Consider the following 67,836-nt stretch of genomic DNA (forward strand, 5'->3'; position numbering starts at 1 on the left):
TCGTAAACGAAATTGTATCCTTATGACTATTTTAGACAATTTTGTCTTTCTTTTTTTTTTTATTTTATTTTGGTTATTTTACAATTTGTCCCTATGGACATTTGGTAAAGTGTTATATCTTATTGGTGAAGAAAAAAAAATAAAATAAAAATAAATATAGCATGTGGGTGGCTACCCCCAGCGGGGTGCCAGCTTCTTTTTTTCTAAGTTATATCTTTTATGATTTTTTTTTTGTCTTTCTTGATACTAATTTCTCTACCTCTCCTGTTTACATATGTACCAACGTATGCCTGTGCATTGTAACAAGTTGTAGTCGAGATCGAGATAATTCTCGCTAGACGATATCTGCATCTCAGGATCAGTCTAATGAAGTCTATCCGCAGCTGCGTCGAATGCAGACAGGCTCAGGAGAGAGAGAAAAATGCAAAAAGACTGGACAACATTTTGCGAACGCTATCATTCAGGCCGTGTCCAGTGATAACGAAGGCGACGGCACTTTTAGTGTTGACGGAACGTTAGTTTACGTAAGAAGACTTTTACACTTAGCTTACTTATCGTTATACGACAAGCGAACAGAAGCTGTTCAATCGTCGCATTCTCTGAGTCGTTTTGATCTTTGGTCGTCAGGTAGAAGAAACAATTGGATAAAATAAAATCCGAATAGTAGGTATGTCGAATTTGGATGGAAGAAAAACAAAAAGCTTGAACAACATCCCTGAAGTGTTCAAACGGCGCGATCATGATGAGTCGAAAGTTTTATCGAAAGTTTCTTTGGAAAACGTAACCAGCGAACGATTTAAGACTTTAAACGAGAGACGAAAGGACGTTTCTCCTTTTACTGTTCCAAAGCTCGAAGTCATAAAACAAAGTGACAACGATGAATCGAGTAACACCGAGGATGAAGCGAACGAGGAGAAAGGATTGAAAAAGCCAGAATGTAGAAAAATGGACGCCGAGGATCAAATAAAAAATACTTTCAAGGTAATTCCTTATTGCATCTTCTGATTCCTGTCAGATTTTTTTATTTCATTCCTTTCCGGTCAGCTCGATTTTTCAAATGTAAGTTTGAAGAAACAGAAACGGATTCTATCGATAATTGACAGTTTTCTGTCGCTCGTTCTAATTACTCCGATGACCATCAGTTTTTGGAGAGGGACGTGGACCTTGATGGATATCTATGCAGATATGTAAGTTTATTTATGCTCCGTCTAGACATACTTATTAACTATTGCGGTGATAAACGATGCGAAAAATCTATGAATAGATCAGAAGAACTGTTAGTAATTTTTCTCGATTAAAACGACTCGCTGTAATAGTCTGAATCACGCGGAAATAAAATTGAAAGAAAAATTACAGTATAGAATTATGATTTTGAAATGTTCTAAGGTTCCCGGAATTGTTCACGTTCCTCTTGGGTATTCTAATACACACGTGTTTTGCAATTACGAAGAATTTTCTGCACGATCGTGTGCTCAATATATCAAAAAGGAAAAATTGCCTGAATAAAACCTTTTGCAAGATCATTCAAATTTTATACACATACGTCTTCGGTATTTCCTGCAATATGCACTGGAGGAGTGCTTGGATCATTTTCGACCACTTCTTCTTTTACGATGTTTGGTAAGATCGGTAACTCGTATTTTATTTTAAAAGATAATTCTAAAAATCGAGTTCCGCAGATCAGTCTGTCAAATAGATAAAAATTAATTAATCAATAAAAGATAGTAACGAAGATAAAGATAGGTTAATAAAAAGAATGACATTATACATTTTAGATCTGTACAGAAAAGGATGAAATAATTTATTTACATTTTAGAGGATCACATGGAGCACCTTATCACTAGCAAGTAGCTGGAGTATATTGAGACAAAAATAGTCTGTTAATCGTGTTTGATACTTTCATTTCCTATGCTAATCTTTATGTTCATCATGAACGCTTTTAAAGATAGTGATCGTCTCGTGCAAGTAGAAATACAATGATAAAGAGTAACGTCTGAAAATTGATGTTAAAGCATTAACGATAGCATGCTAATTTTCCAGATATAATTAATCGAAGCTATATTGTAACTTCTAATTATTACGACTTATTTCTAAACCGTAACCATTTAATCCATCTGACTAGGTTGTTCCAAAAGTTTCTTTTAGTTCTTATTACTACAAAATGGATCATACGTAATTCAATAAAATAATATAAAATAAAAAATCTTGCGCATCTATTATTTTCGTATAAAACGAAACTAACTTTTGGGACAATCTAATATTTTTACAATAAAGTAATATTCCTGATTTCTTTTTATTAATATTCGTTAATTTTATCAATTTCTTTTAGGGTAACTGTAACCGCTACTTTGGTGCCAATCATAATTTTGGCGATCTTTCGATCAATTCGTAATGTTATAGCCATCCCTTCGGTGGTCAACGTCGACATACTCGCCTTCGTCTTTCGTTTTCCAACGAGGTATAAGCTGGTAAGTTAATTAAAAATATACTTAAATATATCTCGTGATAGGATACACGAAAGATCTAGCAATCGTTACAATGTGTACAAAGAAAATAAAAAAGATTGTAATAGATGACCAGTTATGTAAATAAAAATCTTGATGAGGAATCCGATTTCACGATTTTTCTTGACACTTTGGGAAATATTTCAATCGCTGTTAGATACGGATATCGATACAAGAGTCGATGAGAAAAATAAATGTTCATCAAGAGTTCTATTTCACAGATTGTATATCTCTTCACGAGAGGAGACCTTATCAATTGGTAAAGTGATCGAACAAAATCTGCGATGCCGTATCACTTAAGTATGCAATTCGTATCGCAATCGATCGTCAAACGGTTCTAAAGCTGAATTTTCATTAGGAATATTCCGGGAATATCATTCGTACGATAAGATTCGTGAATTATAAGAATCAGAAAAATACGTATGAATAAAACACGTATTTTAATTATTCAAATGTATAAGATGTCTTTGATTATTATATTAACGATGATAAATGATCTGATCTGATTCGATTCGATTATCTACTGACCGATCACATAACGATACAGAAAAATAAGTCATGATAATACGAAATTTACTATTAAAAAAATTGTCCCACTTATCGGGTTTGTATTAAGCTTTGTATCACAACGTACAAACTTTTAATATGGCGAAAGAAAGATATTATTAGACTATAAGAGTTATCGTGTTATCTGACAGGCACGTTATCTATTCATTGACGCGTCTGAATCGTGAAAATCGTGTGCTTTCTTCGTAGAACGAAAGAATTGCAAGAAAGAATCTCATAGGCTTGAAATGGAGGAGTAAGACTTGTAATAATCGAGGCAAAATATTATCAGCATGAAAGTTATTAAATACTATCGCTTAATGTTCCCGTCCTATTAACTTTAAACTGATATTTTACAACTTAACTAAACACGAAAGCAACGTTGGTTTTAACATTAGACTCTGATCTTTGTAGTTGAGAATATTGACAATATACGTTATAAATATATGTATCGATAGTCTGAGAGCACCCATAGCGATTTTTCACAAAACAAAGGAAGAAACAAGGATCAATTAACAGTTTGAAGAACAACATTCTTACGTGTTACGTTCCAAGAGAAAATATAATTCTGTCCATTGAATGAAACAAGAGAAAAAATAAAATAAGGCAGAGAACAAGAGCTAACTGGCAATTTAAAAAATAAGGATCTTACTTGTGCAATGACCATTAAAAGCACGACGATCCTAACGTATCTCTGTGATTCACAATGGCGATCAATATACAGAGTCGTAGGTGCCTGAGATCCGAGTAGACGCTGGAATATTTTTTTCTCAACGTTCGACAAAAGGCTATGACGAAGGAAAAAAAATAACATGACAGGTCAAGGTAGACGGTCGTAATCCAAGCTTGATTGGTGTACAAAAAGGTGCCGATTAGCGATGCGTTCGACAAAAGCCCGATGAAACTGACAGACAGGAAACGCCACTCAGAAAAATGAGGCTTCAAGGTGGTTCAGGGCTCTTCTCTTCGGCTACTATCTTGTTTCTTATCAGTTAACACCGGGTTTCCCGGATTTGTTAATTAGCGCCTGACTGTCGCGTATACGTCGATCACGATTTACGTGACTGCCATACTGTAGGCTGATAAAGTACACCGGTTCAGGTTCAATTAAAATTTCCTCCTTGCTACCAGTCCGCGATATCGTCTGATGACACTAACAGCCGCTAATTGCCGTTCAAGATACTTGGTCGAGGGATAAACATGTATATGAAATGTTTTAGTAAAGCGTTATTAATAATTACGAATAGAAGGCGAGTAAAGTAAGACGATCTTAAGTCGATGCTTAAATCGAATGTCATTTGATTTAAAAAATCATAAATGATCTTCAAATCACGTAGAAAAAAGGAAGAAGACTGGTTGAGGTGCTCTCAATTTATCTCATAATGGAGTGTACTCGTGTCTGCATAGGGAGAGTCATTAAGCAGCTCGTGTACTTGACAAACGAATACTAAATTGGACTCAGACAATGATCAGGCCAGAACTTTCTCGTTTTTCATTTAAAAGACACTATTTTCAAGCGTATGAAAGTCTAGAGAGCAGTTGAAGAAACATCATCGTTGATAATTATGTACATAGTTTCTAACATTTCCTTTGCATTCTGATCGCAGATTAGGATCGAATATAGTCACAATGCAAGGGATGATCTATGATATTCTATATCGCATAACCTGGCAGAATATGAATAGTTAGACAATTACAGTCAATACATTTATTTACGTTAAATGCACGATATCCAAAATAACGCAGGATGATATCTGCGATTACAAGGTATTTGATACGATGCAAGGTATTTAGTACCGTATTTTTTCACCTTTGCGTTATTTTTTACATTTTCGTAATCATCAATCTTCCCACTAGGAGACCTTGGAAAGGAAACGATGCCTTTGAACTTTCTTAGAACTGGTCGATGGTGGGTGTCGAAAGCTCGTACCCGCGTTCGTTCATCAAGCGTGCACGTAGCTTTAGCGACCTATGGGTGGGGGGTTGTGAGAGAGATGGAGGAAGGAAGGGAAGAGAGCAGAGCAGAGCACCGTACTATTCTCTATGCCATGGCCCGTGTGACGAAGCTGTTCATGATAATGCGATAGTGTTGGTCTGTGCTTAGCACTTGATAAAAGATAGCGGTGACTGAACAGATGTCAGTACTCACCCGCAGCCCGACCTGTCGGTTGACGGTCTCACGTATCTCGCCCCGTGTGCATCCGTGCATCATCCACGGCGAAGTATTACGCTCTTGCGATTGCGATCCTCGAGAAAGTGAACGATAACACGAAAGCTTGGAGACGCAAGCGAGACGTTTTACGCGAACGAGATTGTGGAGAATCGAGAATATTGCCAAAATTATCGTTTCTTTTTTATCAGTTACGATAGGCATCGATCTTGGAATAGACCAGGTGCATTTCTGTGCGATGTCAAAGTTTCTGGAAATCTGAAAATGTCGAGAGGAAACTACGACATTTATTTCGACTTTGTATCTACTGTTCGAGAAAATCGTTCCCTAGAGAATTTCGTGCAAGCAACAAACGAAGCTTCTTCGATAGGATGATCACTGCGATCCAGAGACAGTATTACTTTAAAAAGATCCGCTGCAAAGCTTGATCGTCAAGCCGGAAATCGTCCAGCAGAATCTCGACCAACCTCGAATACTCGTGTAGTTAGAAGCAATAATGTGGAGTTATGGCTAAGATACTCGACTCGACCCGAGACGAAGGATCAACAGTGAGATTAAACCCGAACATCGGTCGGTAAGGAGTCGTCAACGTCGAAGACGCGATCGTTGTTTGTCCGAGTTCGTTTGAGATCGTTGAGCATCGTCTGGAGACTCGTCGCGAGGAATAGTCGCCGCCGTTTTGAATTGAACTTGACAACGATCGTGATTGAACGAGGCTCAATTGGAAGACCAAAGAACAGCTTTTCTCGTCGAATAATGAGAGGCTCTCGGTGGAATTCTTCGAAAGCTCGACCCGAAGGCGTGCACCACCAAAGAGAGCGTACCATCACAGCCTCGAATCATGCATGATGAGCGGTGCGACTAGGCTCGATCAGGATTGGATGAGAATGGTCGAGTTACGCGGTGGCACCGGTATGACGAGCGGGCTAAGCGGTCGGTCATCGAGTCGTTTTCATTACACGATACTCACTATTTTGGACACTGTGTTCTCGGCTACTGTGGCCGCCCCGGCGGTGGTTGGTTACTGGAGAGGTACCTGGGGCTTGAGCGACGTCTACGTCTATCCGGAGGATCCGGTTCTCAGCAGCTTGACCTCGATAGTGATCGGTTTCATAGGGTTGTTCGCGTTCAACGTTTCTCAGAATGTCCTGAACGAGCTTTTACACCCGGACAAACACAGATTGTCGTATTACGTCGGATCCAGACTTTACACGGCCGTATTCGGCTTTTGCTGCGTAAATGCATGGCGTGGCGCCTGGCAGGCCCTCGACCTGTACACGGAACACACAGCGAGCACCGTTTTCGCCACCACCGCCGTTAGCCTTCTAGCATTGGCGATCATGCGTGCCATCAGGAACATTTCCGCGCCACCGTTCTCCCTTTGCTTGGACTCGTGTCCCGGATACTTCGAAGTGCAAACCATGTTTCGCGTGAACGTAAGTAACCGATCGTCCCTACACCGTAGAAACGTAGAGTAGAAACGTGAAGCTGAAAGAGGAAGAGTCCGATAGATCGCTGAGAAATTCACGCAAAGTTCGAATCAAGTTTGTAGGAAGCTTTTACGATAGAACTTTGATGAAATATCGTCTCACGAAAGACAAACTCGATTTCGTATTCCGTATAGCGATATCTTCCTCGATTATCAGTAGACTACGGACTTTTATGCAAATTTATATTTCTGAGAATACAATTAAGAAGGTAAAACCCTGGAAGAAAACTGTTTATAAAAAGCAGTATACTTTGAATATTTCATGTATTTTTCCGTACTATGTGCACTCTGTGCAATTTTGCATCTTCAAATTTCTTATAAGTGCAAAAAATCCGCAGTCTAATCGTTATCTTTCGATCCTTTATGTAATAAGCGATGCAGAGTAATTATCGTAAATTACGAGGCAAACAAATTATACTTTCTGACAATTCTTCTTTCGTTTTTCACGTATCAATTGCTTCCTCCGATTCTTTTTATACGAACAAATGATACAAATGATCATTTAAACCGCTATCAATTAGGACAAGGATACAAACAAGACCCGATGTGTCTTTCTGATTTCCCGAATTCTCAAAGCGTTCAATTTCTAAATTTTCTATTCCTGTTACGAGAACGCTATATACCCTTCTGGCTTTGTTTCCATTATCTTCATATTCTACCATTCCGTTTCACCGATATTATTGTGGGTGACGAGTAACGCGACCGAATGAAATTACCCGCAAGGCTACGAAATCTCGTGAACCATTCGTGTCTTTTGAAAATATGAATATTCATAGCTACGCTATCAAACATATTTCTATCGAGATTAACGCAAACGTTATAAAACGCCATCATACACATGGTTTCTCCTTATGATAAGCTCGGAAATCATAGTAATGTAGACTATAGACCATTGTTTTACTCGCTAAATATTATAACGAATATCAAACTTTGAACACTTTATTCTTATATTATGTTCATTCCGAACATTTCCTCACTTTCGAGTTACCTATAAATGTATAAAAATCGCTGCTTTGGTCATAACTTTATTCTCTGCTTCGACACGCTTCCATTGAAAAGATGTAATGAATCTTTTAAAATGATAAACGCACAATACTATTTTACGGAAAATAACAATGGACTGTCTTACACCACTACGATTCTCAATCCTCCAGATATTCATTGATTGAATCTTAAGTCGGTTATGTCTTACGGTTTTATAAACGAATTAAAAAGATCGAAAAATTGTCAAATAATCGACTCGTCTCGGCAAAAATGATCACGAACACCGATGCTTTTCATTGAAAACGAAAGGGGGCTAAATGTTAAGTAGGAAACGTAAGAGGTCTAGACAGCGTGTTTTGACGCATCGGTGAAGCTGGAGCCGTGCGATGCACGGCATCGATGCGATGTGCAAGGTATAAGCACAGTTTCCGGCTGATTCTCCCAATACTCGAACAGCATCGCGTCCGTGCAGTTTGCACACGCACGAGCACGGCCTGCAACCGCAATTTTCGATGTTTTAACCTTTCTCCTTCGATCGAACGAAACTCGAATGGAGAATCGAACGATAAGATACACGAATTACACGCTTCTGTCTGTATTTCATATCTCTGACACGAGTCTCTTTATCTAAATTTTTCTAAAGGAATATTTATCTAAAGTTTGCCGAATGATGAATGGAGGATGAAAGAATGAGAATAGAACACAACCGATTTTATAACTTGGATTTTTTAAGCGATATTCCATGTTGCATATTATGTATTTATATTCTAAAGGTTTGTGAGGAATTTTTTAACATTCTGATAGTTCTTTTTAGTTGGACAGTTCTTCTTAGATTTGGCTTTTGATCGATCGTTGTTTTATTTTATCGATGTCTAGAAATGATTTGTCGAAGATGATAACGAAGAAGAGACGCAGCGGCATGATCTTGAATTAATTATCACTCAGTTGAGTCCTCTCCGTCACTTAAAAATCGAGGACAGAAGGGTGTCGCGAAAAGTCGACGGGCGATAATACACTCCGATGAAAGTTTACCTCACAAATGGTTCGTCGACCGGAAAATTCTTGTACTTTTGTTTTATCGAAATGATTCTCTTTCTCAAAAATGAACCGTGCATCGAACGATAGATTGCAGAGTGTTCGAGTAAAGAACGGTTTAGTTAAAATACATCACGTTAAGAAATCAAGCTGAACGTTTTCAGATAGACATTTTTTTTACACCTTTATCAGATATTATTTGGATAGACATCGTTTTTGATGCTCGAGTTTATATTGTTTTAAACGTCTCCTTCCACAATTTTCACTTCTCGTAATACTGCAATGTCATAGCAATATCCCCATCCCTTTTCGACGTGTCAGCAATTTAATGTTCAATGAATCAGTGAATTTAGGGAAGCGTGAGTTAGCGATCCGCGTGAAGAAATCATGTACGACCGATGTTTCTAGTTCATCTTACGATGACCGAAACAACGTTAGAATAATTTTGGAAGATTAAAGAAAATAGGAAAATCAAGAAACATCGGGAATAAAATAATAATAAGCTTTCATCAAATAAATTTCGTTCACATTCGCGCTTGGAATGGAAATGAAATCACAACCCTCTCGAGACTGAGACTGACAATACGTCTCGAGGTAATTAGGTAATTTTTACACAAACTTCGCCGAATTGTTATAATTTTCCCTCTCGGAATTGAGACTTCTTAAAACAAATGACTCCATTAGAAGTACGACTATATGAATTTGTTTTTGAAAAATCAGACATCTCATAATCATATGTCGGAGGACCAAAATTATGAAATTTTCAAAAGACGAAGTTGGTTGGTTTTACATATTATTTTGTTTATTATTAGAAAAAGATACTCAATTCTAAATATAGTATTTTCGCAAAAATCTTATATATTTATCTCGTAGGATAAACTACGAACTCTATTTTTGCCATAAATAATCTTTGACGTAAACGATACGCGATTAGCAATAGCTATGCGTTGTTTATCATAGTTCCCGCTCTCTTCAAACATTTCCCCATTTCTCACCTGCAAATGATGTTTATCTATTATTTATGTTGTCTGATTGCAGAACACGAGAGACTGGTCGTTGTACTTATTGGATTGTGCCTTCAGCGTTGGAGTGGTTGGTACGTTGGTTGTGTTCGTTTGGAGAGGTGTCTGGATACTTTTCGACCTCTATCTTTTTCCCAAAGATCGAGAATATTCCGCGATCGGGTCCCTCGTGAGTATTATTATCGCTTCTTCTCTCTTTTTTATTTTAACAAATAACAAGTGATCTCAACTCCGTTACGGTTCTCGAATTTTTATGTCAAGAAACAAACAAATTTTCCACATTGCACATACGTATAAACAACGATATTTTCATATGGTCCTAGAACTTCAGAAACTTTTTAACGATAGAAACGTAGCATTTCTATTACGAACAATAATTTCTTAGCGTAATCATTCTGGAAAAATAATTTGAAAAGTCAATCGCTTTTTCTTAAATTGGCAAAAGTGAAGAAGCTCTTAATGTTTACAAATCTCAGTGTGATTATTTAACACAAAACACCAATTGACATGGCCCGTTGAAAGAAAGTGAAGAAAACTCGAGTTCATCTTGAAGATTGTCCACGTTACTATAGTCTATTCACCTCAGATCGCGTGAATCCGCGAAAATGCAGTGCGCGTACAAACATTCGATAAAGCAGTGTCCTATCGAACGAACGCGTGTCATCGGGTGTCATTAGCAATCACGTGTTGAACGACATTTTGAAACGTGCCACCTACGCAGAGCGCGGTGAGCGGCACGCCGTTGGTCCGATTGTATAATTGAATATTCGCCAATTGTATGATTGCGAGGGCACATGACAAAACTGTTCACGTATGTATGTGTTCGCAAAGACACTTTATTAGGGACTGCATTTACTTGTCTGAATACGTTGCGGAGAGAACGCGGTCAACGAGAGGATTTGTTTAATTTTTCAATAATGACGATCGTTGATCTCCAGCCGGAGACCTATACTCGATGCGATTAAACCGTTTTGTACCCATCGAAATTCCTATCGAAATTCTCCATTGAAATGGTTCTGTCAGGGTACCTTCGGACAATCAACAATATTATCGATATTTCAAGATTCTCAACGAAAATATGGTTTATCGATAAGTATTAACGATATGTAACGATAGTCTGAGCGCACCCTCGTAGTATCTCTAGTAGGTGGATGCGTGTTCTGAGGAAAGAATCATCTGAAGATCGGAATGCGTATATTTATAAAAACGTATATGTTTGATTACTCTGAATCCTCTTGTACCATAGTTTACTAACTAATAATATTAGTAGATTGATAGGTGACAAATTGTGGGTTATAGATTTCTCAGCTATAATTCTATAATGTTACGTTAAACAAAGTAATTAGGTAAATTTAACGATATAAAAGAATCAAATAGAAAAGAATCTATCGATGTTACTAATTTGTGACCTGTAACATTTCGTTCGTAATAGTTCAATTCTGTAAGAAACTTCTCCAGGACAACAGCCAGAACACGCATCCACTGTAGCCATAGTCTTACTCTTTGATTTTGCGCAATCGTGTCGCGTGCCATATTGTTCATCGATCACTCGTCGTTTAAGTTTCGTTGTTCTTCTACACCGACGATCGTGAAATTCTTTCTACAACGTTGGCAAACACAGATGAGCCCGCATAAATATTTCGACATTGTGAGCACAAGCTCACAACCCGTGGAATTATTCGGTTGCAAAATGATATTCAATTGGCGCCATGTATCCTCCGCGACAACAATAACATTCGACTGTTGCCACTTTTTCCCCGCTGGATGATTGGCGGAAAATAAAAAACGCGATCGCGACGTGTTCGAAAGAAATCTGACGCGACATACGTCTGGCCGATGAGAACGATAAGATTTGTCTAGAAATCAGGTAATTGTACCAGTTCAATGTATAGTATGGCATTGACGAAGACATGAATTCGAGTTATCGAGAGAAAGATTGACGATGTAGGATAACTTGGAATAAATAAAATCGAATTGCAATACTTTGGCTTTTAATTTATCGATTTCGATAATTCCAGATTCGTGCAAAAAAATAAATAAATTCCATGGCGCCAGTCTTCTTCTTTATCTATATACTGCTACTGGATGAATGATCGATTTTAAAGTAGATCAATATCTGCGCTACGAAATCAACATTAGGGTATTTTCACATTGTCCGGTTTTCATCGTCCGGTTGAAAATGAACGTCGGCTGATTGCCAACCAGTATGACGCTCTTGTTCTACACCGTCGTGCCGATTACGCGTGTAGTCGAGTGGCAATAAAATTATATAATAAAAACAAAATAATAAAATAGCACGGTGGCATAGAAAACGAGCGTTATACCGGTGGATAATCGGCAAAAATTTATTTTCAACCGGACAATGTGAAAATGCCCTCGAATGTAAATATTCGTTGATCGATCGACGTTCGTTCGATACGATTATTCTCCTGATGCAACTGTTTCTTAGGAAGTTTGAGAAACAAATCTGAACAGGAAAATAAACCGTCTTGTTACGCTTATCGAAGGTTAACGCATCGGCTTAAAATACAAAGATAAGAGTAGCTTATTGTTATTTTAAAAATCGCTTATGCGCGATCATTGATAATACCACGATGGTATTTACTCGACGATGCTCGATATCAGTTTGATGACTGATTCAATGAACCTTCCAAACATTGTAGGATGAAAGTTTGAGTAGGTGAAGTCCGTTTGAAAAATTTGGCAGAATTTTTCGAATAATGTGAAATTCTCGAATCGCGTTTGAAATCCTTACGAGAAATCTACCAGATACGATTTGCACGATCATGGCGATAATGTAAATCCTCAAGAGGGTCGATGATTGCGCGAGGGTCATCCAATTCACGCATTTACTCGCTCGTAATGCCGCTTCGAAACCGTGAAACAGCGGCCAACTATTTGTCGTCGGTTGATTCGCTGAAAACTCTGATCAACGAGAACGAAAACGTCATTGACGAGCTCTTTTCTCGGTAAAGTCGATCGAGTGCATCGGACAAACAGAACAAAGTCGACTGTAGGATTTGTCAAAAGACGAATTGTAACTTTTCCTTATAAAAAGATAGGTATATTGAGACAGAGAAAGATCAAGCTAATCCTGTATAAGAATATCGTCTTACGAGTAACGTAAATCTTATTTCATTCGCTTCTCACTGTACCATTACATTTCTATATATAGAATTGCAAGAAATAAGAAATAAGAAACATGCCAAAGGGAAGAGAAATCGAATACGCTAAAAAATATTCAGAAAGGGAAGAAAAGATATAAAAATGGGTTTCAAAGATGTAACAATGAAATAAAAAAAGTAATACAAATGGAGGAGCTGAAAATATAAAAGACAACATTCGGCAATTGTTTCATCTAAAATAATTCTGAGTCACTTTGATCAAGGATATTATCAAATTGATAAATCGGGACACCTAAAATGAATAATTTGCAACTGCCAATGGTTCTCTCTGTTTATTATATATTTGAACAATTGTCGGGTGCAATTGCAGGCCATCGGATACGTGATAGTGACGGTGACGTTTTCCTTGCAACCATTGATGCGGTACGCGTGTGCTCGTCTTCAAGGCTGGGCCCGTTTAATAGCGGCCGATGGTTTCCTGCTGCTCAGCTTCCTGGGCACGGTGAATGTTTGGCGTGGTATCTGGAACGTATTGGATCTGTGGCTGGTCCCGGACAACCGAGAATTGTCCTGCTGGATCACCCACGTTGGGTGCTTCGTATTCCTCGTACTTCTCAACTGCAGCAATTCCATCCTCGTTCGCGGCGTTTACATCGACGCCGAGGAGGACGACGGCAAATGCGTCGTATTTCCTTGCCACTATCTTCGATTATTCTTCAAGGTTAGCCCATAGACGGAGTCTGCTTAGTTTTGATTTTATTTAGACTTCAATTTTATCAATGAAAAAAATTGCAATTTACATTCCTGATGCATTAACGATCGACTATTTTTCATTTCCACTTACTTATAATCAAAAGTCTTATATATATTGTTCACTCAAGATATACAGCGATATAGATTTCAATACATCGGTCTAAATGAACAACGATCGTCTGCTTGCAGGTCGAACGCGAGAAGAAGGAAGCGAGACGACGAAACCTGCTGGTTGCCTCGAAGGACTTTCGGCCTCGACCAGATGGAAATACCAAAGACACCGAAAATGGCGCGCTTCTATCGAACAGCACCGCCACGACTATTCTACCAACGAATCCTGAATCTCTCGTCTAATGTAAACACCGAGGAAACAAGACTCCAAGAATTCGACTGAATTCCCTTTCAGATACTCTCGCCGATCCTCGTGCAATATCAAAAGACAGAAAGAAAAACCGGCTATGGAAGGAACATACTTTAAGAGGAATCGGTTTATACTATCTTGTGCTCTCGGACAGTGATCGTATTAAGTGATAAGTTCAGGGTCACGGAAACTTTTCCAACACAAACAGAATACACGGGCTTCCTATTGAAGTCGTCGAGAAGTTTGTAAAGCATCGACGAGTAGACAGGTAGACGATGGAATAAACACAAGGAGTAGTGAAATAGTCGTATAGCTCGACAGATAAACGTAGGTAGACACGCAGATAGATGCTTAGAACACCGATTTAAGTTAATCGAATAGGTAAAACGATATGGAAGAAAAGAGAATGGAATCAGGCAAGTTCGCGCAATAAATTCAGCGAATGGCTGTGAAAGAGTGACGATTTATGTATATAAGGGACTGTGTGCATGCATGTGTATGTGTGTGTGTATGTGTGAGTGGGTAGGTGGGTATGTAAGTACGAGAAACCGAATGTATATAATCCTGACTTCGTGCATGCTTCGAGTGCGGATCTCTGCGACTGCATCCGGAGACGTCGACGAGACGAAACTGAACTTGCTTCGTTCGCGACAGCGTACACACAGGCGTGTCGTTAAACGTAAGTTTTACGCGATAGAAGGTACGTGTATACACACGTATAGAAACATGTACATGGCGATTACTACTCGACGATTTATTCAAAATTTAGAGCGATTCCGTGGAACGAATCCGTGCGCTTTGATTGGAACGCTGGTTCAGAGATGGAACCATCGTGCGTTCTTTCGTGATAATGTAATTGTGAAATCGATATGACACAGTGAAATATGAAAGATCGATGGACGATTAAACGGACGTGTTTTTGATCAGCGATTGTTTCAACTATCCGTGACCCGATTAATTTATTCGATCGATTTATTTCACGTGAAACGATTAGTTAATAAGGACTCGTGATTATTTGAAATAAATAACGAGAGAATATCACAAGATGAAAAGTGTTCGTCAGCGTCGATTCCATAGGATTTCTAGTCATCGTTAGTCGCCACTCTCATCGTCGATGCTCCATTCGATCGAGCATTATCGAATTTAACCTTTGTCCGAACGCTAATGATTATCAAGAGCGTACGCTTGTGATCCTAGCGTTAAATGAGACCTTGATGATGACAATGGTAATAGACTGGATACGATCATTATAAATGGGTTATAACCTTCTCCCCCGCATCCTGTACACCCCGCAGATTTTGCTCTTGTACATCAATTACGACGTCATGGCGTACTAATAATTAATTAACTGGAATAATGACGGGACAATGGGCGGCTGGCACATCGATGGGAAGTGGCTAGTTCGACGATAAGCGGCTGCCCTCCTGGCCTACATTTAATATTTTCACAATGAACAATGTGCCAGCCGTTGCACCGGAAGTCCGATGTCCCGCTGAAAACCGGAATCGATCGCGGTCGATTAAAAAAGCCAACGAATCAGAATGTTAATTAGCGCTCGAACGCTCCAACATCGTTCTCTAAACACGCATATTGCCATCGCAAGATTCTGCAGGCTGTTTCATATGACAGGAGCAACGATATACACATATATATTTATACGCTCGTATACGCGACTTTTACCACATTCGTTGAAATAAAAAAGAAAGAATTAAGCTTACGAAAGCTTCGGCTTTATATTATTTATATCATTGTTATAACAGACTTTAACCCATCCGTTATGGTATCCTTTAAACCGAAGACACTTTTACGATGCTTACTTTACCTATACTATATAATTAATTGCGGCACCACATATACAAAGAGAAATACAAATTTTTATTGATAAATAATGGTAAATAACGATACACTCATCGTAACGAAAAAAGTGATGGAACAATTCCACCTCTTTCGATCGTTTTCGAATTAAATCACAACGCCAGCAAGTCGTGAGCCTATCTGCCAAGAAGACTATGCGTACGACTATGAATGAGCGACTAAAAAAGAAAATACGCGAAGGGCGATTAAAAATATAGAAAAGGGTCCCCGAGAAAAGATGTGGACGGTCGAAGGACGATACACATCGGTAACAACAATGATTAGTGGTCGTGGTTGATCGATTTTCGATCGATCGCAATTGGATTCTACCCGACAGGGTGGGGAGTCTATTTGAGGCGTCGCGACGCCGTGGTGCAATGATCAGAATCAGTCGGTAGGTCGTATCACAGCGAAAGGTGAAGAGAGTGCCCGTCAAAGAGAACGAAAAGAAATCTTCGCCAAACAACGAGCGTCTTCTGTATGCTGATCGCGTATCGGGAACGTTTCGAATTTTCACAAATCGAAGAAGTGGAGCTAAGGTGACCCGACTTTTCCCCTTCGCCTGGTAAAATGGCAGCGGACGACCCTCTCTGCAACGAACCTCTACTTTCCGTTGAATTCGAGGTCTTTGGCAAAGTGCAGGGTAAGAGTGTAGCTTTATTGGCCAGCAGGTCGACGAGTATTCGGTTAATGTTGTTTCGTTTAAAACCAAACTTTCGTCGAATATTTCTCGCGTTGTTTTACTACGATTACGGGGACCACGGCTCGCGATGAATAGAACGTCAAGGTCGAAAGAAATGTGCGTTGGACGCAGTGATATGTCAATTGTAAGACAGCAGACGCTGGAACAATGGATAATTAATACTGAGAGGAGAGAAAATTTGTGAATTTTCTTCGTGTTCTTCGGTTCAATGAAACAACTAACAAACGAATCCGAAAGATTTCTGTTGCTTCGAACGGTGACAATTTGGTTCATTACTTTGCTGTTAATATTCTTAAGGAAGTTCAAGGTTATATCTAGATTCTTGTAAAATTTGACTTGTCACTGCCTAATTCGGTTTCAATTGAATAATTGTCGATGAGACATCGGCAAATGAGGAACATTAGTGGGACGACGGTATAATAGAGCTAAAAATAATGGAATCTGTTTTTCGTATTTTCTTTCTTTCGCGTCGTGTTACATAATTTAAACTGTGCATACTTTTCGTCAGGTGTCTATTTCCCAAAGTACGTGAGGGACATATGTCAACAACTGGGGATTTGCGGCTGGGTGAAGAACACCAAGTCCGGCACGATACTCGGGAAAATGCAGGGACCACGTGCGCTCATCGATCAGATGTGAGTTGCGATTCCTTGTCACGAAGCTTTTGCACAAACCGTCGGTGGCGCCGATCGGTAAACAATGTGAAAGTTCATTTTTGTTCGAATTTATCTGTTCCTTTGATTACCAAGAAAGAGAGATAAAATAAGGCAAATTTGCAGAGAACATATTCCCCCTCTTAGCTTTCTTCGTTACGCTCAGAAAGAAAACAAGTAGAAAGAAGGGAAAACCGAGCTTCGTTCCTCTCGTTTGTTCGTTCGAACGACCGAATAAATTCATCAAATTAACCCAGATATGCTTGTTATTCGAAATAACGATCGCAATATGTAATCTTTAATAATATTACCTTTTTGTTTAAATAGTTGCAGTTACGAACGAATAATGACAATCGAACGTTATGCAAAAGCTTCGTTTTAATGTCATACATCGAATTTAAATCGCAAGTTTAAATTTTCGAAAGAATGAAATTATATGGAAAGACATGGTAAACATGGAAAGAAATTCGTCAGTGTTTGGATTAAACTTCCTTCGTTTTGTGCATCAGGTGTAGAAGAATACGAACTCTCGATCTCCCTTTCTTTCGTCTTTTTCTTCCTTTCACCTTCCGATCTTCTCGTTCGTTCCGCGAATTGATGACACACGCGCGCTAACGTAAGCTCACGAATTCAGTGCTCCCGTAAAATCGCGTGACCTTAGCCGCAAATTGCCGAGTAACGGTCATTAGGTAGTTGGGCCTGACTTTAATAATGATCTAATGAAATAATAGCGCGGACCGCGTCGTTGTCTCTTTCCTTCGCGAGTTATCGCCGAATCGCTCTGGTTTCCGACTATTGTCAACCAACCGCTTCTATCGCGTACGATTCTTCGGCAAATAATATATTTTCGTTGCATGGAAAACACGCGGCAGAGATACACGAATTATTCTGCAAGCTATTTGATCAAACTTTTGGGATTTTTAATCGACATCCCACGTTCAATTCCATATCACGCACATACCGTAAAAGCACATGCTGACTCAGATCTGAAGTATGTTCTCTCAGAACACTCAAACTTGGACGTATTAATCGTTTGATTCTGTTCATTTCACCGAAACGATCATAACTGAATGATACTTGCAATTCACTTACAAATTAGACCAACGATGACGAGAAACTATATCAGCGGTGTTATCGTTCATCTTAATAAGGATATAAAAGAAGAGCAACGAGTTCTTTTATAAGGAACGCCAAAGAAAGAATAAGATGAGAAGGATGTAATCGTTATTTAGAGAAGTGAGCCAGACCTACTGATCCATATATTTTGCCAATTGCGTAGAGAGAGAAGGAACTAGATACTAGAAAGATAAATTATTTCTCTTGGACGAACAACATCGCCGTTGTCGTACCAATAAATATAAACTTGAACGTAGACATGAAGCACTTATATACTTTAAGAGACATGTCATGAGACTGATTTCGCGGTCGAATTTCCGCTGCTCGTGAACCTGAAGTCAAAGAAAATAGCTCGGTCGAGGACGAAACATTGATTTCTGGCTTCTCCCCAGAAGGAATTCGTCCAGGAACTTCGTTTCAAATACGTTGTTTCTTCGTTTGTCGTTATCTTCGTATGTCGCAAATGTTATTTATATAGTAAGGAAATTCTTTTGCCAAGAAGGAAAAGAAAATTGATTCGAGTAATAAAATCTCACCGAATTGACATCGTTGTGCGCTCGTATTTTAATCGAAAACAAAAACATAAAGCTGTCTTTTTTTTAATGAAACGAACGTTTGTTCGGTTTAAGGATAAGTTCAAGAATTCGTATAAATCTTTGTAAATGTAAATGTTTGTAAATGTTTCACAAACGAAATGCTGTATTCAGAATATCGATGATAAATCTGATCGTCAATGCGCCAATGGCTCGTCACTGTTGTTGTCGCGAGACAGCTGATCGACTTTAAAGATCCTACTTCGATAGAGCCGCTTAAAATATCTGAACTCGGTCTGATTAGCCGCTAATTATAATTGCGAAGCGTGCGAAACTATACTCGTCACTATCGAAGATAGTTGCGTATACAATTTGCACATTTAATTCCCTCTTATTTGACGATTAATTTATTAATCAATTTTACGCGATCGTTAATTTGACAGACATCATTTACAAGAAATTTGCTCTGCTATTTTGTCGACCTAAAATAGCTTGATGAAATTTTGCAAATTCAACATTCTATGAAACAGACGCGGAAATGAACACTGCAGTGATTTCAACGCGTGTAGAGAACGGATGATATCAAGGCTTTATTAATGATTAATCTAAGCTTGCGTACACTAATATTTCGTAAATACTTTGTACGATAAATATAGAAGTTAAATTCAGTTGTCGTAAATTTCATTCGATTCGACGTTTTTAATTAAAAAATTTAATTTTCGCATAAACTTTTGTTTCGAGAATAGTAGAGCGAGACTCGCTTTTCTCTTCTTCTTTGACGAGAAGAATTGCATAGCGATAAAATCGTAATATCATCATAAAATACGCAAACATCATAAAACTAATAATAGACAATAAAAACAAAAATGTCAAGCGGAAATACAATCGGATATCTGTTTGTAAATAAGTTGCAGCCAGAATTGCCAGATTGCAAACGTTAAGAGAAGAAATTACGTAAATCTCCTCATTAGTAATTTAAACAATAGTTTCTAATTGTATCAGAAATTATGTAAATACGTGATAACCCGTTCTCCTAATATAATCAGTTTTCTTATTTCAGGTCACAATGGCTAACGAATGTTGGAAGTCCAGGTAGTCAGATCGATCGCTGTGAATTTACAAATTGGGAAGGCATTAGTAGGCTACAATACAAGGGATTTGCAATACGTTTTTAATTAAACTGTTTCTTTTCAATGTCACGTTTCTTTGAAAGTTAAATCGGAAAAATGTACTTAAAGGCACGAAAAGTATTCAAGCACCGGTATATTTTGAACAATTAAAAAGTTTAAATAATTAAATGATTCTTTATGAAAACATATAGTTCAAAGTACTGAAATTGTTGATAGAAAAAAGCTACGCAACATTAGTGTATGTAAATTACAAGATATTTTAATAATTGTAAGATGTATCATTCGAAATGATTAAATATCCAGTTATTTTTAACGAAAATTAAATAAAAATACATAGAGTTATAGAATATTCGTTCTTTAATTCATCATATGTGACATATAAACATACATGCATATTTATGTCACAGTTCGTTGTGGTCAAATATCTCTGTGTTATATCTCAATGTTTCAAGCACCTCTGATGTAACGGGATGTTAATGATACATGTCAAATATATTTTATATTTACTTAAAACATCAAATTCAATACAACGGATTAAAAACAGAAAGCACAGATAAATTTATTATACTCATTCCCTACAACAAATTAATTTACTTAAATATCTTAATTTTACTTAAATATCTGAGTATCATGTCGTTCCCTCGTAAATAAACACCGCATCTAACATTAATTGCGCAAGATGATAATTAGAGTGTGTTTCGGGCAAATGTCTCGAGACTCGTCGTATCAATTCGATAGTGTCATCGTTCGAACAATTCGTGTAAATTACGTCCGGCACGTCCTAAAAATAGTAATCTCATTTGTACTAATATTAAAATTTATTAAGAATAAAATGTTCGAAATAAATTTTATGATATGTAGAACTCACAAGACTTTCCAAGTACTTAGTAAGAGCTGGACTTATACGAGAAACTTCCTCTAAAAGATCAGGTGATTTTGAAAGATATGCCATCAATCTTCTCCCAGCAATCGGCAGAAGATCCTCTGCTAATTTCTCAACATCGTTTACAGCTGTAACAACCTATCTCGAAATGACAAATATTTCCTATTCTGTAGTATGCTATTGAATATATTAAATTGTAATTCTGCTTATACCTACTTCCTCTGCTAGTCGGTCAAAACCAATCACATATAATTGACAAACTTGATGTATCCTTAGTTCATCGTTACTTATTTTCCAAATAGATGCTAACGTATGACATTTACTCATCCATTGAATAGCTTGCATCGAACTACTCATTTTACCATCTGTTGTTTCTTGATGGATAAAATCCATTGATGCATTAATTATTCGGCATAAAAATGTGGTTCTTAAATTATCTCTTTTATCGTCTCTGTACCATGTTAGCATTACTTTGTCTGCCATTGATTGGAAGAAGTATGGCTGTACCTATATATTTAGAATTCAGCGTGAATAAGGATTATAAATATAGATGTAAATTTCATAAACAATATTTTTGATTTACTCACCACAGAATCAAACAAATTATTCAATGGTTTTAGAACTTTCAAATTAAAATGCGCTATCATATGTAAGACATTAGCTAATTGTAGATGTAACATGATTAGATCGTACCAAGCGGGTGCTTGAGAAATAGCTAATGCAGCGAAGGGTTGTGGGCCGGAAGTGCATGCTTCCCATAGTTCTTCCGATTTAATTACAATATTCTGTCCTACTTCGAGCATTTCAGACTAGTATGATATAAAATATATTTATATCGCTTTAATTAATCTTCTATTGTACAAAGCATTGATCTATCAAAAACTTACATCGATGAATATTTCTAAAAATGTGACACAATCTTGTAGAAATATAACTGCTTGAGCATCAGATAAACCGATTTCCTGCATACATAATCTCTCTTTTGGCAGTTTTCCAAGCTTATTAATTAATTTTGCAACTGCTTCCATTCGTTTTTTTATATGAACTGACCATAATAAGCAACAAACACCTAACAAAGAAGTAATTTACTTACAAAATAACAAAAACGTATAATATATAGAACGAATAATTTCCAAAATCTTCTCTCACCATGCCTCATACGTTTCATTGGTATTTGTCGTAAAACACATAATGCAGCTTCGAGCGACTTTAATTGCGAAATATCTTTATTCCACGACATAGCAAATTCCCAACAGATATTAGCTAGCAGAACACTGGTTGTCAAACTGTATGGAAAATGACCTTTTAATAATTTAATTCTTTCTGAAAATCGAAAAGAAAAATGCATAATACAATCCAAAAGACCATTAAGAAATGTTAATACGAAGATGCTATTTTTCTTTACCTAAAATACATTTATTAGCATTTGTAGTATCTTTCTCTTCGCTTTCTGTATCAAGAGATTCTGAAAGAGGCTTTTCTACATTAGACTGTGAAACATCACCGACGTTACAAACTTCGTCTGAAGAATTCAGTACTTCTAAAGAATCATTTGTTGGACGTGTGTGATCGAATTCCGTATCTGTTGTATCTACTAATTGAGAAGGATCAATACCCGTAGAAGTAATCCATTTTGCAACTATCTCCGATACAGAACCTAATTATAATGATATAAGATAAAAAATACGTTCTTTGACAATACTATAACATGTAACTACAACGCTACAATACCTTTCCCTTTTGAGAGAACAGATCCTAAAGATATATCAAATTTTACAAATGGTAGTGCAAAAAATTGCGTTGTAGTATCTGATAGAGGTTCTTGGCTGAAATTAAAATCTTATAAGCATTGTGATACTTAAAAACAAATTTCATTACTAATTACCTTACAATAGCATCTAAAATCGCAATATCCTCAAGATTTGCAATAAGCAACGTAAATTGACAAGTATCTTTAGTAATATCTTCCCATTCATTTGTCAAGTTATACGCTTCATCGTCTGATTTTAAATTGTTAACAGAGTCTTGATGCTGCTTTATCTCTTTCAAATCATTCTCATTTTTGATACCTTTTTCTTCTTGAACATTATTATCCTCAGTTTCGTTATTGCACTTTTCTCTATACTTTTCTACAGACATTGCAACAGCTCTGCACATCAAAGCAGCAGTAAGTGCATTAAATGGATTTGTTGAATCCAAAAGAATATTACGAACCTTTTTCCACCACAAAGATATTTCATTATATTCTGCACATATCTCTTTAACACCTATATAGGTATAGAAATAAGCTTTATTTTATAACAACATGAATTTAGACTTATTAACGATATATATTTTCCGAACTTACTGGCTATTGAGCAAATAGCATTTAAGAGCTGCGTAAATTGTTTTAGCTCTAGTTCTAAAGATACGTCCCGTTTCTTATTAAGCCAGTATATTAAAGCAAATTTCATGAAAACAAATGGTTGAATGTTACTACTCTTAGCGACTTCTTTCCATGTCTCAATTCTATCGTAAGAATATACGCAGCCTTTATACATTAATTGAGCTAAAGAAAAAGCCTAATTATTAATAATAAAATATATATTCCTAAAATTATATACTAAAACACTTACAAATCTGATGTTCTTTTTCTGATTTTATGTCTTTTTTAATATCTATAAATCCTGATGTTCCAAATTCGAAACAAGATAAAAAATCTAAAAATATTCTTCCATCCTCTTTAAATTTTACTCTACATTCTGTGTTAGAATCTGAACACGTGTAACTATTTACTTTATTAAACAATTCAAAAATTCTGTGCACTTCTTTTTCAGTAGTTAACAAAGTCAAAGGTAAACTTGTATTATTATCATCTATAGAAACATTATACTCTGGTGTATCATACTGAGATTTAATATGCTTATAAAAGTTAATTATTTGCTGTAACTGTGTTGTTAATAAATAAAGTGTTTTTGTTGTAGGTTCCATTTCTTCTTTTTCTGTAATATAAAACTTATTCTGTTTATTATTTCAAATAACAGTTTGGCGGAATAAAACCTTGTATAGAACTATATATTAATAATAAATATGTACGTACCATATTCATCTAGCTTTTTGATAAAACAATTTGTAGCTGCGAGTAAAGCATCAGGAATAATATTTTTATTTGACATTAACATTTCCAATGTTTGTACTTTTATTTCATTACTCTTCAAATCTGAACACACACTCTCAATTTCTGATATTAATTTCTCATGTTCAAAGTCCTCTTCTCGTAAAAATGTTTTCAATTTTTTAAGTATATGTATATCACGCGCTCTTTTCCCATTTTTACTATTAAGAGCAAAATGAAATGGTACTGTAATTTCCTTCAGACCTCCAAGTGGATCCATAAATACACACGAATATTGTGGTTTATTTTTTGATAGATGTACATTATCATTTACACCAAGAAGACCATAATTGATATAAAGTAATCTATACAATAACACTCACTTAAACCAACAATTTTACATCAGTCGCCAATAGAAATGTCTAAGAAAGAAAGTTACTCACCGTCCATGTTTACTAGCAGTAAATGTAGTAATTTTAGGACCTTGTTGAGTACTCCATATGTCTATTACACCTTTTTTTGGAGCATAAATAACTAAAAAGAAAGCAGAACGTAATTGCGGAGTCTGTTTAAACTTAGTAAATGCTTTGTGCATTCCAGAATGTTTTTCTTCCTCCACTTCAATCCAACCACATTGTGCATCTCTATAACCTTTCCACATTCTTGTAGCTATGCAGTATCTGTTATCTACTAATAATACTCTGCCCATTGCATCTAATATTACTGACAGTGCTTTATTTGGACTGGATATTATCGAATAACCCTCTCTCATAACATCACTTAAGCCAAACCTACAAGTCATTGGTTCAACTGGTTCATGAGTACTAGTTTTTGATGCTTCAAGCGATGCCTGATGTTTTGAATTTCCCCAATTGAGAGGAAGCCAACTAAACAGAAAGAATAGTAAAGAAATGATATATAATTGCAAAACTCTCTCTATCTATAATGACATGGTTAACAATTAAAGTTTCAATTATTAAAACATTGTATGTGACATTCAATTAATGTAGTTTAACTATATCTCTTTTTGCAGATGATATATCCCTTTGACAATAAATGCATAACATGAATTCATTATGCAACACTTACGGAACAGCAGTTCCAATAGCATTTGCTAGTTTGCTGGCCATTGCTATTGCAACATCTGATAGAACTGGAGCTGAACCACCTTCTAAGGCATAATGAAAACCAACAAATGGACGTTTACCAGTTACAAGAACTAAATTATGCTGTGGTGCACTAGATCTATAAGATGCGTTATATCCACCACAAATTGAAGCTGTCATTAGATGATCAAAGCTATTTACAGAAGTAGTACCAATTACTTCTGAATCATTTACAATATCTTGGCTTTTATAACCCCATTTCTTATATGATAAATTTGTAATAGGTGGTAGATCATCACAGTTTGCTTGAACTTTAAGTACAAAAAAAAAAAACGTATTATTATAAATATTAAATTTCAATAGTATAATAGCATAATTTTAATTTCTATACCTCTAGCTAAATAATTTCTACATGCCCTTAATGTGGAAAACAAGGGAAAACCTTGCAAGACACACACAACACTATTGTATGTCACATGAACTTCTTCAGCCAAACCAATATCACCTACGTGTTTAGGTGAACGAAAAGATTGACATTTTAATCCTACAACTGGTTCATTATGCAATTGTTCTCCAAATAATAATGCACCTGTCTAAATAAAAAATAAATAACTTTATATTCATCTCTATTATAATTTAGTCTAACTGTAAGGATTACATTTTCTGAATGATTATCACACATGTAGTTAAACTTGACTTACTTCCGTGTAAAACTTGATAAAACCAGTATTAAAACCAACTATAATACATGTCCAATCTGGATTAGTGCCGCTGCTAGCTTTTCCCAATGACAATAATGGTAAACAGATTATGGATGTTATCCATTCACTAAAAAACACTTTCAATATATGGACATATTTTCAAAGAAATTTATCATATTAAAAAGATATAAAAATTAACATAACATTATTATAACAAAGACTTACTTATCTTTTTTGGCAACTTCACCATACCATATCATATGAAATTTATTTTTTGCCTCATCTGGTTCTAATGAATCCCACCTTGCTAATATTAAATTATTATATTAATTATAAATAATTAAATATTCTAGGTTCAATATACTGTCATTATTAAACAAGTTATGTATATATTACATAGTAGAAATATACTATTTAAAATTCAATAATATGAGACGTACAAATTAATATAATCATCTTTGTATTATTTGCCATAGCAAGAACATCTCCAGTTGATGATAATGATATAAAACAGTCTTGTAGTGGTAATTCATCTTGTGGAATGTCATCTAAAAAATGTTGATACTGACATTTATCATTCCTTTAGGAGACAAAACAAAAGAATACAGTAACTCACGTCTTCTAGTAGAATCTCCAAAAAGTAATTCTTTAATATTGCTTGTATTGGTTAGATTTGCAATTCCCTTTATTTGACAAGACATATCTAATCAATTACATTAATATGCTTGTTTTGAATAATTTCAAACTTTGATCACTCTAATATTACAAATGCTATTCAGGTGATTAGAATATTGAAATTTTGAAAGAGACACTTCACAATAAGATAATAAACCACAAACTGTCATATGCTTGCGAATAGGATAGTAATCGCAGAGATTCTTCATCTAAGACTTCACATCTAAGACTTTCGTGATAAATAAACATTCAATAAAATGTCACCGTTCTTATCGCATTAATAATGCGTTATGAATATCAAAAAATTGAAAATACATAAACGTCAACATGGATTGACAACGTTAGCTAAGAAGCAAAATGTAGATGCGCATTAACCATTCATATGAAACGTTATTCATACCAAATTTTAAGTCAAAATGGAGAACACGTGTTGCATGACATCACGTGACGTAATTTGTGACGTTTAGAAACAGTCGCTAGAGTTTTTCTGATTGGACAAAACAGATCGTTGGGACCAATGAAAATGTTCGTTTCTCCGCAATGGTCCGCGTAACGTGTTCAGCCATTTTGTTATTATTTTCGAAAATCTGTAGGTTGGATTTAAGGACAACGTAAAGCTGCCATTTTACACATTTCTCATTGAATGTGGGGGGAAAACGAAGAAATTCTGTATGAGATTTAAGAAACAAAGTTACGACGAAGAACGGCCTCGGTGGGTATTGTACATTTATGAGTGGAGCTCTCTTCACTGGCGATCGTCGCAAACGGAGCTGAGGCAGTAGTGACGAGCGAGAGAACGTGCGAAAGATAGAGAGAGAAAGAGACGGTGAGGAACAGCGAGTCTGTGAAACGAGGAACGAAATTGGTCGCGCGCGGGAATCAGCGGTTGTGTGTTTGGCCTTTTTCTGATTGTGATTTACTGCGAGAGATTGTGATTACTCGTGTGAAACGTGTGTTTTTTACCTACGAATTGAGAATCTATGTGTGGGAGTTGATACGGTATGTGCAAATGTCGTTTACGATAACTTTATTCGTTGAACAACGACGCAATGAGTAAAGTGCACCCGGATAACAAAAATCTACAAATTCCAATGATCTGTTATTAATGTTTTATACCTCTATCACCATTTATTTCCGCTTGATTGAATATATTAAATGAAATACATTTTACACTAAATTTTCAAACATTACGCACAATAAATTTTCACATAACCTTATTTGCGATTGTCAAATGTAGGTTAGGTCGAGCGGTCGCAGTGCGGTGACCTCCCTCGCTACACGTTAACAATGATTTCCTTTTTATTATTGCTTCTGTTTAGTTTCATTATTTACATTACGTTCTATTCTTTCAATATACTTGACTTGTTTATAAATAGAAATAACTGGTTTTCACATAGAAGCAGAACAATGGTACTTAATAATACAATCTTCTATAGGCTTCTAATACTCCTGCTTGTAAAATTGTAACAACATATGACAAGCATTTTGTTAAAAATAATGAAATATTAAAGAAAGAAACACATTGTCTTTTAATGTACATTGTCTATTAACAGTAAATGTTAATATTGTTTATGTTGCTAAGTATACTTTTAAACTTAATATTAAAATTATTTTTTTACTTTGTACTAAGTTATGCTTTTTTAACTATTCATTAATTTATGGAATAGCCCCTTTTTGGAAACGTGATGTCTTGTAATATTTGTGTTTTATTGATGCAGTATATATCTAGTTTTAATGAGTCAAATAAATATATCAAATTTAATTATTTTCAGATAGAGTGTATGAAAATTGGATAATAACAGTAAATAATGGCAACGTTAGCAGAACAGGCATCTAAGCTTTTGGATTTCAATCAAAAGCTAGATATAACACTTCTTGATAACATAGTAGGTTGTATGTACACTGGGATAGGTGAGCAACAGAGAGTTGCACAAGAAGTATTAACTACACTTAAAGAACATCCAAACGCATGGACCCGTGTAGATACTATTCTAGAATATTCACAGGCAAGGATTTTTTTAATTAAAGCTAATATTTCTTAAAAATGTGTAGAGAGTTATTTAATTTATGTATAATTATATATGTACAGAACCAACAAACAAAGTATTATGCTCTACAAATATTGGAACAAGTTATAAAGACACGATGGAAAGTATTACCACGAAATCAGTGCGAGGGTATAAAAAAATATATTGTAGGTCTTATCATAAAGACAAGTAGTGATCCAGAAACAATGGAGGCTTCAAAAGTTTATCTTAATAAACTTAATATGATTTTAGTTCAGGTAAGTAATTAAAGTTACAAGAATATAGAAACTATTTAAATTTCATTTTAATAAATCACATTTATTACAGGTTTTAAAACGTGAATGGCCAAAAAATTGGGAATCCTTCATTGGTGACATTGTTGGAGCAAGTAAAACAAATGAAAGTCTTTGTCAAAACAATATGGCAATTTTAAAATTATTATCGGAAGAAGTATTTGACTTTTCTAGTGGACAAATGACACAAACAAAAGCGAAACATTTGAAAGATACAATGTGTAGTGAATTCTCACATATTTTTCATCTCTGTCAGTTTGTATTGGATAATTCACAGAATGTTCAATTGGTGGCAGTTACATTAGAAACTCTTTTAAGGTTTTTAAATTGGATTCCTTTGGGATATATTTTTGAAACAAAATTAATCAGTACTTTAGTATTCAAGGTAAATATAACATATTTTTTATTAATTTTTGTTATTTAATATTATAGTATTTTTATTATTTTCTTTACAGTTCTTAAATGTACCAATATTCAGAAACATAACATTGAAATGCTTGACTGAAATCGCTGGTGTTACAGTAACAACTTATGACGACGTATTCGTAATGTTGTTTGTTAATGTAATGCGACAGTTAGAACAGATTCTACCCCTTGATACGAATATACGCGAAGCATATGCAGCTGGTGGAGATCAAGAACAAAATTTCATTCAGAATTTAGCTATATTCCTTTGCACATACCTAAAAGAACATGGGCAATTTATAGAAAAAAAGCAATTAAATGAATTACTACTCAAAGCATTGCACTACCTTGTTTTAATTTCTGAGGTTGAAGAAGTTGAAATATTTAAGATCTGTTTGGAATATTGGAATGCACTAGCAATGGATTTATATAGAGCAAATCCTTTTGCCCCCCCAACGCCGTTATTTATGGTTAAAAATATGACTCTCCCATCTAGGAGATTATTCTATTGCCCGGTTTTGACTAAAGTACGATATATCATGATCAGCAGAATGGCTAAACCAGAAGAAGTTCTTGTTGTAGAAAATGAGAATGGGGAAGTTGTTAGAGAATTTATGAAAGACACTGATTCTATTAATTTATATAAAAATATGAGAGAAACTCTTGTGTATCTTACTCATCTTGACTATATGGATACTGAAAGAATAATGACAGAGAAGCTACAAAACCAAGTAAATGGAACAGAATGGTCTTGGAAAAATCTCAATGCGGTAAACATATGCTTAAGATGTTATTATAGCATTTATAATAAAAATACTAAGGTATACTAACAGTTTCAATTTTTTTATTAGTTATGCTGGGCAATAGGCAGCATTTCTGGTGCAATGCACGAAGAGGATGAAAAGCGATTTTTGGTAACTGTTATCAAAGATCTTCTTGGTCTTTGTGAGCAAAAGAAAGGAAAAGATAATAAAGCTATTATTGCTAGTAATATTATGTATGTAGTTGGGCAATATCCAAGATTTCTCAGAGCGCATTGGAAATTTTTAAAGACTGTTGTAAATAAACTATTTGAATTTATGCATGGTAAGGATACTACATCGTATAACGATTCCACAACATTATAGATTCAATGTAAAAATATATTAAGTAATTTAAATATTCTTATAGAAACTCATGATGGTGTACAAGATATGGCCTGTGATACATTTATAAAAATAGCATTGAAATGTAGGCGACATTTTGTTACACCACAAACAGGAGAATTGGTACCTTTTATTGAAGAAATCCTTTCTACTATTAGTAGTATCATTTGTGATCTTCAAACACAGCAGGTAAAATCACTGAAAACATGCGAAATAGTTATGTTATATATGTTACATGCAAAAATTTTTAATATATTTATTGATGATACGTATATTGAATACAACTTTCTCTTTATTTACATGTTCATGCTATAATATAGGTACATACATTTTATGAAGCAGTTGGGTATATGATATTTGCACAGACAGACACAGTAATGCAAGAAGAATTAATAGAACGATATATGCTTTTACCAAATCAAGTGTGGGATGACATAATAAGTCAAGCATCTAAAGTAAATATTAAAAAATCAGAAATGCTTTATAACTTAATGTTCTTCTAATTAATTCTTGCTTAACTTAATAAAAAATATTTTATTTAAGAATGTAGATGTATTAAAAGATCAAGAAGCTATCAAACAACTTACTAGTATTTTGAAAACAAATGTAAGGGCTTGTAAAGCACTTGGTCATCCATACGTGATACAGTTAGGAAGAATATATTTAGATATGTTGAACGTTTATAAGGTATATTAATACTGTTTAATAATTTATTGAACACTTAAATATATATATTAGCGTTTAACCATCTTTTTCAGGTTATGAGTGAGAATATAAGTGCTGCAATAGCTTTGAATGGTGAGGTAGTAATGGAGCAATCTTTAATTAAGAGTATGAGAGTAGTGAAGAAGGAAACATTAAAATTGATCTCAGAATGGGTCAGCAGAACAACTGATCGTCAAATGGTAAAATTTTATTAATCTAATGGTTATATCTTCTAAAGATTGTTAGTATCATCAAAACAATTTAATTTATTGTATACATCATAATCAGGTCTTAGATAGCTTTTTACCACCTTTATTGGATGCCGTCTTATTGGATTATCAAAAAACAGAAGTTCATTGTGCTCGAGAACCAGAGGTGCTAAGTGCTATAGCCACTATCGTAAATAAATTGGAATGTTACATTACCAGTGAAATACCCAAAATATTTGATGCTGTGTTTGAATGTACTTTAGAAATGATAAATAAGGATTTTGAAGAATTTCCGGAACACAGAACGAATTTCTTTTTACTTTTACAGGTAACTATATGTAATATTCATTACTTACGAATCGTTTTGTTATGTAATTTAAATATTACAGTTTGAACATTTTTATATTTTAGGAAGTAAATGTTTCTTGTTTCTCTGCATTTCTTATAATTCCACCAGCACAATTTAAGCTTGTACTTGATTCTATAATCTGGGCTTTCAAGCATACAATGAGGAATGTTGCAGATATAGGGTTACAAATATTGTATCAACTTTTACAAAATATTGAAATTTCTGCTCCCGATGCTCAAAACTTCTATCAGACATACTTTACAGATATCCTGCAACATATATTCAGTGTAGTTACAGATTCATCACACATAGCAGGTATGTACATACAAACAATACCAACATGATTATTAAAGTTTATTTTGATATAATTAATTTCGTTTTTGTTATAATCATTTAGGCCTTAATATGCATGCTACAATTCTGGCATACATGTTTTCATTGGTTGAACTTGGGCGAATCAAAGTTCCATTGGGACCTGTACCAGATAACACATTATACGTTCAAGAATTTGTTGCAAGATTGCTTAAAACAGCATTTCCACATTTAACTGATAATCAGATTAAAATAACTGTACAAGGTTTATTTAATCTTAATCAAGATATCCCAGCATTCAAAGAACATCTTAGAGATTTCCTTGTTGAAATTAGAGTGAGTGTTGCTATTTTATGGGTGATATTTCCTGTTTATGATTCCTTGTTTATATTTATACAATAATTGAGTACAAATATATAATTAAATAAATAAATTGTTTTCTAAAGGAATACACCGGTGAAGACGATTCAGATCTGTATCTCGAAGAGAGAGAAACTGCATTACGATTGGCACAAGAAGAGAAAAGGTTACAGCAAATGGCAGTACCAGGAATACTTAATCCTCACGAAATACCAGAAGAGATGCAGGACTGAATTTACCAGTCATCTTCGTTAACTGCTTTCTGTACATCTCAATAAGAAACATTCTGTTACACAGACTATTCTATCCTTTGATCTGCGATGTTTCCCACATGTACCACAGCTGCCATCAAGATGGATATACATTATATACTTTTTAAAGCCAAGTTTACAATATAACATTCTTGTAAAGGAGGTAAGCCCGAAACGCGCTGATTGTCTGTTATACAATTTTAAAAGAATTGAAACTTCTGTTATGAGTAACAGGTGAATGCACGCTGAGCAATACTATTTTATGTAGTGAATAAAATAACATTTATACAGTGTTATTTAGTGGTTTTAACGAATATTTCTTTAATAACGATGTTTCCCAAACGTGTTATTTGGTACTGATACAGTAATAATGCGTATGCTAAAATTTTGATTTACGTTAAAATACGTCCTATAAAAAGAAATTAAAGGATTACATTTATTTCTATATATGTTTTTTATTGTTATCATTACATAAATTTTAATGTTAAGTATATGATAACATTTAATAAAATTAAATAATCTTATAATAATAATGAGCAACCGTACGATATTTGATATTGGTGAGTGCGCTACATTCTAAGGTATACATGCAAGTAAAATCATTTTCTAAACTAAATTGGATTCGAGATATGATGTTTAATTCATATTATACATGAAATAGTATTGTTTAAGCAAATTTAGAGGATGTTACACGTATATGTGTGTGTTTGCATAAAGTTGTATGATAATGCTATTAATATTACCATATATAGATATATAGGTTCATAGTATATAAATATATATGATCTGCAAATCATACAGAGAAATTTTGTAAATTAAAAACTACATGTCGTATATAGCATTTGTTTAAATTTCACTTTTCTGATATTCCCTACTCTTCAATGATAAATAAGTTTTGGATAAACTAATTAATTTTTGTTGTATTTAACTATGATAAGTAAATGAAAAATATACATATATGTATATGTATGTGTGTATATATATATATATGTGTGTGTATATGTATGTATGTATGTATATACACATATGTGTATATTTAAAAATTTTCTCTCAGTACATAAATACTTTTCTTTTTTTTTTTTTTTTTTTTTTTTGTTCTAGTACTTTAGCAATGAAAATAGTTTATAGGTAGTTTAAATAACATTGTCTGGGGGAAAGGTTTCTAACATTTATGTTTTGTTTATACAAAATTTTATTTTTGGGTCTACTTCTACTTCACGGCTGTTACATTAACAAATTTTTAAATGCAACTTCTTTAAAAAAAATGTTAACTACTGATAGTTTTATATAAAATTGAAAACATTACATTTTTGTTCAGACTTAAATAACGAATAATATAAAGTATTTTTCTTATACATATAATGTTGCACCAAGAAAAATTCTTGAAATGAATTATTAACTTACAAATATAACCGATTGTTACCATATCGTAGTAGTGAACGATTGGGATAAATGATCATTTTTAAATTTATTGAAAGATCGAATAAAATTCTCGAGGAAAAAAGAGAGAAATTTTCGTATCGCGCGCGCGTACACGCGTTCGAGCTTGCCTCCACCACAATAAATGCTACAGGTGCTTGGTCTTACAAATCATAAATAATCATAATGCATGGTAACAACTAATAATGTAAAAATTGGTACATGACCTATAGAAACTGTGAAGGTAGATAAAAATTCTAAATAAATTTCGTAAAAAAAAAAATACAAAAATAGAAAAAACTGTTTATGTGAAAATATGATACAAAAGAGTATGTAAAACGTTTGATTCTGTTCACAAATTAAGAATTATTTCTTATGATATACGATTTAAAATTTTTATTACAAAATTTTTTTTGTCAAGGATAACACGATCATTATGAATATATTTACTGCTCATGCCGCACTTTTCTCTGAAATGAGCGAGGAAATGATAAAAGAGCGTCATGGCAAGAATATAATAAATACATATACCGTTACTGCATTTGAATAAAAACGTAAACGATTTGTATCATATGAATGAATCGAACGGTAGCTCTACTTGGAACCCTGAAGCCATTACATTTGATACTATGCGACTCGGGTCTCAAGATAAGCCACTATTACTCCAGCAGAAGGATCGGGGAAAGAAAATTAATGCCACTTGATGTCATTCTTTATTAGTAGGCTGTATTTATTTGCAACCGGTATTGCAAGGAAACAAACAAAAAAAGTTTAACGGCATTTTTAAACAATTTGTGATATACCTTGTAAAGATTTATCACAAAAGAAATTATTTGTATGGATAGATGTAATAAGTTACAGATTGTATTTAGTCATACATAGTTGTATGTGATAAGATTACGTGTAATGAGGAAAGTGCTTAAAAGTCGTAAGATATCAAAGTAATAATGGTATCTAAAATAAAGCTCTGCAACTCAATGTTTTATAAACTGTTCGTTTGTTATACGAGAATCCTAAATTTAACAAGTTTTTACAGTATAAGTAATTTTGGACGTAAATAAGTACAGCTAAGGTTGAAAAAATGATATATCTTTTCTGTTATATATCAATATTCGGTCGATTAAGAAAGGTAATTTCAGACAAGAATAAGCAAACAAGAACAATTCGTTATCTTTCTAAATTAGTCACAATAAAATTAAGAATTCGTGAACAATATTTGAAGGATGAATTAGACAATTGTAAGAACTATATAGTATGAAGTTTTATTGTGTGTGCTATACAAATTTATCATTCAAAGTTTTAAATATAAGAATTCTGTAATAAGGGTTTTTTAAGTGCTCGAAATGTTTGGGAAGATATGTTTCTTTTTGTGTTAATACACCACAAATAGAAGTAATATAAAAAAAACTTATGTTTATTATTACAGTATAGAGATAACACAATTTTATATCAGAAAGTAATCGATTGCAAGACAAGTCTCTTGTTCTCTCTCTAGAATTTCATTTGACCTGAAGAAGAATTAAAAACTAAATTTTGTAAGCTGTTGTACGATGACATTAATCTTATAAGTTGTCAAGGATCATGTGACATAGTTGTGAGTACTGAGTACGTAATTACGGAATGGTCCATCACGCGTGTTTGAATGAGTGGATGCATAAGTTAAGAGTTCTATCAGTTATTCATTATAACGACAAAAATATGTAAAGAGTTTAATAATACTTACTAATAAAATAAAGAATGCCACTATAACGATGCTTAATATTTCCGGTAGGATTACGATATATGAATAGCTAACAACTTTTTTCTCTAATATTGATTTTTCATATTGATTTTTTACTTTTTAAAGATATGAAATAGTAACCATTATTTAGTCGAAGGCGTATAGGAAAATGTTACGACTGAATTTATAAAAATTAGACAGTCTAGGTATTTTGCTTGTTATAGTAATATAGTTTTATAGCAATCGTATTTAATAGTTAAGCAGTAACCAGTTAAGATAATTTCATAACAGTTACTAATTATAAAATTCAAATTTTGTTTTAAGATATAAATTTGGAACAGATGTAATCGAAAATGTAAAAATATTTAGCAATTAGCAAATGACTATATGAATTTCAATAATTTCAAATTTCATTTTTAGCATTTCTGTAGCATTCAAAATTAAAGTTGTATATTATTTTACTTAAAATACATCGAACCTAATGTAAGCGCTATCTCTGTCAGAAGAAACGAACCTGTTCATCTTATTGCTCTATTGGTAACTTTGAAGAGCTTATCAATTTCTACGAATCGATTACGTTGAAAACAATTAAACTCAGTTGAATTAATTGTTCTTGTTAAATATTCAATTAATGTCCAAATACGAATAAATGGTTTTCTAAAATAATTTCAGTTTTAAGTTTGTTGAAACGAGCTACAGGAGTAGCATAGCATGTACTACTCTGACAGGGAGAGTTTGCCAATTGTTTGGTTTTGTTTCGGATTGCGAGTATATACATAAACAAAAATGATTCTGTCCACTTTGCAATTTGCAGTAGGATCCTTAACAAGAAGTACGATATTGTCTAATGGGAAATTTACGGTATTACCGTATTTGAAATTCACTAATGTTCGAGATGTACACATAACCTCAAATAATATGAGGGAATTTCGAGCTGGAAGTAAAAAAGTAAGAGCTGATGATGGAGGGAAACATGTAATTATGGATGGAGAAAAAACAACCGATATAACTAGTGCAAGTGAATTGTAAATATTTAATTTCATACTGCATAAGCACCACATTTATATCATAGCTTTGTGTAATATGTTGTATCTTCTTGTAGATAACTACGCATATTAGTTTAATATAATGTTTACAAAATGTCCATTTCAGGAACTCGTTATTTCCTGATACTTCTACACCGTATAAGCTTTTCGATGGTATAAGATACGATCACTTATATATTATTAATATTAAGTCAACTCCTAACAACACGATAATGTCCCTTACCGATTACAAAGGAAAGTTTTATTGTAGGAGTATTGTTTCATCGATATCATTTGTATAATTCTATCGTAACCAATGATATTTTTATAGGAAAGGGAAAGATGTTACATTCGGCTGGAATAGAAGGTTTTAAAAATACAAAGAAGGGTACTAACATTGCAGCGCAACAAGCTGCAGTTACATTTGGAACGGTAAGAAAAATTTCTTGATATTATGTTTACTCAAATTTTTGTAACTTTTTATGTCCTTCTAACGTGCTTTACATTTTCATAGCGTATTCTTAACAGCGGTATCAAAATAGTCAGATTAAGAATACAGGGAATTGGACCCGGCAGAATGGTAGGTGAAATGCATAAATTAAATCTTTTTGTCAAAATATACAGAATGTTTTAAAAAGGTAGTGTCAACCTTTAACAACGTATAGTATTCTCCAAAAAAAGCAAACTGACCTGTCCCAAATCTTTTGAACATTTTGCATATATATTCTTTCAATGACTACTTTTACATCCATTCAGGGTGCCATGAAAGGTCTTCAGCTAACAAACCTACAAGTTGCTTCTATCACAGACGACACTAGAGTATCGTGGAACCCTCCAAGACCAAGGAAACAAAGAAGAATATAATTTATGATATATATTATGATGTATTCGGAAGATTAATTCGTATTAAAATGTAAATTTTGTACATAATTACGTGTTAATTATATTATTAAATTACAATACTCTCGTGGCAGTTTGATTATAATATATAATATCTTATCTGATATAATTGTAATACAAATATTGACTAGATAAAGAGACGAATTTCATAAATTATTTATGCTTACAGCAATGGCTTCGCTAAATTTAATTAACAACTGTATTCTATAAATCTATAGTCTTGTTGCAATGAACGAAATTTGTATTACAAATCACGTCTTATACTTTATATTAGTTTTCTACATCTATCTTTTAAAGTAAGTTCTTAATAATTTAAGAATCTCCATTAAGACTAATTCAAGCATTGGTTTCTAGCTTCGAAATTTCTTCAACGAAAAGAATACGTTACATATTTGACGAGATCGATCTTCTTATGGTACTTCGCTCTTTCTCTTTAAATACACTAAGAGAAAATGCGTTTCCAAGTGTATACAGACAGTTTCGCGGAAAGTGAAGCGAATGGAAAGCTTCGAGTTTCGTTTTATCGTAGTACGTGTTGCGTGATCCAGGGTATGTATTCCGAGACTCTAGTGTATACACCCGGAAGTCGTGGTCGAGCGCAACCCACTCCTGATGAGACAACCCCCACCACCATTATGTTACCACCGGTTTGACTTCCGATCATCAAAGGTCCGCCGCTATCAGCCTACGAGAAAACACAATTATATTTACATATGTCTAGTGGAAATACAATATTTCTCTGTTCCCAATGTCATTCCATCAGGTCAGGATAACATTTACCTATGTCCTCGATACAGACACAGTGTGTCCAATAGAGAAAATCTTTAAATCGTTATGTTTAACAATTACGTGTCGCACGAGTAATTTTAATGCGTTGTCTTAGCATACGATAATCATCGATTACATAAACACGGCCGACCAAACGTAAAGCAGTGCGATAACAGGGTCCTGTTCAACGAAGTAGAAGGCGGCCGTCAAATGACCCGCGAACAGAATCGTAAATCCGCGATGAAACGTATCGAGTTGGAAATAGCGGCGCGTACCACTTTTCCCGCAGTTACCCGTTCTGATAATTACGTCATACCAGACCGCAATATTTTGTCAACATATTTTTTGACGGTTTTCAATCTCTCCCGCTCCCCTTTTTCGCTGTCCCTCTGGCTGTTTTGTGGTCGAACGATTCAGCCCGGTGGCGGAGACTCGGCTCAATCTCTGCCTGTTAATTCAACCTGCGTACGCATCTATGCGAGCAGCCGGATATTTATCGAAATTCGTGTCGTGGTTGTTGGACAGGGCGTGAATTTCGTATACGAACGAGTGACACGCGACCCTCTGTTTAACTAGTTGCGCATGAATGACAGAAAAATCGATACACGCAGCTAGTTTTCCACGTATAAACTAGGGATAGATACGAGACGATACGAGACGATTTCACTTACCCAGCAAGAGTCGCGGCCACCTTCTTCGTGGCCAGCGCACATTTGCTTCGACTCGACGCGGGTCGACTTTCCTTGACTCGCGTACCACTCGCGACATACGTTGTTCTCGATCACGCGAACCTCCACTTTCTGCAACACGTCCGCTCGTTTATCTGCAAGACAAAATAGAACGAGCTTTTGATAAAGCGGCTACGTGGAATCGGTTTTAATCGGACACGATCGTCGAGTGCTTGAAATCTACGTTTATCTCTTTGCTTTCGGTTGCCTCTTTTGTCTTTGGACTACATGTACATGACATAGTTTACTATTTATTGCTTTAATCATTGGAAATTTATTGCTTGGCAGAAGCTACATTGGTCGCCATACGTATCATATCGATCGTATTTTAATATCGCGAAGCTATATTTGAAGATCGAAAGATAGGAAAACTCTCAGTGACACGAGACTGGCATCAGAGTTTAAAAAATATCGCGTATTTAAAAATGTTAGTTTATTGAAATGACACGTAATCAGCGTAGGAAGTTTTCTATAAACGAGATGTGATAATATCGATAGATATCTCAGAAATAATAAAAGTAATCAAAAGTACGTAGAACGATTAAAGCTACGTAACATTTTCATACTTAAAGGGTAGTTAATGGTCGTTGGTAATTTTGGATAAATTAAAACTAAAATTAAGAAACTAAATTAGGCGTAATCTACGTCACGACCGTAATCTCATATTACGAGGCAAGAGATTGAAATCAATTTTGTTCGTTCTCTAAGTTTTAACGTAGGAAGTTTCAATATCAATAAAAATACCAAGCAAACCATCGGTATATTTTTCCGCGTTCCCTTTAGAAAATTTCCATTGCTCTGGAACGCGTATCGTGAACGTGGAAGCGTTCGAATCGAGCAAATTTCACCGAGGGCGCTTTTAGGTGAAAGTTCGACTCGATCTCTTAGCGCCATTAATTTGGGGCAGCGAGCAGGAACTTTGGTGAAACGCGATTTCGACCAAGGTAGAATTCGCTTACTTAGTCGTTCATGGAAAACTTGGGTGGCACACCTGTTCTACTTCCGTGCCCCTTACAATATCATTATCGAAAACAAATAGACTATGGCAACGTAACAAATTTTTGCTCCCTTTGTTCGTATTTAATGCGCCGATAAAATCATTGGTTCGCTGGAAAATCCACTTTGTAACAGCCTGGTAGCAGAAGCAGCGATTTTCTCGCCAAGTTACAGTCGATTTTATATCCCATTAATCCGATGAAACGCCAAGTAATTAACGTCAACGACTCTCAGTTCTCGAGCGAATTACCGGGCAAAAGGAAGAGGCGAGAAAGAGGGGATGAAGTGGAATTATTTACTTACATTTGGACCTGTCTTCGCCGAACCAACCCCATCCAGCAGCCTTGGCGAGTTCCCCGCCGAAGGCGCTATACCCTGGTTTCCCTGTGGCCACAGGTAAACAGGCGGGTTTCACGCTCTCCGACCAAGCGATTGGCCTTGCGAGTTCCAGAAGGGCAATATCGTCCACGTATTTTCCGCACTTGTGGCCAGGGTGCAGGATAACGTTCGTCACTCTCTCTTCCTTCGACGCTGGCACTTCCGGCCCCTTCAGATTGTACTCGCCCAGACTGATCCTTAATTGACCGGTGGGGATTATAGAACTCCCTCTGAATCAAAAGCAAAAGATATTTGTCGTCCGTTCAATCGTCGATACAGACTGCCTCGAGAGTAATATTTATATAGTATATTTTATTTAGGAAAAAGGGAAGTTTCACGGTGGTCTGAGAAAATGATGCTTCTATGAAAAATTGTAGATGCAACGGCACGGAATACCAAAGTATGTCTAGTGCTTGTTACGATATTTCTTAACGGAGAATCAAATAGGTGAAATCAATCTTTGCTTCGGTTCCATTTCCTTCGTTCCATTCGCAAAATTATTTAAATTATTCGAAATACTCGCGATACTTAGTAAATTATTTCCTAGCTGTTCTTAATCTCTTTAACGCGACGATAACTGCCAAGCGTTCCAAGGAAGCACATTTTCCATTTTGTCCCATATCTTATCCCAAAACGTACACGTTACGCGCTACTTCCTTAAACTCGCATCCTGTAAATCCTTACGCTTTAAAGCTTCCAAAGAACGCCTCTTTGAAAAACGACGAGTTATAACTTCCACTTTACACGCATTACGGATACATGTAGGCCAAGTAGGACAAATAGCTGGGTATTCTGCCCGTTTCCGGACCGCAAGGAGTCAAAGTCCAGTAACGATGCCGGCAAGTAATCATCGTGAAAGTTAAGTGCGCGAGAAACCAGGAGGTATAAATGTGCGAGATAAAGGCAGCATTCTATATTCTTCGTTTTACGTTCTTTTCCACTAACGTTTCTTCTATTTCTTTCATTCCTCTCGATGTTTCTAAAGTAACGAAGCAACTCCTTCGTAGCCTTTGCTCGCGATTATTTAACCGAAAGTTTTGCTTCTCGCTGTAGCAACGTTTCGATATTGGTATTCGAACGGCCTCCAAATGTAGCGGTTTCGCTTAATTAATTGGTCAACGCGGCTTCCGAATAATTAATGAAATTATAACAGTTTTCGTGCCACCCTCTGCTACAAAACGAGAGAGAAAGAGAGAGAGAGAGAGAGCAGGAGAAGATGTCTCGTCCCAGTTTCTTCGTCGCCTTGATTCCACCGACTCGCGGATGGTGCAATCGCATTCGAGTCGTTTCGCAAGTTTCAAGGTTCGTCTCTTTTTACAAAGACAACCCTCTGTTTTAATGGACCCTTCCATCTTCGTCGAGGCAGTCCCATTGTTCCGGCACCCGTTGCGGATTATACGATTTAGCACGGATGCATCATCGTAGTTACTCCCTGCCCTTATCATCGCACCCCTTCCAATTAAAATGCACCGCTGGCTAAACGCTGAATCGCGCCACCGGTTAAGGGGAGTGGCCTTTTTAACTGGCAACTCGGCCATTAATCGTACCGTTAATTCGCTTGTAAACCGGTATGCGCGAGGAGAACGATTGCCGAGTATTTCGCGGTGAACTTTGTTTCTGTTCGTATCGATTTAGTCGATAATACAGAACTTACCATTTATTTACTTTTTTACAGTTTTATTTGAAGCGTAGCCGCAATATCGTTACACGATGTTCCGATGAATAATAACGATGAACAGATTTTTGTATCGTTACATATTTGAAATTCTTCGGTCTGTCTGTGGCCATTTTTTCCTATTACTTGCTTTTCTCTCTCTCTCTCTCTCTCTCTCGCGATAACTTAACAAATAATTCTCTTTCGCGCGTAGAACCGCATTAACGAAATTTATTTCGGCCGTTTCCGTGAACGATAAAGAAAACGCGGACAATGGTCGGAGTCGGATATATTTTCACGATCTCGCGCTAGCTGGTAACATTTTGTCATGCGTTTTGCATGGCCGCTAGCAATTACCGAGTGGTCTGTAATCTACACGCAATCATGGTTTACAACGCCGAAGCTCCGTTGGATTCTCTCTATGGCCACCCTGTCCAGTTTCAACCCCTTCCTCCGTCATCTCCTCTCTCTCTCTCTCTTTTTCCATTCCCCTCCGTCCCTCTCTCTCTCACTCTCTCTCTGTCTGTCTGTTTCTCCGTGTCTCTCTGTATCGTTCCGTTTCTGTTATGTACTCGACGAAGACAAAGATAGAGAACGCCTACACGTTTCATCGCGCAACACCACTGTCTCGACGTTTAATTACACCTGCATGGACACTGTTCCACATAAATCTCCGCGCTGTATCCGTGAGAAAAAAGAATTACGAATATTTTCGAAATCCTCTCTCGATTTTAGCCAGTGATTGGAAGAGTTTCCAGGATCCTATTACGATGCTTCGTGTGCGATTCCCTTTAAATGAGAAGCGTGGAAATTACTTTTAAATTGAACCACTGACACATTCTGCCCCTTTTTGCGACCCTTTTTTCTTTTCATTTTAACATATAATACCGTGCTTTAAACATCGATTCTTAAAATCCGATCGAATCCATATCGACATTTACAATCTACGCGTATAGTCGCTATATTTCTATTCTTTGTATTTTACCGGTTGATATTTCAAATTCTATGATAAATTCTCGTCGCGATATAATACGTATTTTCCGCGAAAACGATAATTCGCGAAATGTAGACCAAAATATATTCTACGTGCCGATCAAACGAAGAGCGGTATATCATCGATAACCCATTGCATAATTAATCGCAGACAATTCCGCGAATATGGGGAAAAGGTCGTTGTTAACAACGCGAGCGATTCGATCGATCGTTTAAATAATCTCGTTTGGCCGATCAGTCTGTTAATCGTTCGACAAGAATTCTATTGAATCGTATAAGTGTACACCATCGAAACGATTCTTCGTAACGTTATTATTTTCCCTTAAACGCGTCCCGTTAATCGTTCGTATAAACGATAGGAACGTCGTGTTATGCAACCGTTGAAGGATTGATTCGCGTATCCACACAAACACGCACGAACACACATCTCCAGCCAGGACAGAAACGTTTTTCACTCTGGCATTTAATAAAAGGCCGCCTCTTGACTCTATTTGGCGACAGTGTTTACGCGAGTAAATAGCGGCACAGCAGTTTTTAACTTGACACAACGCTCTTTGCGTTTCCATTCGACTCGCTCGTTCGCCGGAAAAATACGCTCGAGGTTTCATTTAAAATGTAATCGTCGCTCCAATTAACATCGATATCGTGTCCCGCGTGCATATACGACCGCAGGGAACGACGGGACACCGGCAAACGACACACGGTCCCGTCGTTTTATATAATTTTAACGAAGTGATTGGCCGTTTATCCGGCCATTCGATAATCACAAAGCCAGACAGCAAGTCAGAGAAACACGTTTGTCCTGTTAACGGTCCTCGATATTTCACCACGTACGCATTATTTCCCTATACATATCTATATGCACGTACAAATGTACATTGCGGTTTGAAAGTATCCGGATACCTGCTTACTCTTCGCGAGATCTAATTTCATTATAAAGTTATCTATATTATTAACAAATTCTTTATTCTCAGACTGTTCGCTATTTAAAGTACAAGGCAGACTCAGAAGATTCTATTAAACTGATGGACTTTCCACGTTGGTACAGTCAACGATACTTAAATAGCAAATACGTGTAATAGTAATTATAGCGAAGAGTAAAGTACGTTATTTAGATTTACAGTCATAAAAGTAGCAAGTGTTGCTAATTACTAATTCGTTATGTCAATTTGTACGGATTGGTAAAATGTTACTACGATACGTAATTGGGTGAAAATTTCCCTTCGCGTTCGACTCCGATTTATCTTTAATTCATTCGATCTTATCCGTTTTGTGTTACGATGATTCCGAACGTTTGTAATCTTTTTTCTACGAGAGAATGTTTCACGGGAAAGTGACACGATAAAAATAGGTGTAGCGCGACGTTGGAATTTCGTGGTATTCCCTTTTCTCTTTTCTTCCCTTTTATTCCCCTCTTTTTGTTTTCTTTTTTCCTGACACGTTACGTAATTTCTAGAGAGGCGCGCATTAAACTTTTTATCCTTTCGCCGAGCGTGATGATTTTTGCAAACTACACAGCGTAATCGCCGCCGCGCGCAACACGCGGATTTCTAGGTTTTTAAATCTGGCACAGATTTGCATAGATTGCACGGATGGATTAAGTGGATTATGACGCAATAACTTGCGGCGCTTTTTTGAGGCAACTTCGTTCTTAAAAAATTGAACCACTCGGGTCGAACTTTCAAGTGATATTTCCCTCCAATTTCTCTTTAGTTTCGCGCCTGGAAATATAGAGGTATTTTTCGCTTGTATGACTCGTTACTCGCAGAGACATACAAACGAGACGATTTTCTGTCATCCACATTTTCCTCTATAATCATTTTCCAATTGCTCGAAATCCGATTATTCGTCGTTGGCCAATGTTCTTACGAGGATGAATGAAAAATTATCCAAAGTGGAGCTATAAAATTTTATCTTGATAAAAACTGACGCCTTACGATAACATTATCTTTTTAACATAGTTTCTTCCGTTTCAACGCACTTGTTCCAAGTCGCACAAGCGTTTTTACGTTCTCGGAAAAAACGTTTTCGACCGATCAAGACGGATCTCTTAGATCTCTTACAGCTTTTTAGAGGCCGCAAAGCTCACTATCGTGACTTTATCAGGACAGAGATTTATTTCGTATGAAAAGCACGAACCAAGGTTTACAAGAGTACATTGAAACACGAAGGACTATGTTAAAAAAATTGTCTGTTGCTCTTATTGAAACCGCGAATAATTATTACTTCGTTCTCGCTATCTTTCATTAATTATTCTGCAAATTTGAGCAACGAATCGCACTCTATCGTATTTATGTATTACGGAATATCCATTTTTACGATACTCGTGGCGAATGCATTCGTAACGATACATTTGCATGCTGAAAAATGAATACTGTTTCCGGTGGACGAGGTTTAACCGCGCGGCTATCGAATACCACCATTCAATCGTCGAGATCGCATCGGAATAATTACAGCTACGGTTTGTTGGACAAGATGGTTGCTTGTGTTTCGCTGACATTTTAGTAGCGATATCAAAATCGGTAGAAAATTTTGGCACACACGGGCGCCACTGTGAATATCGTTCCGCGATAAGATCTCTCTTTCTCTCTCTTTTCTCCCTCTCTCCCTCTCTCTCTCTCTCTCTTTTTCTCTTCCACCCTATAGCGGTGCTCGTAGATTCGATTACAGGGAACAATGGGCAGCTTTCCATGAAGAAACAGTCGGTTTTCTGCCATGAATATTTTCGATGGCAACCTGCATATTGATTACGCGAACACCGCGTACACCGGCATTATTGCAAAGAATGGGGGTATAAACTATCCGGCCGATCGATATTGTAATGCTTTGAAATTTAGGTACTCCTTTTTTCGTTGTTTTTTACGAACTGTCGGGGAAACGAGTTTCTAAATCGAATGGACCGAGCGATTTATTTTGAATTTATAAATAATCGAGCCATATTGTAAAAATATTCAGGGTATTGAATATTGGGTAGTCTTCTAGGCAACAGTGTTCTTTTAAAAGTAAAATTCGATGTTTGAAAAGAATGGAATTTTTATTTCTATAATCATCTTCTTGCTCGATAATTCTTCGTACTTTTTTCTTTCTCTGTGTTTTAATATTTGTATTATTTAAAAGGAAGTCAATCCGACAATAACATCGAGAAATCTTCAAGAATCTGACGAACGCAGAATTTCTCAACGATCGACGTATCATTCAACGAAATTAATTCTTTCTTCTTAGAAAATATTCATTTGCTGTAATTTAAAAATGCCAAGTTTATATAGTGCGAAATAAACTTCATTTACTCGTACATTTAACATTAGGTATATGTATAGAACACTTGACATAATATTTGAATATAACAACGAAGCTTGTTTCATTGACAATCTATCTATAAATAAGTGATTGCTCGAAAACAAATATAACGCCACGAAACGGTGAAATGAAATGCAGCGTATATTTGCTGCGCATTTGTATTTAAGTCATACATTTCAGTCAGTGGAAACAGTGATATACAAACCCTGTTGCATAATACCTCACAATTTCATAATTAATAATTAACTAAATATCGAACCCATTAAATTATTTATTAAATTGTCGATTAATTAATAAACTCGCGTATGTATGTAGAACAGAGGATGCGTAGTATACTCACGAACACAGGCAATGGGCTGCAGTCAGGACGAATCTTGAATTAAGTATGGTACCGCCGCAAAAGTGTCCGCCTTTTCTGCTTATGCTCACCATCCAAGGGAATTCGTGAGGAATTGCATTTTGTCCTCCAACGAGTCTCGCCGTGCGTGTGGCAATGTTTCCTTGACCGCAAGGGACATCGGCGACTGTTATCGCAAACATCGTATTGCTTCGTTAACATCCGATAGAAAACAACTGCAGTCGGATGGAAAAAAGAAGAACATGGAACGGGAAGTTCGGTAAATTTTCTATGAAATGGTGATTAATAATTTAGTCATCTTGATTTCTTGAATTTTTGTCAAAGGTTAACGAACGATTTAAAAGCTATTCTTTGATATTTCAAAATCCAAGAACACGGTGAACATTGGGTGACATTCTTTTATTTCAGCGATAAAAATCTTTTTTAATCGTTCCATCTTTCTATATTTCGTCCGAGTGCGTATAATTCGCGAAATTAGAAAAGGATTAAAAAGTCTAAACCTCATCTTCGTCGCAATTAAGTGGAATTACGAGAACAATTTACAATTAAAGGGAAAATGGTCTGAAAAAGTTGCTACCATCGAAGAACCCGAGTTCCCGGTTTCTCCGGTTTTTTCATTAATCGTGCTCGTACACGAGAGCGCCAGAAAAGTTCGTTTCGACTTTTATCAAAAATAATCACCCGGTAAGCGAGGTGTTCATTAACGTCGAACCAAATCCTGTTTCGGTCGCATCTTTTATGAAAATGGGATGCGTTTACATAGTATGTAGGAAGAAAAAAAAAATCGTTTAATTGGATCGTTGGATGGTCATTCGAATCTAAATAATTTTAGCAATTAAGCGAGTCGAGAATTTATAAATCTCGTTTCTTTGAATTTGATGAAAATCCACCATGTATCGATTCTGTTCGTTCTAATTCATTCTAATAAGTGTTCTGTATCACTTAATTCAAGACAGTATTTACTGAAATATTCCTGAAAAATTTATGAGCTAAAAGAAGACACAAATGAACAGTACCACGAAGAGAATATTTAAATACCTCTTTTCATATATAACACCGTATGAAAATATCACCTCGCGATACGATATAGCTGTCATCATAAAATCTCTATAAGGGATGGTCCGAGACTCGTATCCAAAGTTTCCTTCGACATCGATAGTAATAGCAGTAACAGATAATCGCGTATGAAACGAAAATCCCGCTAGAAATTCTGGATCTTAATCTTCGTACGCTCTACCGATTCGTTCCTATGCGCTCCTTTCTCCTAAAACTAATCTATAAAACGGGCAACATCTTCGAATCCTGTGACAGGATTTGGACGGCGGGAGGATCGGGTTAAAACCGCGAACGAGACGTGTCCATCTAGTGATGTACAAGCGTTTAATTGAAAGCTGAAGCAGCGCGTACAGCGGAATGTTAACCGATTCAAGAGGAACCAGCCGTTGACGGCACCGTTACTGGCATCGCGCGAATTTAATGCCCCGAGCAGATAGGGATAGATACGGCGGATCTGTCACCGCAATCCCTGCGACATCCCTCCGCTCCCTCCACCAGAATCACTCCCTGCCCTTCGCGTTTCCCCTCTCGTTTCACGCCTCGGCTGATTAATTGGACCTCTACGTCTGCACCACCGATCCCACCCACTCTGGTTTCGGGGTCTCCCTTCGACACTGCAGTTTCCAGCCCCTTTCTCTACTTCCGCTCCCTCTCTCGCGATGTCTCTTCTCTTCTCTGTGCGCCTCGATGTCAGCCGAATTACGGGAAGAAGACAGAGAACGAAGGTTGCACAGAGGGAGGGGGTGGGTTGGGGTGGTGGTGGTGGGCAGAGAACAGGCATAGAATTCGAAGTCACCTCTATTCGGAAACGCGTAATAGATATGTCAAAAGCAGGCTATGAACATGGTCATGATAATATGCTGATGCCTTCGCCCCCGCCATTGGCGACTTCCCCTTCGGCTCGTTTATCCACCTCCTCCTCTTCCCTGTCGCTGATTTCGTTCACAGTTTGGGCTAGGCCTCTTTTTTTCTCTTCCTCTTCTGCCCTTTCTATCCGACGATGGTCGAATGGACAGGTTGGAGATTCTTTCTCGAGTCTTTTGTGTGGATTCTGGCGGCTGCAGGTGGCAGCGGATGGGGTTATTTTAACGGCTGGAAAAACCCGGATCGCGGCGCGGAGGCTCGTGGGAAGAAAGGGAACCCTTTCGGTTTGCTTTGATTCGCTTCTTTTTTCCGGTTTCCCTTTCAAGTGGTTTCATGCCGATTTAAATTGTTGCCAATGCGTTTTCAATGGCTCGAGTGAGTTTGACAGCCATTCTTTCGGTAAATGCGGTGCGGTTTCGATGAATAGGGTTGATTAGGAGAATATCGTAATACTTAGAACAATACTACGTGATATGGTATACTTACGATTATCTATAAATCGAATGCATATATATATATATTAACGTTGAAAAGTTATTTTAAGGCAAATAAACGAAATGAACAATTTTATGGTTTTAACGATTATTTATTACGTATCCAACGGATAGAATAGCTTTCAAAAATATATTTGATGCTTCTTTGGTACTTTTTCAGACTACGCTCGATGGTTATTCCGTTTACCACTTTATCCGCGTCCTGTCCATATAACGTATTTTATTTGTCCCATAAATATGGAAAAACGTGCTCGTGACGTAAATGACGTGTATCACGATGGTGAACTCGGGCGGGTTAAAATTGGCTACATAAAAAAAGGAGTGTAAAAAAGATGAAAGAGATCGTCGTTTAACAGGCTGATTAGAACTTGTCACGTGGCGACCGATATTTTAATCGATCGGAATATTTTTATCAGCGTTATACGAAATTTTCATGGGATCCTGTGGCTCGCGTTGTTCCGCTGATCGCGAAATTCAATAGTATCTAGAAAACGCGAATGTCGAGTCGCATGAGATATGGCAATGTAAAGGATTAATCGAGGCTGTCTAGATCGATGGCAATTTATCTTGATAATTAATTTATCTTGCCACTCGATACATGTCGACATTATAACCGGACGGTTATGAAAATGATTTACGTAGTCGCAATGGAAATATTTCGCTAATATTATTTCCCATCCGCAAATCGAGAGAATCTTCGGAATTTCGAATCGCGAAAGTTGCTATGATTCTACTTCGTAATGGATCATTCTCGTTTCGATATGCAACCAAATTCCGCACTATTATTCTTAATAACGCTACAACGCGTAATCGAAGTTCATAATCGAACACAGGTGATTATACTTTACGAATCTCTTTCTATGTCCGTGTAAATTTAAATACCATCGTACGATGTTTTTAAACATCTGTTATTATTTAAATACCTAAATATTTAAGTGAACGTTTAATTACATTTTCTAATCTCCAATTTGTATTAGATTGGAATGTATGAAATGCCTTTGAGTTAATATAACGTGTCATACGAATCCTAATTATTCGTGGTATCCGATAATGAGGTTTTTATATCTTCGTTACAAACTCTTTTCAACGCGATGGATACTCTGATCTATCAAATTTAAACTTCAAAGAAAGTACATCTCACATACACCGACTCGATACATACTATTGCTCGTCATTAAAGTAACTTCTCCTCAAAAAATACCGCGAGCATTTCCAAATTCTCTATCATTGCCTCACGTAGCAAAGGTATGTACTAACGAAATCTAATTTCCCATGGTGATAAGATGACGAACGTTGGCAACGAGTGAGAGAGCAATTTTCAACTCGATATCTCGCGGTCAAGGCGCCACGGAGCCCATTAATCATACGCGCTTCCTAATTACCGTCTCCGATCGTTTGAGATTGATTTCAGGAAAGATTTCAAGATGACGCACGCGACTTGACATACTATTCACCTCTCCCAACTATTCGCCATTACATCACGATAATACCATCGTTCGAATCAAAAATCGATGAATTTTCGTTTCTCTAATTTATCGGCAATTACACGTGTGCCCATTAACGTGATTACCTTTCTGTGCGTACGGGCCATTAATTTGTCCCTGGCTGTACATCGAATGTTATGCATCGAATGCATAAACCTGACGTTGCCAGTGTGTCGCGAGAAATTCGAAAATCGTAGGTTCGCGTGATAATAATTAAATTTCGAACGGCGTTGCCCCGGGCGCAACCTTCGTCAGGTTAAGAACCTCGCGAATGATCGTTGAGGATACATTGGCCTGTTCAAAATTTGTCGAACTAGCGAACTGGTCGAGGTCGTACACCGTCTAAGTCAGTCGGCCTTCGACCGGGTTATACACCCATTTTTCTATTCAGCCCGTGTGTGCGTGCCTTCCGCATACGTAAGTCGCGAATAAGCGACGTTAGCAGGCAAAATATCCGCGTTCTATGCCCAATTCTTTGTGCTGTCTTTCATGGAAAATAACAAAACATCGCGAAAAATATTAATATTGTAAATTTATCGATTATCATGAATGATCGTAATTAGAGATTATAAATAAAATTATAGATTCCTTGTGGACTGTTATGTATTGAAAATTACAAAGTAAATACAGTCATTTTAATTTACGTGTATCCGAGAGAATAGTTTATCGAAGATTATCGTAGAATTCAAATTATTCGGAACAGAGTGTGTTTCAACGGTTGGCGCGGTTCTGGTTATGAACGTCCGAGATTATGGAAATCCTCGTTTTTCAAAGAGTTCCATGGCGGCAATATTTCAAGGCGAATGGATTTAAATTAGAATTCGATTCGTTTTAAGGAGCAGTGGCGCGTGACCGGGTTGCAACGGCACAAGTGCATCGTTGCATCCATTTGGTAATGAATGACTCTGAAAATCCAATGTTAAGCTTGTCATTTCGTGTAACTGCAATTTACGCTGCCCTGCCCCTTCGTTCACGCATAGGTTACCGATCGGGGGCTAATGTCGCGGAAAATTGTTACGTTTAATAAATATCGGTCGGATCGATACGGATTTTCGGAGCCTCGGTTATTTTCCATGTGCGCAACTTGACCAAGTCAATCGCAATTTCATGTTTGCATAGAACTTGATTCGAATATTGTATTGTATATTTGGTGCTCGTGAAACATGCCCGATAAAAATGTAAACAGCGCATGAAATCGAGCAAACAGATTTTAATGGACTTTATGTTGTCTGATTTGAACTTTTACATATGTGCTTTTCTTTTTTCAAATGTATTTACTTTTATGGGTTACGGCGCCTGTGTTTCTCGGTCAATGATTTTCAAATAGTGGTTTCCAAATACTTAAAAAGTCGATATAGTAACGGCGGACGTTGAATTCGGTTTATTAACTTCCCGCGTTCTGTCGTAATTCGCAAGCGTTTTCTTTTGCTTCCTATTCGCTTCTCTTTCTTATTTAATACCGTGTTTAGAAACCTTGCCAACTACATTTTATATTTATCTACTTTTATATTTTTGCTTAATATTTATATCTCTCAAATATCACTGGAATATTCAGCCGATAATTAACGAACAGAACTCATTTAACGCCCAATTAGTTGTAACGATTAGATATCAATTTTCAACATTGAAATTCGAACTAGCAAATTGATAACAATCTCGCCCCCTCGTAACATACCTCCGTTAGAATCAACTTAACTATACCATAAATAAACCTAAGGTAGTTGCTCGAAAAGAAAAATTTCGCGGTAGCAACAAACATAAACTACTCACAATTATTGTATTCCTTGGAGATACAGTCGACAACGGCGACGAGGAACACGAGAGACGAAAAAATGACGGAAACGTTGCGCGGGACCATGTCTGTTCCGATTTTCGGTGATCGTTTGTCGGTGCACAATGAAAAAGTGTCACAGTGTCCGGGTATCGGGGCTTCTTTATACGTGGTTCGTTACGATTGCATCTTTCTCGTCGTTCAGTTTCGTTCTTTGTCTCGCCTTCCACCACCCCTTTGCTCGTCACCCGCCTTTCGGAGGCTCGTACATCGAGCAGCCGAGACTCGTGGCCGTCTATCGATACGATTGTCGCGGCGGAAATCCAATGATAATGCGAGTACGAAGCCGAGTCGGCCCCGATGTGATTTTCAAGGTGATTTCTTCACACTTAATACGCCTGGCGACGTGTGTCTTTCGGCGACTGGTCGGTCAAGGGCCAAGGGACAGATGCGTATCGATCACGATGCCATTGAGTCCGCGATTTTATCATCCGTCAAGGACTCGCGATCCCGCTATATATTTTTCACGCGTACTATCATTTATACACATGTATATATATATATATGATTTTTCAGAATGGTATCTGTTTCGCGTGGAAAAAGTTGACGCGTCTGTATATTTTTAGTATACGTGTTTGTGAATTTTTCCGCGGAATAGGAAATTTGTGTTGTTCTCCGAGCCGCAAAGTAACGAATGACACGATGAATTTATGAGTAGAGGATGTTTTATTGATTGTTACGAATGAAAGCTTTTTGCAGTTACGAAAGTTGCGGGTTTATAATTGAACGTACAATCGATCGTAAAATTCGTAGTGATTTTTGGTACATTTTTCTATTACGGTATGTGGGATCCGTAGGATGACATGAAAAGAGGAAAATGGTAGTGATATACTGATTGTGAGTCAAGGTTTATGACACTTGACTGGCGTGTGTTTTAATATGTAGTAAGTAAATAGAGAAACGCGTCTTAAAGTCTTTGTATTTAAACATGGGCTTTAAAGATTATGAATGGCCCGAGGGTTACCCCTTAAGTTATGCATTACACATATATATATGTTATAAATAGTGGTTTATTTACTTTTATACTATAACAAAATTATTTCACAAATAATTCATCGCTTTAATAGGTAATTACGTAGAAAATACCTTCTCTCAAAACTCGAGAAGCGAAATTAAGATCGATGTGAAATATTAAGATCTACGAGTCTCATATTTGAAACAAAGTCGGCAAACTAGTGCTTTTGTCTATGTTTCTTTTAATTTTCCGCTACTCTCGAAAAAGATGCCAATCTTAATGTTTTAAGATCTGTTACTACATCGACACGACCTCGTTATATGACAGAATACAATCTTTTCCATAATCTTAGCTTATTCTTAGATAAAATTAACTAATTACCCGTTGTATCACTAGATGAATATTTAGATATGAAAAATGCCTTTGCCCTTTTCTTCTGCCATTTATTTGCCCTTGTTAAACATTTTCTAGCCTCCGTGTTCAAACAACATAATACCAGCATTATGTTGTCCTAACGTTCACGTAATCACATCAAAATTAAAGCTGTTCATGGCGGGTAATCGTATTTCGTGCACGCATACGTTCTCCACGACGTTGTTATCGCCGACAAACGACAATCGGATTATGTGCCTACGAATAATCACTGTGACAGGTGGTCAGGATAATCGGGGGCATGGAAGCTGTTGACCGCGTGCGTTTCGCTGTAGAACGATGCAACATTAGTAGATACAATCTCGTCATTAGATCCAAGCAAAATTTGGGCCATTTCTTGTCATGCTTGTACAAACGATAACGTATGTTCCATTCCGGACGATCGAATCGCACAACGATTCCCAATTGAAAATTTAATCAAATATATTTGGTAATTAGTCGCGATTAATATTTTAATGGTTCGAGTTACACCGTGGACTAGTGCAAGTCTTTTGTTAGATAAGGAGGTAAAAGAGATTTCAAACTACTTCGCTCACCAATCGGTTTTAATCGATCGCCAGAGAAATTGATTACTCCTTAAGGGAATTTTGCTGATCAAGTAAGACGAATTTGACAACTTTTTGGTATAACGAAGCTTCGCGATAAAAGTTAGAAGATGATCTTTCTTCGATTTATGACGATTTATATAAATCGTTGGAAAAGTAATTTATTAAGTGTAATTCCATTTTTCACAATGGTGGTGGTCTCTTTTTATTTTCATTTAATTTATTCTCCAAATTAACCAAATTTCTCTGCTACATTTTTCAAAAACTTCCTAACCTTTTCCATACTCTATTCATCCTAAAATTCCACTAGAAATTATGAAAATTTTATCTGCAAACTTATTCGCCCTTAAATTATTGTCTTAAAATATTCCGAATATTTCCAGCCATCATAAATGCATCACGTTTCCATCCGCAGTTGGAAAAATCGTAAAATCATCGTCATGGAAGTTAAAAAATGGGAAATTTCTAAAACAGCCCTTGTTCTAGAACAATCCTTTTTCGTTGGCTCGGTAGTCACTTCTCAGGGTTCGTTTCACCACGGAGCACACGGACGAAATCCGCTGCGTGTGCGGTCACGCATGCACACGTGCATACAGCAGCCGGTACGCCACGGGGAATATGAAAGCGAGAGTCACTCGACTGTTACTCCATCCACGTTCCTCTGAACTTGACCCACTCTTTGTCTCTCGCGGAGTAACGTGTTTCAGTCGCGCCTACGACGTAACGTCGCCGTCCCTCTTCCCACTCGTCGGCACTTTAGCCGGGCCTCACCTTCGTCGCGAGCAGCCGCTCGAGCTCTACCTGCGCCCGACAGGTACATCACGAAATATTCCTGCAGCTGGTTTTAACCGGGTCAAGTTCGTTTTCAGACGCCGGAGATCGGACCCGACCATTCCCCACGGACGCGGAACTGATAACGAGTCGCTCCTCTTCGCCAGAGACTTATCGTCTCTTCTGGTTTACACCGCTATCATAGCGGTCCTATGAATCATTTTTCTTCGTTTATCTTTGTCTCCTTGCTTCCATGTAAATGCTCTAGTACTTGGGCTAATTGTTTTTTAGCACTTTTAACACCGGTTCTACGGTGTAGATTAATCTGTAAGGGTTGAAATAGGTTGATCGATCGACTGACGAAGCTAATTCGATTTTTAAATTGTAACACTTGTGAATTTGCGAATCTCAGGATTCCGATCGTGTCTCTCTAGGAGTTTTTGAAAATTTATGGTCTGCTCGAGAGGAAGGAAATCTATATACGAAGCTTCGTTGTTCTTTGTTATTTCTTTTTTTGGCTTTGCAATTCTTACGAGAAATTGTTTCGTTTTCAGCTTTTTTATTTTCAAGATTCGAGAAACATATATATTTATTTCTTATGTTAAAGAATTGTTGCGTGATTTTAGAAGAAGCTGGGTTCAAGTGCTAAAATAGTTAAATACGATAGCAACATCTGAGATCATATTTGTTTTTATACGGTGCGTACGTGGCCAATGTTCGTTCGAACGACGTTTTTGGCGTTCAGTGCTAACTAATAGAAGGACAATGAAATATCTGAGCGGTTGTAATTTTAGTTCATGGCATCGCTTCGCCTATACACGCGGTGAGGTCGAAACCCTGTCTCTAGACGAGGAGTCACTGACATCTTGAGGTCGACGAAAACGAAATTTAGTTCGGTGCACTTGAGATAGAAACGACCTTCGCAGCCCCTGACACTAAGTCACTATCCTATGTTTAATCATTCATTCCACTCAAAATAAATACTTATTCCAAAGTCGTTCTCATTGATGAATATTCTTATTTTGACTATAAAGAAATTTTTAATTGAAACGTAGCTACGTTGGTCCACGCAATGCGATTCTTTTGGAAACAAACAAATTATACGCAACTGATTTATTTTGTATCAATTTTGTACCTCTTGTACAACAATTTCTAGCGAGTATTGATGGACAAACTTTAAAACGATCAAAGTCTCCAGTTATATGAAATTTTCGGCTTGTTCACGGGTATTTCTGTAGCCAGGAAATTTCACTTTCCCTTAACGTTGTTTGTTACGGTTACCGGAACACACACGAGCAGAGAGAGAGAGAGAGAGAGAGAGAAAGGGAGAGACAGTGTGTGTATGAGAGAGAGAGAGAGAAGGAGTCTTGGGTCAAACGGTGTTCCGGTAGAAATGGCGTCAAAACGCCGCCGGGAATCGCCTCTCGCGACGAGAATCGAATTGTATAGAAGTCGAAAGCCTGCGAGGCCTCAACTACACACTATCAATGGACTGCATAGAATGTTGCGAATCAAATTACACACGGTGTGGGAAATAGCGAGTACAACTTGCTTGGCTAGCCAATCACTGGCCGATTCATGGGAAAGAAAATCAAATTTTGTTGATGCCGAGTGTGCAACGACATCGTAATGTCACATCGGATAAATCTGCAAAATATTTTCACTTTTAGGCTAGCTTTTCGTCTCTCAGCTCAGATTTTTCAATTAGAGTCTCGATGCTCTATCGATTTTAAACGACTCTGACTTTCCCAAACGACAATCTTAATGACTCTTATGATGTTCAAACGTTCCTGTCCTTTCAATGCCTTCAACTTTCGAATGTCTTTCACTATCAGTAACACGACCTCAATGACCGCTGCGACTATCAAACGATCTTGACTTTCTATGACACGAGCTTGCCGATCTCATGTGGTCCTTGAACGATCTTGACCGTCAATGGCGTAACCTTATTTTTCAACTAGTCTTCTGTGAAAATGAAAGACATTATCATCCCATTATAAGTCTTCGTTAATTTCGAAAAACCATACGAGAACGAGATAGACAGGAAAATAAAGTTCGCGCACGACATTTTAAGATACAGCTTGCAGCTTCGTTCGTGATATATTATCTATAGAATCTATTCGATATGCATATAATTTGATTGTCCGCAGTGATGGACGCGCGCGCTATTTTATTTCGCAGATTTCATTAAATCTCGTCGCATTTTCAGACGTGTTTTGTTCTCTCGCTAACCGGTTTACACATCTGTTAAGCTTGTCATCGATCGAGTTCGAATTTTTGCGATCGTTTCCTCTCGTTCCTTTCTACTTCTATTTTCTATATAACTCGTAAAAATGCTTGCCAATGAAAATGTTTGGCGCGCTAAATCATGTGACACAATATCGTTTCCATTTTATCACGTAGTTTCTTTTCAACGTTTCAAAATTTACATAAATATACATAAATCATCGATAACTATAGTATCAACAAATTCTATGGAAAAGACCAGCAGAATTCTCTGCGTATTATATTTATCATCGAAAAATAACAACCTAAAAGTTAAAGCGTAATTTATTTTATTTATTTATTTATTCATTTATTTGCGCGCGTACAGCTTCATCTGCATATAAACAAATAGACCGGAAGCGAGGAAAAATCAGTTGTTACAAAGGAAACAGAAACAAGTGACGATCGAATAGAAGAAAAAATGGAAAAAATGGTCCGTGTTGTAACAATAATTGTCATCGATAAAATAAATTAGGTTAACAAAGAGTACAGTTACCATGATTTGAGAAATATCGTCATAGATCATACTCGCGTCAATATTGTGAGATTACGATTCTTATTATCATCAAACCCATGTGGGAGTTTACGTGCTAGATGTTGGTTGTATCGGTGTCGTTCTTCGTGAAACGACTCGCAATGTCATGTGCACGAAATGTCCCATGTGACAGAGTGACTGGTGACGAATCATTGCATACGAATGATAACGTGACATTGCTGCATCGACGTGATTACGACTTCGATATGTTGTCGGAATAAACTGGCAACCTGGTTTAAACACGACCTAGTCCTCCTGCCCTGGAAAGGTGTTCGTATCATTGTTGTCTGCGGCCTGTTATCAGCACGAAAGCCAATAGCGAGTCGAGACCGTGAAAACGTGTACTTAATCTATCACGAGCAATGTATTTCCCGATTATATCGTCGGCCAATTTATTACACCTTTCAGATACCCCTGCGTATACAGATGCATAGAAGGCTTTGGCGGATAGTCGATGGAAAATATAAAAATGACGACGGTGATTTGCTTCAACTACGAGATCGAGATTCGCTTTGGTAACTGTTCTCGGCAATTGTCCTTTTCCGAAGATGCTTTAATTACGAGGATAATTAATTACACGCGGTGTTTATAAATACGTAGGTACAGTTAGGAAAATCGATTCTAGATGCGAAGACAATGAAACAAGTGTATAGGTTTTAGACGAGACGTATCTTTAAGATCACCTCCCTATAGAGAAGAAATATTATTATTAGATCAAAGAGGATTTGCGATTAGGCTTTCTTACGGGTTCTTTAACCATCGTCGCATTCTGTACGAGATCTACAAATAATCTTCCTCAGTTCTATCGTTTATTTCAAAATCCTTCCCAATTAATGACATTTCTCTGCTACATAAAAGATATAACTTAGAAGAAACGAAGCTGGCACCCAGCTGGGGGTAGCCACCCATATGCTATATTTATTTTTATTTTATATTTTTTTTTTCACCAATAAGATATAACACTTTACCAAATGTCCATAAGGACAAATTGTAAAAAACCAAAATAAAATAAAAAAAAAAAATTTGATACCAGTGAACACACTCGTGGTTATTTTCTAGTATTTTCTGTTGCGTTAGGATATTGTTAAATATAATGGCATAAAAGATATAACTTAGAAAAAACGAAGTTGACACCCCGCTGGGGGTAGCCACCCATATGCTATATTTATTTTTATTTTATTTTTTTATTACCAATGAGATATAACACTTTACCAAATGTCCATAAGGACAAATTGTAAAAAACCAAAATAAAATAAAAAAAAAAATTTCTCTGCTACGGACATCTTCGATCAAAGCTACATATATTTAAGTAAAAGATTCTCCCACTCTTCCGACAAATTCTATCTTCAACGAATTAAAAACTATTATAAAATAATCACTCGTGTATATGCAAATTCATCATAGGATCAAAGCTATGAAAGACACAGCATACTGTATGGTAATTCCTCTTTCATATTCCTATTCGCTTTGAACTTTTACTTTCGAGCCTAGCCGGCGTACCCTATCGACACGTCCGTGTCCGTTAAATTCCAGGAGGCAAAGAATCCTGTCGCGGACGTTCCGGTTTCCAATAGTACAACGCGGGGTGGCGTCTTCCTCGCAGCGCGGATTGAAGAAACGGATATCGAAACGGAGCGAACTATCTCCTTGGCACGGAACTCGAAAGGAATTCATTCACGCTCGCTGGTCTCCATCGAATCGTGCTATTCCGTCAATTCGAACGGGAAGTCTCTTTGTGCTCGGCTTCATTGTTCGGTCATCGAACGCGTCCAAGTGTCGAAGTGGTCGCCGCCTCGGTCGGGTTACGTGGTATCAGTTATATAGAAACGAGTCGTGGAACTTTGTCGAATAACTTTAACGAGACACAAATAAATAAATCGAAGATCGTTGAACATTTCGAGCTAGTCTTTACTCAGACAGAGATTTATGCTGTTTTCTTTCGCACAGTCTCTTTGTATCGGTTAGAATCTTTCTCGATTTCTTCGTTTGCCTGTGTTTGTTTTTCATTTGATACCAGTTCATAAAAGATATAACTTAGAAAAAACGAAGCTGGCACCCCGCTGGGGATAGTCACCCACATGCTTTATTTATTTTTATTTTATTTTTTTTTCTCCACCAATAAGATATAACACTTTACCAAATGTTCATAAGGACGAATTGTAAAAAACCAAAATAAAATAAAAAAAAAATTTGATACCAGTGAAGACACTCGTGGTTATTTTCTAATATTTTCTGTTGTGTTAGGATATTGTTAAATATAATGGCATAAAAGATATAACTTAGAAAAAACGAAGCTGGCACCCCGCTGGGGGTAGCCACCCACATGCTATATTTATTTTTATTTTATTTTTTTTTTTCACCAATAAGATATAACACTTTACCAAATGTCCATAAGGACCAATTGTAAAAAACCAAAATAAAATAAAAAAAAAAATATAATGGAATAATTTTATAAAGCGTAAGATATATCGCTATAACGAGAAATTAGCTTTTCAAACTTTCGATCGTTTCGTTTATCAAGCGAGGCTTATATTAAAAATTCGTTAATAATACTCTTACTTCGTCGCCGATTGTAGCATCTATTTCTGTGAATTAAGGGGAAGAAAAGTTTGTTACTAGTTCTTCGACAGATACGAAGACTACTCCGAGAGAATTATGGGCACGAGCGAAATCGATCGAGATGATCGGATTGGATACGCCATCGCCGACGATTGATTCTTCTTACTGGCGCACATTATCCAAGTATCCGAAATCGATGCTGTCTTCTGTGAGTTATGTTATTAGACCCGAAGCTATGAAATGTATCTACCGTTTGCGACCGATGGGTCTGAGGGGTCAGATCTATTGTTATCGTTTGAATATTCCTGATTCAAAGGTTGGAACATTGACGGAAGAGCAGGGAAATTTGAAGGTTCAGTGGATTCGCTCGGTAATATGAATTTCTTCAAAAGATGTACTTCATGCATGAGATGTTTAAAATTTATGAAGGTAAAAGCGGAAGAATTTTCAATCTTCGAGGCCTCGTTTCACCCTCTACGTACGAGATCGGTTTGAAAAAAAAAAAAAAAAAGGATCTTGCAATTTGAGACTTTACATTCTTTCACGGAACCGCTCTTTTCTCATATCGCTCCTTATAGATTATTTTACATTATATTAAAGGATCTTTATATAAAAATCGCTTTCGTACTTTGCGGTGTATTTAGATGCAATTCGCTTGGTTTGTAATATGTTCGTTATAGCATTACGTTCCGTGATCCTTGTACAATACCGATTGATACCGTTATTATTACAAATGACGAATCACGCTGTTCTACGATTGCCTAAACCAAAAGTACCGCATCGACGCGTGAAATTTCAAATTTCTTCCGTGTCCATCGCGAGTACGAAACGATCGAAAATCGTCACGTTTCCGGGCCAGCAAATTGCGATCGCACAGTCACCCTTTCAAACGGCGACACGCAGCCATATCGAAAGTAATAGTTGCGCGGTTTAGTTACCGTCATCGCTCGGCTATGACATTTATCGCGACCGAATAAAGCACCAACACTCGTACCTTTCGTTCATTCATCGACATCGACGCAACCATGTCGAGAATTTTTTTTTCACTTCTGCATCGCGTTTACCATCGCCACGCCGGGAAATCGAATCGAAATTAAACGAACACGGCCACGACAAGGACAGGGTAGCGACGCACATATCCCACCCCCTGCCCCATTTTGTTTTACTTTTTTTTCAACTCCTCTTCCCTTCGTTTTTTTGTTCATTTTGTTTCGTCCTACCTTTTGGTTGTTCGTTTGCTTTTTTCTTTCGGCTTGTCCCTCTTTCTCCGTTCGAATCGTCCCTCGTTCACCCTTTTCACTCACGTATGCACGCCTTCCATTACGATCGTTTTCACCAATTTTGTTCGGCCACTCGTATATTTACGAGTAATAGCAGCTCCGAGCTCTGTGTCTCTTTCTCTACTAGTAGATTACATGCCGATCTGCCGATGACACTCTCGCCTTAGGTAGAAATTGTTTGTAGGATCAGCTCGTTTTTCGTGGGATAAAGAGTGGATGCGAGTAACGAGAAAAACCGTGCAGTGTTCAATTAATTCTCTCATCGATTTGTACGCTTTGAAAAATACGCTAGGGAACACGAAGTTTCCTACGCAACGCGATCAATATACACGTTACGATAAAAAGTGCCACTACGTTCCTGTTCATCGGTTAACAATTACAGCTTAAGAAAGTTACTTTAATCCAAAGAGGTAGATAGCATTTCTAATCGTACGATATATTCGGAAATAAATCGCGTAGAGCATTTTACTTCTTTAATAATTCGCAAGAGAACATGGGAAAATATTTTGCGTATTTCCCCAGCAAAAAAAAAATGATAATATCGTCGTTTCTCTCGTAAAAGTTCCTGTCGGATTTGTGTCACGAGCAGCCCACCTTCTAAAATCTTTGACCGAAAGACCCAATGTAAAGCAGTCATCTGTTGGAAAATTTTTCGTGCACCCAATGCAAACAATCTCCCACAGTTGTCCCCTGTTCCGTAGAGAAATCATTCTTTTCGCACAGTTCGAGTAAATTAGTAAAGTTTCTAAGTTTGAACGGCCGCAATTTACCCTACGAGATTGCCGAGGTACAATTCGATATCCTTCGCGACACTGTTTCACTTCCGCCTCCTGCTTCAACCTGTTCGCTCAACATGCAAACTATTCGGAACAACACCAGCTCGACGGAGGTTCTTCGTGGATTCTAGCAGGCAAGCCAGGAAAATGGACGAATTAACATTTAAAGGACGATTTTAGCCGTGTAAAACCTGCCCTTCTTTTTTATCTCTGGCTGTTTTTTCTCTGTGAATATCCAGCGATATTCGTCTCTCTCCGCGAAGATGAGAAGTCCGTAGGAAACACGTGGACCAGAAACTGGTAACACGATGGGTGCACGACGATGGTCGCTGGTACGCGAAGAATAGAGATTTTCCTGATTAGAGGGGCTGATCGGCTGAGCTTTCTTGGAAACGGAGGGCTAATGAAACGTTTGTAATCGTAACTGGGAGGAAACGAGCAGTTTGCGCGACGTGAACGTTCAGCGGTTGAACGCTCGAGGAATCCTCGAGTTTCCAACCGGTCTTGAATAATAAAAGAAAAAAGTTTTCAACGTGAATGTAATGAAGATGCAATGGAGCGAACGGAAACTCAATGCACGTACGACGACGTGGGTGAAACGTATGTTTCTAAATTCAATTAGAGGCGTTGCGTTGCTCTATTATTGCGTAGTCTTTGGAGGGTGTATCGTTGGATGAGTTGAGTACACAGAGATGGGAAAAACTTTGAGTAATTGAAGTCTTTCGCGAAATTATGGGTAATTGTATCATATCGATGAATTTGAAACACAGTTAGCTGTTTGATATTAGAATATACAGTTTTAGGAAATGTCCTTCTTCCTATTTCTATGTAGGGTTAAGCATTTTGAAAAAAATGTCCTTTATTCGCGAAGTTGAGTGTTCGCTATTTCGTAAATACTTAACCTCGTTCATTTTTTAGCGTTGGTTTCCTTATATGCCGTGCATGGTCTTTAAAAGACGTATTATGAGACGAGAAAAATAGTCCGATGACATAATTGAGGTCTTTAATAAAGAATTACCATTAGCTACGAGGCAAAGTGGAAAAGTTGGTTACATTCCCTTAGAGATTTTTATTCGTAGGAGATACCACGATGAAGATTCGTGGCTTCAATGGTTATTACTTTCTTTCTAAAGTTTTATTAACAGGAACATTTCATTTGTTTTCAGTCGTGAAGGGTGCGTCGTCGGTTGGAAGTTGAATCCAAATTGGAAGCCGGCGTAGTGATTCGGTTTTTCTGGGGGCAAAAAAGTGTAACTCCACTGAAACTCATCGCCAATTCAGTGAGGTGTATGGTGATAATATGATATCGCGTTAGACGATCGTAAAATAATACACTTCATTCGAGGATGGGCGCAGGAATATTAAAAAGAGTTATCGGCAGGGAAAACCGTCAACCTGGTCGAGAAATGACAACGCACGTCACAGGGGAATTCTTCGAAACAAGAATAGAAAAATTAACTATAATTGTCAAATTTAAAAATATAGCCATAAATACTGAATATCTCTTCTTAAGGCGAGTGCAACCAATTTTTCTACTCTGCCTCGTATTATTTTTGCAAATTTATTTAGTGTCGAAGTAATTACTTGAAGAAAAACTCTACATTTTTTCTTTCGTATATCCGTGACCTGGAGACCGCTGTTACGAAGAGAATAGAATTTAGTGAAACAAAAAATTGAAAATAAGAAGAGGTCCATATTATTGTGCCCTTCAATACAAATTTTGTTTTGGATTACAAGGTCTAGAAACAAAAAAACAATCAGTTGATTTCTATTGCTGTTTCTTATATATTATTGTGCCCTTCAATGCAAATTTTGTTTTGGATTACAAGGTCTAGAAACAAAAAAACAATCAGTTGATTTCTATTGCTATTTCTTATATATTATTGTGCCCTTCAATGCAAATTTTGTTTTGGATTACAAGGTCTAGAAACAAAAAAACAATCAGTTGATTTCTATTGCTGTTTCTTATATATTATTGTGCCCTTCAATGCAAATTTTGTTTTGGATTACAAGGTCTAGAAACAAAAAAACAATCAGTTGATTTCTATTGCTATTTCTTATATATTATTGTGCCCTTCAATGCAAATTTTGTTTTGGATTATAAGGTTGAGAAACAAAAGAGCTATCAGTAGATTTCCATTGCTATTTCTTATATATTATTATACCCTTCAATGCAAATTTTGTTTTGGATTACAAGGTTGAGAAACAAAAGAGCTATCAGTAGATTTCCATTGCTATTTCTTATATATTATTATACCCTTCAATGCAAATTTTGTTTTGGATTACAAGGTTGAGAAACAAAAGAGCTATCAGTAGATTTCCATTGCTATTTCTTATATATTATTGTACCCTTCAATGCAAATTTTGTTTTGGATTACAAGGTTGAGAAACAAAAGAGCTATCAGTAGATTTCTATTGCTGTTTCTTATATATTATTGTGCCCTTCAATATAGATTTTGTTCTGGATTACAAGGTCTAGAAACGAAAGAGCTATCAGTAGATTTCTATTGCTATTTCTTATATATTATTGTGTCCTTCAATACAAATTTTGTTTTGGATTACAAAGTCTATAAACAAAAAAGCTATCAGTTGATTTCTATTGCTGTTTCTTGTAGGTCCATGTTATTGTGCCCTTCAATACAAATTTTGTATTGGATTACAAGGTTGAGAAACAAAAGAGCTATCAGTTGATTTCTATTGTTGTTTTTTGTAGCCTTCCGCTAAAGCTACAAGGTTAACTTTTTGGTAATGGCCTTTGCCATAAATATATGAAGGTGCTCCCTATCACTCTTGTTCCTGTTGTATTATAAACACAGTAAGAGTGAGGATCTGAATTAACATACACTATACCTGTACTTATTTTAATATAGATTTTTCTATTACAAATTCATCCACTCGTCCCTCTATCAGTCAATCTCAACATTTAGCAAGGAAATTGGAGACAATGGAAACCGTTTCCTTTCTCCAAATAAAAGATCTTTATTCATTAGTGGACCACCTTTAATCTCATCGTTGTGTTTTTTCACACCTTTTCTGAAAAAGATGTATTAACTTTTGATTATACTGTTTAACAATGTCTAATCGAAAAATGCCAGGTACAAGAATCTACAATCAAGCAACTTTTCTCCTTTTTCTTGCGTGCGTTCGAGCGTTCGCTGTACTACGAATAGCCAGGCTCATTTTTCTTACTTAGCGTCGCGAGCTCTCATTCCGCGAAATTAACAAATTTATAAACGCTTCCAAACAAAGTCTCTAAACGAAGCATCCTTTATCTCGCGATATCGTAACTTACGAACTTTTCCCGATTAAATTTCCCTTTCCCCAGGATCATAGTAATCTCTTTCGCGTATTAATCTAGACGCACAAAAAAGTACGAGATCAATCGGTTTATAAAATTTCCGAAAACACCTGGAGAATACTCTTCTTCTTTCTCTTTCGCAATACCGTTCCGACTTCAAGGACATCGTTTCGGAGACTTGGATGGAACACCCAACTTGCATAATCCCCGTAAGTTCATCTTCGCCGGATCTCTCTAACAATTATCCAAAAAGGTACGCTTGTTTTATTTTCTCAATGCAATGAATATTTTACCGTTGCTGTATATCAGATGAAAAGTACAAAAGTTACAGCATGCAACTGTAACATTAGGGGAAAATCTCATCGATAATAGCCTTCGAGGCTCAAAAATGTTTATAATACGCTCATCAACGTCTCGAAGATACTGTTTCCTTTTTACGTGTCGTTTCATGTTATACAAATTCATGGTTCACCTCTTGGACAGAATCAACCTTGCCAATATCGTTTCTAAGATTTCGACGGAACTGAGGCTGCACGTTTCCGGTAGGTCTATCTTAGGTGGATTTCTCTGATAGTCGCGTCCCGCAGGGACGAGAAAATAAATAAATGACGAGCGATTCCCGTGAGCCTGGTGAGCCGGCAAGAAGGAGCGGTTTCGGTGTAGATAGCGCGAGAATTATGGTTCCTCACGGGGGCTGTGATGAAGGTAGGCGGCAGCAGGGGTGCGCGGGGCAATTTTAAGCCCTCCTCTCGGTTTCTGGCCTTATAACTCTGTAATTTTTACCCTCGGAAAAGTTAAGAGTAATTTACTGGCTCCACGTAGGCGTTATTCGACTCGACCCATCCCTCCGTGTACGCCTCTTATGCTGCCCCGTGAAATAGCTACATCGAAGATCCTTGGCCCTTGTTAATTGTCTGCCGTGGATGAGCTTGATCTTCCCGCGAAACTGCTAACCGGCAGGCTACAGATAAATGTTAGTAATATCGTTACGAAAATAGGTAGTTACTTCTTTTCGGAGCCACGGGTAGACGTCCCCAGGGGTCTCATCCCCCAACTCGTTGAATCGTCCTTTCTTTGTTTGTCGGTAATAATGGGCGAAAGAACTTGGAAACGAGCTGATGAAAACGAGTTTCTCTTGTACGAACAATGGGTCGGAACAAACGAAAGTGGTTGTGTTATAGAAATTAAGCTCCATATATCTTCTTCGTATTGTACGTATTAACGTTGAGAAATGTGATATTCGTTTTCATGAAAATTGCATTAAATACCTGTACGTTAAAGTTTCCTCTGAAACCATGTGACTCTCTTGCAGATTCGTTGACAATTCGTTCTTCTGTACACGTAATGTACGACGAATTAAAATATTATCCGCGAAGCGTTGTTTCGTAGATAGCTTTTAATAATTAAAACATTTATTTATCTACAATAAGTATGAAGTTGCTCGTAGGACCAATCGGATAGGAACTAAATACATTTCTATTTCCTGTTTCCCTCGGTTTACCTAGAAACTTCAAGTTCGTACGATTACCCTGTCAGCGTGGAAACGCAAGTCGAAGCAACCGAAGATACCCGCAAGATGGTCGATCACGAGCAATTCGAGATATTGCGGGATGGTGTGTACGTGTTCGAGAATGCTACCGATCTGTGTGTACTCGACGGAGAAACGGGCCACGAAGGGGCCAGCATGCATCGAATCCCGGTAGCATTATTTAGCCGGGAAAAGTGCTGCCGACGCCATTAATCCGATTGGACGAACCTTCACCCTTAGGCCTTAGGGATCCATTATGTATTAGGAGGATCGGCTTGCTCAGTAGCCGGTAAGATTAAAGTTGGAACGGGCAAGGAAATGCGCTGCTTCAACACCGAAAATCCCGAACATAATTTCCCCCGGTAGAGATTTTAATCCTTTAAGAAAATAAGGAATCTCGGTAGCCACGTAGCGACTTTGTGGATCCATATATT

The 67,836-nt window shown here is 36.7% G+C and overlaps 7 protein-coding genes across 12 annotated transcripts; 5 read left to right on the forward strand and 2 right to left on the reverse strand.

The window, feature by feature from the left end:
- The first annotated feature begins 669 nt into the window (after positions 1–669).
- LOC132910548 (uncharacterized) lies at positions 670–5,792 on the forward strand. Its single transcript, XM_060966322.1, has 4 exons — positions 670–937; positions 1,016–1,187; positions 1,387–1,620; positions 2,330–5,792. The coding sequence occupies exons 1-4, from the start codon at positions 670–672 to the stop codon at positions 2,475–2,477; spliced, it is 822 nt and encodes a 273-aa protein (XP_060822305.1). The 3' UTR covers positions 2,478–5,792.
- On the forward strand, positions 5,204–15,711 carry LOC132910360 (uncharacterized). Its single transcript, XM_060966011.1, has 4 exons — positions 5,204–6,656; positions 9,767–9,919; positions 13,246–13,596; positions 13,818–15,711. Exons 1-4 carry the CDS (start codon positions 6,066–6,068, stop codon positions 13,980–13,982), a joined length of 1,260 nt encoding a protein of 419 aa, XP_060821994.1. The 5' UTR covers positions 5,204–6,065; the 3' UTR covers positions 13,983–15,711.
- Positions 15,712–15,849: 138 nt separating this feature from the next.
- On the forward strand, positions 15,850–20,525 carry LOC132910362 (acylphosphatase-2). The gene is made up of 3 exons (XM_060966013.1): positions 15,850–16,486; positions 17,055–17,181; positions 19,909–20,525. The coding sequence occupies exons 1-3, from the start codon at positions 16,414–16,416 to the stop codon at positions 20,021–20,023; spliced, it is 315 nt and encodes a 104-aa protein (XP_060821996.1). The 5' UTR covers positions 15,850–16,413; the 3' UTR covers positions 20,024–20,525.
- On the reverse strand, positions 20,318–26,850 carry LOC132910358 (rab3 GTPase-activating protein non-catalytic subunit). 2 transcript variants are annotated; one of them, XM_060966003.1, is made up of 19 exons: positions 26,379–26,850; positions 26,203–26,310; positions 25,988–26,069; positions 25,763–25,889; positions 25,453–25,654; positions 25,045–25,372; positions 24,399–24,842; positions 23,941–24,320; positions 23,477–23,842; positions 23,209–23,409; positions 22,747–23,128; positions 22,593–22,687; positions 22,267–22,518; positions 22,011–22,184; positions 21,749–21,930; positions 21,449–21,670; positions 21,078–21,368; positions 20,847–20,999; positions 20,318–20,759 (listed from the first exon to the last, which is right to left on the reverse strand). In XM_060966003.1, exons 1-19 carry the CDS (start codon positions 26,461–26,463, stop codon positions 20,607–20,609), a joined length of 4,227 nt encoding a protein of 1,408 aa, XP_060821986.1. In that variant the 5' UTR covers positions 26,464–26,850; the 3' UTR covers positions 20,318–20,606. The 2 variants fall into 2 exon arrangements, with proteins under 2 accessions (XP_060821986.1, XP_060821987.1); XM_060966004.1 differs by lacking the exon at positions 26,379–26,850 and having other exon boundaries at positions 25,763–25,899.
- Positions 26,851–26,988: 138 nt separating this feature from the next.
- Positions 26,989–35,661, forward strand: LOC132910359 (exportin-1). 5 transcript variants are annotated; one of them, XM_060966005.1, is made up of 14 exons: positions 26,989–27,436; positions 28,210–28,443; positions 28,527–28,721; positions 28,792–29,142; positions 29,213–29,932; positions 30,014–30,248; positions 30,333–30,496; positions 30,628–30,762; positions 30,851–30,994; positions 31,066–31,212; positions 31,301–31,549; positions 31,633–31,885; positions 31,968–32,218; positions 32,329–35,661. In XM_060966005.1, the coding sequence occupies exons 2-14, from the start codon at positions 28,246–28,248 to the stop codon at positions 32,473–32,475; spliced, it is 3,189 nt and encodes a 1,062-aa protein (XP_060821988.1). In that variant the 5' UTR covers positions 26,989–27,436; positions 28,210–28,245; the 3' UTR covers positions 32,476–35,661. The 5 variants fall into 5 exon arrangements, with proteins under 5 accessions (XP_060821988.1, XP_060821990.1, XP_060821989.1 ...); XM_060966007.1 differs by having other exon boundaries at positions 28,214–28,443; XM_060966006.1 differs by having other exon boundaries at positions 26,989–27,263.
- Positions 35,662–36,153: 492 nt separating this feature from the next.
- On the forward strand, positions 36,154–37,619 carry LOC132910363 (small ribosomal subunit protein uS11). Its single transcript, XM_060966014.1, has 5 exons — positions 36,154–36,657; positions 36,785–36,935; positions 37,000–37,089; positions 37,172–37,237; positions 37,414–37,619. The coding sequence occupies exons 1-5, from the start codon at positions 36,419–36,421 to the stop codon at positions 37,519–37,521; spliced, it is 654 nt and encodes a 217-aa protein (XP_060821997.1). The 5' UTR covers positions 36,154–36,418; the 3' UTR covers positions 37,522–37,619.
- LOC132910361 (transmembrane protease serine 9-like) lies at positions 36,649–52,726 on the reverse strand. The gene is made up of 5 exons (XM_060966012.1): positions 52,398–52,726; positions 46,712–46,895; positions 40,353–40,657; positions 38,997–39,148; positions 36,649–38,242 (listed from the first exon to the last, which is right to left on the reverse strand). The coding sequence occupies exons 1-5, from the start codon at positions 52,483–52,485 to the stop codon at positions 38,078–38,080; spliced, it is 894 nt and encodes a 297-aa protein (XP_060821995.1). The 5' UTR covers positions 52,486–52,726; the 3' UTR covers positions 36,649–38,077.
- Between the last annotated feature and the right edge of the window lie 15,110 nt (positions 52,727–67,836).

The sequence above is a fragment of the Bombus pascuorum genome, chromosome 9 (genome assembly GCF_905332965.1).
Source record: "Bombus pascuorum chromosome 9, iyBomPasc1.1, whole genome shotgun sequence".
NCBI classification, from domain to species: domain Eukaryota; kingdom Metazoa; phylum Arthropoda; class Insecta; order Hymenoptera; family Apidae; genus Bombus; species Bombus pascuorum.

What these genes read in the sequence shown, in the direction of transcription:
- LOC132910361 (XM_060966012.1), bottom strand. Translation starts at nt 52,485, where the DNA reads ATGGTCCCGCGCAACGTTTCCGTCATTTTTTCGTCTCTCGTGTTCCTC. An exon ending in GCAGCCCATTGCCTGTGTTC is followed by an intron (nt 40,658 to 46,711) that starts GTGAGTATACTA and finishes CTTTTGATTCAG; the next exon opens with AGGGAGTTCTATAATCCCCA. An exon ending in CGGCGAAGACAGGTCCAAAT is followed by an intron (nt 39,149 to 40,352) that starts GTAAGTAAATAA and finishes TTTGTCTTGCAG; the next exon opens with ATAAACGAGCGGACGTGTTG.
- LOC132910360 (XM_060966011.1), top strand. Translation starts at nt 6,066, where the DNA reads ATGATGAGCGGTGCGACTAGGCTCGATCAGGATTGGATGAGAATGGTC. An exon ending in AAACCATGTTTCGCGTGAAC is followed by an intron (nt 6,657 to 9,766) that starts GTAAGTAACCGA and finishes GTCTGATTGCAG; the next exon opens with AACACGAGAGACTGGTCGTT. An exon ending in ATTCCGCGATCGGGTCCCTC is followed by an intron (nt 9,920 to 13,245) that starts GTGAGTATTATT and finishes GTGCAATTGCAG; the next exon opens with GCCATCGGATACGTGATAGT.
- LOC132910358 (XM_060966003.1), bottom strand. Translation starts at nt 26,463, where the DNA reads ATGTCTTGTCAAATAAAGGGAATTGCAAATCTAACCAATACAAGCAAT. An exon ending in TGGAGATTCTACTAGAAGAC is followed by an intron (nt 26,311 to 26,378) that starts GTGAGTTACTGT and finishes AACATTTTTTAG; the next exon opens with ATGACATTCCACAAGATGAA. An exon ending in GAAGTTGCCAAAAAAGATAA is followed by an intron (nt 25,890 to 25,987) that starts GTAAGTCTTTGT and finishes AGTGTTTTTTAG; the next exon opens with TGAATGGATAACATCCATAA.
- LOC132910363 (XM_060966014.1), top strand. Translation starts at nt 36,419, where the DNA reads ATGATTCTGTCCACTTTGCAATTTGCAGTAGGATCCTTAACAAGAAGT. An exon ending in ATAACTAGTGCAAGTGAATT is followed by an intron (nt 36,658 to 36,784) that starts GTAAATATTTAA and finishes TGTCCATTTCAG; the next exon opens with GAACTCGTTATTTCCTGATA. An exon ending in AGTTTTATTGTAGGAGTATT is followed by an intron (nt 36,936 to 36,999) that starts GTTTCATCGATA and finishes GGAAAGGGAAAG; the next exon opens with ATGTTACATTCGGCTGGAAT.
- LOC132910362 (XM_060966013.1), top strand. Translation starts at nt 16,414, where the DNA reads ATGGCAGCGGACGACCCTCTCTGCAACGAACCTCTACTTTCCGTTGAA. An exon ending in GGTCTTTGGCAAAGTGCAGG is followed by an intron (nt 16,487 to 17,054) that starts GTAAGAGTGTAG and finishes ACTTTTCGTCAG; the next exon opens with GTGTCTATTTCCCAAAGTAC. An exon ending in CGTGCGCTCATCGATCAGAT is followed by an intron (nt 17,182 to 19,908) that starts GTGAGTTGCGAT and finishes TTCTTATTTCAG; the next exon opens with GTCACAATGGCTAACGAATG.
- LOC132910359 (XM_060966005.1), top strand. Translation starts at nt 28,246, where the DNA reads ATGGCAACGTTAGCAGAACAGGCATCTAAGCTTTTGGATTTCAATCAA. An exon ending in ACTATTTGAATTTATGCATG is followed by an intron (nt 30,249 to 30,332) that starts GTAAGGATACTA and finishes ATATTCTTATAG; the next exon opens with AAACTCATGATGGTGTACAA. An exon ending in GAACAACTGATCGTCAAATG is followed by an intron (nt 31,213 to 31,300) that starts GTAAAATTTTAT and finishes CATCATAATCAG; the next exon opens with GTCTTAGATAGCTTTTTACC.
- LOC132910548 (XM_060966322.1), top strand. Translation starts at nt 670, where the DNA reads ATGTCGAATTTGGATGGAAGAAAAACAAAAAGCTTGAACAACATCCCT. An exon ending in AGGATTGAAAAAGCCAGAAT is followed by an intron (nt 938 to 1,015) that starts GTAGAAAAATGG and finishes GATTCCTGTCAG; the next exon opens with ATTTTTTTATTTCATTCCTT. An exon ending in ATGGATATCTATGCAGATAT is followed by an intron (nt 1,188 to 1,386) that starts GTAAGTTTATTT and finishes AAATGTTCTAAG; the next exon opens with GTTCCCGGAATTGTTCACGT.